Source organism: Augochlora pura, chromosome 1 (genome assembly GCF_028453695.1).
Source record: "Augochlora pura isolate Apur16 chromosome 1, APUR_v2.2.1, whole genome shotgun sequence".
NCBI lineage: Eukaryota > Metazoa > Arthropoda > Insecta > Hymenoptera > Halictidae > Augochlora > Augochlora pura.
Genome location: NC_135772.1, coordinates 18,579,972 through 18,652,060, shown reverse-complemented (window position 1 = coordinate 18,652,060; position 72,089 = coordinate 18,579,972). Strand labels below are relative to the sequence as shown.

Sequence of the window (72,089 nt, the reverse complement as noted above, 5' to 3'; positions counted from 1 at the left end):
TTATAAAGTCGTCGCGACACCTCGTCGACTCCAACACCGTTCGTCTCGTCGCTCTATCCTTCTCGTTGCCGGCGTCGCGTTTAACGCGAGTTATCACGGAAAAAGGTAAACCTGCTAGGCATACACACACACACACACATGCACGCACGCACAGGAGGAGGAGGAGGAGGCAAAGATGGCAAACTAGCCCCGTTATCCGAATAATGCAAAGCAAACCTCATCCGTAGACGTAATCCGACATTTGTCCATATTAAGGCGTTAACGCGTCGCCGCGCTGGTTTCGTTTCCGCGCGTCTGCCGCGCTCGCGCGCGCGCGCTTTGAAATTATATAGTGGCCGCATCAGTCGTCGTTAGCCAGAAACCCCGACCGTGTTAACTATGTGTATCTTGAGCACCCGTTACCTGGCCGTTTGTCATCGGCTGCTTCCGCCACGCGCGCGTTATTTTCCGTGTTAAGATGCGCGGCCCGGGATGTTTCACTTTGCCGAGACATATTGGTCTTGAATGCGGCGGCTGCGCCCGGCCGAACTGGAAACTTCTCGGCATACGGATACCGGGGGATCAGCCTTCGTTGCTCTAATCCAGGCTCGTCTGCTTTCGTTCCGTCATTGTTCAAATTATCGTACTATGCTTTGTTGGGACAGCGATTTCTCTGTCTCGTTTTGTGGCGAATAGTTTCTTTGGTGATCGCGAGACAGTAGAAAGAGGCTCTATATTAGGGAGATTCATAGTTGGTTATTCTAATAGTATTTTTTGGAATTAGCTTCCGTCGTCTACTTGACGAATTATTAATCAGTTTTAATAAGTAGGGATAAGCAGTTAACAAAGCTTAATATTCTAATCTTCTTCTTACGAGAAAAGAAGCCCTTAGCTATTCTTTTATTATTACTACACAAGATTCACACCAGTAGAAATGACTACTCTGCGAATTAAAAAGTCTCATAAATACCACGTGACCAGTTAGGCTTTCAAGATACTCTTCTAAATTCACATAATTAAAGAAATTTGCAAAAATTAGTCTACAAAATAATTTCGCTGTATACAATGACTTCACTGCAACGATATAAGCAAACGAATAGAGCATATGGGGGTTAGAAAAATGGTGGATGGACAACAATGATTGATTTTCACGATCGATGGGGTGGATCAGAGGGTGGAACATCGATCGCGGATTGATAATCGCGTGTTCGCGCGAGACGAGAGGAATTCCCATTGTCTTCCGGGGGGGCATAGTTCCATCGCTCGCGACACACGCAACTTTATATTAAGCCTAAGTTCTAAACTAATAAGACAACAGCCGAGGTGGGACGATCGGGAGGAAGGAAAGGGTGACGGTAGAAGGATCCAAGTTTCGCCGTGGCAGCCACGAAGCGGGTCACCGATTACGACGTTGATCGTCTACGAGAGACAACCAAATTGGATAAGTTCAAGCAGCTTCTTCGCTGACTACTTAGACCATTACCCTCCAAGAATTTCAATTAGATATAGTTTTCGAATTCGCAAATCTTTCGGTTGTTTCTGACGACCGCGTCTACTCCAACGGATGCGACGCACGTTTTTATGGGGCCCCATCGAACAGTCACTTAACATGGAATTAATAATAATACGTTTCTAATTCATTTATGCTGTCGTTTGCTTTCGCTAATTGTCGGCGGATTTTTTAATTATTATTTTTTATTTTTAATCGGGAAAAGTAGGCGACGTCTTGAATAATGGATATGCAATGAAAATTAAAATTGTTGAAGGCAAAAGAAAATCTTAATTTAGCTTTTATCGCTTGTATTCAGCACACGGTTTTACCTGTCTGACCATAGGCAGGCTTCTTCTACTGATTTCTGTATAGAAATTCTTTTATTAGACTAATCAAAAAATATTTTAAAATTCAGTAACAGATTTTTATACAATATTGTTGCAAACTATGTAAATATAAGCAATGTTCATGTGGTTAGAAAAAATTCTAACATGTTCCAATGCATTTATAACAGTCAAATTTTAATTATAAATTTTTACTATTGATAAGACCGATTAGTCCAATGAATTGTGTTGCATCTACAGCGATTACTATTAATTGAACTGTATTCTTAAAAGCAGTATTCGGATAATAGAGAATGGAGGTATCGAGGTTACATAATCTGCACTGATAAAATCTAAAATTAAAAGTGCTAAAATTGAAAGTACACCAATTTAATTATCAAGACAAGTGTTCAATTTAAACGTCGTCTGACCATACACACGGTTATTCTACTTGCTAAGCGAAATGCCATAGCGACCGGGAGGCAACTCTCGTCCGCAAAGGGTTAAGACTTCGCTTTCAATTCGTTAAGCGCCCTTTTGATTTCTGATAGATCGATGAGAAGAAAATCGATGAGATGAAGATCGATGAGAAGAGGATCAACGACAGATGACAGGACATAGAGCAGCGACGAAGAGGCACGAAGACACACCCGGTATACGCGTCGTTCCCAGTGAGAAAGAGGTAGGGAGGCCCGTTAGGTGGTCGACGTCGGGTGTAAATTTGCATTGAACGAAATGAGGCGCTATGGGGCATTCCAGTCCGAAGTTAATAGCTTCCCAACGATTAACTGTATCTCCCAACCCACCGCGTCTACCCGGCCTCTTCCTCTCTTTCCCTCTGACCGTTCATTCGACGCGTCATGCCTGTTCGCCCTATCTCTTTCCCTCCTAACACCGCCGGTACCCCATTTCGCCATCGGACGTCTCTCTCTCTCTCTCCCTCACAACCCAGCGATCATCCCTCTTGCTCACCGGGTCGCTCGCGCCGCGTTGTACTTACCTATATCGTCCCTTCTAATAATATATGTTCCAAAGGTCGTGGAATAACTGACTTTGCCACGAGGGCGGCCTGACCGATGGCCCCACCTTCCCCCACCCCTTCTCGCCCAATACCGAAAACAATGACAGCGTCGTTTCAATGCTTCTTCCCGACAATGTCCCCGCACCCACCCCCGCCCCCGTTTGACAGCCGCGCGGATATTCGTGTATAAAATCCCCATAAAAACCCACCTCTGGAGATCGCGTTTCCGCGTGCATCGCACGTAGGTGCGAAAGGCGGCGCCTACCACCGCGGTCGCCAGCCAATAGTTTCCAGGCCCGGGAAGGCGCCGCCGGGTGTTATAGGGCATAATTTAGTGGACAGTTTGATATACAAACAATCTTTAATGAAATTCTTGGTGTTCATTAATAACGCATTACAGCCTCGCGCGGCACTGGCGCCGCTGTCGGCATTGGGACCCGGGAATCCCGTACCCTCTCGACCCGCCCCGTCCTCCGCCAACCCTCACCCCCCCCTTCTCCCTTCGTCGTCCTTCTCCCACTGTCGTTCCCCGACACCCTTTACCCTGCCACGCGCTTTCCACTAATCCTTACGCTCTCTTCCGTGGAACTTTCGGCACGTTTTATTGACGGGGCGCGCGCGCTTCACCCCCGTCCCCTCTCCCATGCGTGGAATTTCATTTTTTTGACGGAATTCCGCCGCGGGTTGCGATCACGGGAATTTTACAAGGAGGTACTCTTGTATGAATTATGCAATTGTTAGGATCTAGACGATCGATGATTTTATCATTGTAGTTCGTTATTTGATTGGATTTTGGCAAATGGAAATTATGGTTGTTGTTGGGTTTGCAAATTTTTGTTTCAGTAACATTGATTTGGAAGAACTGATTGTTGTTCGCTCTTCTCAAATTTCGCGAAAATTTTATTTGCTCGAGAAAGAATTTTTTTATTTTTTAGGAAATTATTAACGACGAAGAAGTTTTAGTAGAAATAATCGATATTTATAATACCGCACCTAGATCATATTTTTACAGCTTTTTGTAATTAATATGCTCAGCAAATACAGCAGACATAACAGTGCATACGATTAACAATATTAAGAATAAAGTACAAGTCTGGTTATACAATCGAAAGGACTGAAAATAAGAAGAATGTTTAAAGCACCCGATAAAAATCGTGTTCATATAAAACAAACACAGAAGTGATAAAACGCGTGGTAATTGCATCGTTCTGATATCGCTCAATAAAACATCCTTTTGATTCTAAATCATAAAATGTTAATAAAACGAGAGATCAGTGGCATCAACGAAGAATAAATTAATACTCATAATATAATTACAACCACCACGATAATAACTGTAAAATACTAGGTGCGATGAAACGTGTACCAAGATAAAATCGAGCTCATAAAACAGGTATAAAAATGACGAGTAAAGATTGCCTCACGATTTCGCCCATAGAGAAACAAGGGAAACGTCGATCAACGAAATCGCGGGCTAATAAAACGAACAGAAAGACCACGCGATTTCGCCGATAATATCGAAGAGGCGTGAACAATCGTACAGAGCGGAACGAAGATAAGAAGGTCGAGGGATGCGCGCGAACAAACGCTGTATAAATAATAGGGTAACGATGAAAACTAATAGGCTTTCCGGCGCAACGGTGAAACAGCAATTCGTTTCGGGTCTGGACGACACCCGCCCCCGTTAATGAATCGACGTAATCAGGGGGTGGTGGGGTCAAGCGACGAATGACAATCGAGTTTTGTATTAATGTCCCGTGCACGGCCGCGCCCATGGTCCCTGCGCGGCGCGGCGTACGACAGTCGCCATCAGCCTGATCGTTCGTTTAATCAACCGAGCCGCTAACACGATTAACTTATTGCGTATTCTCGTCATTCCGTGCACGTGAGACACGAATCAGCGATACACGTATATACGCAATGTCCATTAACCGGCCGCGTTCTATCGTCTCCTCTCTTTATCTGGCCACCCCGTTTTTTCTCTCTCTCCCTCTTCCTCTCTCTTTCTCTGCTTTTTCTCTTTGTTTACCCACCTGTCGCGTTCACGCGCGCCCGTCTTTTCGACGAATCATTGGGCGCGTTCGCCGCGACCATTTGATCAAGCCAATTCGGTTGTTTTCTAATTAAACCGCCACCTTTTTTTATCGTTCAAGGCTCACGCGCTGGCGTGCTATGCTCTGACCAGGATCGCTGACTCACTTGTTGCTATCTTATTTCTATCGATGGAAGGCCGATTGTGCCGACGATGGGAGAAATCAATGCTAGAGATTGCAATGTTTGCTATCATTTTAATAATTGCGATTATTTACTTTGAAAAGCAGGAAAACTCATGGGTTCATTCGCGCGCGACGCTTTTCTCACGAATTTTCAGGGGTCGATCTCTGCCCCGCGTAATTAATTGCACCACGCCTATAGAAAAAAAAAGAAAATTTCTATAGAAAGAAAAAAGAAAGGTTTCAGCGCGGCGGCAGTAAAGGTTTCATACCGCCAATAATACGCCATAAAGAGGTCAGCCATCTTCGTTCCAGAATTCAAGCACGCAGAACCGCGGCGCCTCTGCACGGACGCTGGTCTTGTCATAAACGGGAATGTCCATGTCCGGCGGACGATGTACACGCTTCATGGGTGTATATAAAAGTCGGCAGACAAGAAACCAATAAAAATACTTTCGCGCAGCGGTCTGAAATCTCGACGCGTCGGATCAATGGTCTTCGAATATCAATTGCAACGGGAACTGGAAACGAGACACCGTTTGCTCGCGTTTCCATCGAATCATTTTTCCATTACCATTTATTAACAATCTCTGCTGGCGATAATTTCCTCGGAATAAATTATATCGGAGCATCGGTTCGTTCAGTTCAGAGCATTTAGTTCATCGAGTTGCTGTAATAATGGGGGTGGTTACCAGTCGTTCCGTCCGCGTCAGTATCGCAACTAGATTGCGTGCTTTATCCAGCAATTTAACAATATATTTTATCACCAACCCCTCAACGGTTCCACGGAGTTCATTCTAAAATTATTCGAAAACTGCAAAGCCGCTTTCCTAGAACACGGTAAATAGAATTCTCGATCATACATTATCACGCAATAAAAAAGTCTAAATAAAAAACGTCTAGCAGTCTAAATAAAATTTCTTTCCCGGAAAGTATCGGTAATGGTTAACGGGCAGTAGGTCCGTCGTTCCGCCGTATCGTCACAGCAGCGTCGACGTTCATCGTCGCGAGATATCCACCGAAGACGTAAAACTCGCGATTACCGAAGCAGAGCCGGGACAACGTTTGAAAAATTCGCTGCGGAAACGCGGGAAGAATACGAACGCCGGAATCGGAATGGTCGAGGATGGACGATGCAGGTAATTCCGTCGGTGTGGTGCTCTCTCCCTGGCTAACTGCATTTTCAAAAGTGGACGCACCGCCGGGCCGGTTTATGCGACGATGAAAGTATGCGCGTCTCGGGTTGGGCCGAGAGGCGCCAATGTTCCGCTGGCATAAGCGGGGCCAACGCACATAAACGCACTCGGACAACTCCACCCCTTTCCCATCCAGGGGTTCGCGGGCTTGCACACGACAGCGCGGAGAGAGATCGGTAGGGAAGGTCACGCCGGACAACGCTCGGCATCGGCACCCGGCCCAGGCCGGAGGAGGAACGGAAGGGCGAGGACCCGGGAGAGAGAGGCCGCCGTAGGAATGATATCATCGACGGTGTTGGCGATGGCGGGGGGGAGGGGACGATATAGAATTTTAATATAGTGCTTTACGAGCGCGATTGTCCGCCATTTTACGGCCGCTATAGGGCGGCCATTTGAATTCTTAGATCTGCATACTTTGCGGAATTGCGCGTGGTCCGGCTGGCACGACGATGGCCGAACGCCACGGGGCCGCGCCGGCCACCATCATCAACCACCCTGCAGCAGTTTCTCCTGCTGTTTCTGTCGTTTTGTGGCACCCTTCGAGCACCGACCTCCGCCCCTCTCTCTCTCTCTCTTTCTCTCTCTCTCTCTCTTTCTCTCGCTCGCTATTCTGCTTCGTAAAATATCGGGTCGTTTCATAAATAATTGGTTTTTACCGACCAGTGTTTGTTTCGCCTTATGGCGCTGCAATGCCGTGCCAGTTTTAAACCTCCGCTACTTTTAGGTGCTGCTAATGGCATAGTTACGGCGCGGAGGGTTCCTCAAGATTTTAGAGGGACCCGGGACCTTCGCGGGAAAATTACTTCGCGCGATGAGTACGATTCTGTTGTATGGTTCGATGCCGGGGGATTTTCTGTTTTTGAATTTATTTTGCGAGGCTCTTTTCTTGTTGCAGGTTGCAAGGTTTTTCATGATCTCAATGTTTTGGGATATATAAAGCTCTATTTTTTTATTATTTTGGAATTTTAAAGCTTTATTTTTTATTATTTTGGAATTTTAAAGCTTTATTTTTTATTATTTTAGAATTTTAAAGCTTTGGGATATATAAAGCTTTATTTTTCATTATTTTGGAATTTTAAAGCTTTGGAATATATAAAGCTTTATTTTTTATTATTTTAGAATGTTAAAGCTTTATTACTATTAGGTACTGGTGATTGTATCGTTGTGCTAATAATTGCATCATTACGCTACCGATTCTTCCTAAAACAAGTACCAGAAGTTAAAAACCAGCGACAATTTAAAAAAACGTTTTTACACAATTAATTCTCCAAACTTGATGCCCCTTCTGTCCAAATAAAAAACTCACCCCTTCGCAAGCCGCATCCTCGAACTACAACTATATAATTCAATTCAAGAGGACCGAAACGACATTAAAATTCTGACCAAACCGATCGTAATTCCCTTTTCGAACGAACCGGTGCTACAACCACGTGCCAGCAATAATAATTCAAATTCCCCACCGCGATAAAATGCTGTCTATTTCAATAAAGACCGGCCCCGCAGGATTAGAGTCCTTATAGCCGATAAAAGTTAACGTATTGAAAATAGCCATCGTATTATCTTTAAACGATTTATCGATGCCGCGGACACCGTCGTTCCGACGCGGATGACCCAATAATCGCACGGTTTCGAGTCACGTTGCACCGGGCGAACGAGAACGGAGGGACGACGCAGCACGGCCCGGCACCCTACCACGCTGTTGCTGACCCTGGAACAAATCCCATTTGATTACCATAGAATTTCCGTTTCTTCGATCCGGCCGCCGCGAATTATTAATTTTTCCAGCGGCGCGGTTCTTACGAGCCGGCGCGCGACGAGCATAATCAGGCGGTTTGCCAGCGCGAGAATGACTTACCGACGTTATTATCGCCCTCCCCCGATAAGTCGCCACGGATCATTCCCGTCGCTGAATAAATGCGGACGCGAGGAGCCGGCGAGATGACGAATACGGGCCGGCTTTATTGATACCAGATACATGGGATTTTATTGCGCCGTTACCGCCCGGAATTATGGGTCGCTTTAAATTCTCGCGATCCCATCCCCCACACTTCGTTGTCTTATTAGAGTCATTACCGAGGACTTATTGCCCGGGCGGACTTTAATCGAGATCCGAAACCGGTTACTGTCTCTCGGACGTTTTTATCTCGGAAGGTCGAGTGAAACCGTCAGGCTACTTGGACGAACTTAATTCGGCTAATTACGAAGCGGTAGTTCGAGTAATTTTAATAAACCGCGTATCATGGCGATTCGTGAATAAGTTCATTCTTTGCTGAGAAGATAACATCATGGTATTTTTATTGTATAGGACGCTTTGGGTCTCTATAAGATACAAATCAAAATGTCAGATACAGTCGTGTGAATAATTATAGATTTAAATTAGATGCTAGATTTTTATATATTTAATCCTTTTTTACCATCGTCAACTTGCGAGGACAGTAATTACTTATTCATTTTCTATTCACAATCCTAAAAAGATCGTAAAAAAAGAGAGCTCCTTATTATTGATATATGAAGTAAAAATAATTGATTTTGATATTTGCTTTAACCCTTATATGTCAATAATAACGCAATGATGATTGACAGACTGTGAGACTTATATCAAACATTATCGTTCAATTTAAATACTTTTCTAACAGAAAAATGATAAATACGAAAGAGTTATTGAAATATTTTTACCGGAAACAAATATTTCGCGGCGAACATCGGAAAGGGCGGCCGGCTCATCGGCGCAAGGGTTGACGCCGCAACTCGCCCCCGCAAACCGTGGCCCCTTGAAATTTTCATAATCGCGAGGAGGCGAGGTCCAGAGGCGTCTCGACAACAAAAGGAGTCGAAGAATGATGTTCGTGGGCGTCGTAGGACGGTCGGCGAGGAAAAAGGCGGGGGGAGGGGGGGTTGCCGTGGGTCGAAGAAGGAACCGTGGCGGTCCTCCTCCTCCTCTCTCACTCTTCGCCAGCGATATAAGCCGTATCAGTTATAATTTACAATGTTATGGCGATTTTATGTATATCTTGGCGGAGCCGGTGCTCCCTCCCCGCGCCGAGAAGTATTATTTAAATTAAACGGGGCTAAACTAAGCGAACCGGCGGCGGTGGCGGCGGCGCGGCATCGAAGTGGCGGAGAGGTGCCGCGGCGGTGGTATGCAAATTATTATCGCGGAGCGATAATTTAAATGCATATTTCGCCTCCTATATCATTTTATTATTGCCAGGCAAGTTAAGTCAGTCCGTTGGGCTGAACGTTTACGGGAACAGCCGCGCCCTGTAACTACCTTCGGCGGCTGTACGAAGGGGGAGGGGGGAGGGGGCGATGGGGCGAGGGGTACAGGGCTTCTATTAGAAACGCTATCGAAGCGTTTTCCCCATATAATCCTCATTGTTACTGCCTGCGGGACCATAATATCCTGTCGGAGGGGGTTACGGCCACCGGCCAGGATTAATACTCGACGACTAATTGTATACCGCAGGAAGTGCCGGCTCATCCACCTTTGGCCCTGCCGTCTTCGAGACGGGCCTCTACGTTGGACTACCTACGGCTACCCTCGATGCTGGACTCGATTAATGATCTCTGCCGAACGATCGGCTCTGCGCTACCGTCACTCCACCTTTCTCCGATTCTTCGGATCAATCTTCTGCCATGACGATTCTTGTCCTTTCACGAAATTATTTATTGTGTAATGTAATGGTGGATTAAATTTATCGAACTGGATAACTCATTTCTGATGCGCTGCACGAAGGTAGGTAAGCTTTGTTAGGGTCTATGTAACAAGATTTTAAGAAATCTAGTGGTGAAGCTTGTTCTTTTTATTTTTATATTGTTAATGGAGTTATTCGAACTCTCTCTCGTCTTTTATAGGCACTGGTGTGTCAGTGAACGAGTTAAGAAATTGTAGGGTTAAAAGAATTCGAAGCAAATTTTCCTGGCTTCGCAAGTCGCAATCTCAATGAATTTATGTTTTAAATATATATATAACAAAGTACTGTTTTAATTCTATATAAGAATAAAAAGAATGAGAACACGAAGAAATGATGCTTGAAAGTATATATACCGTCTCAAAGGGTTAAATCGGCGTGCTCTACAATTTACGATGAAAACCGCGACGGACACGTCTCGTCCATCGTAGATCCGAGGTGTCCGCAGTTTCGCAACAATGTTCATGCTCCGCCCGTTCGCCTGTATCGCTTCAATTAGCCGGTAACGGGCATTTCGATTACCAAGCCGCGTCACGTCAGGGGCACGTGGCTTTGAATGGGGGAAGAATTCACGGACCCGGGTCCAGGAGGAACCGCACGAATAAAAGGGAAATGTATGGAAGGAAAGATCTAATTTGTTCCTGTCGGGTCTGTTTTCGGTTCGGGGGTGGTGGTGGTGGTGGTGGTGGCCGTGGGGCGGGGGCAACGGGGCGAAATTAATATTCATAAGCGTCCAGAGAGGTCTCGAGGGCGGGGTCAACTTACATGTATCTTTTGCTACTGACCCTGGGCTACCGGGGCGATAACGGTCGGGAATTAAAATACTACCCCGGCCAAGTTTTAATCCTTCTTCGTTATTAGGAACACACGCGCGGACGTGACCGGGCTGGCCGTGTCTGCTACCATTTGCCACCGAGGTACTATGATTCCTTTCTCTTCTAGGCTTTGATAGAGAAGGGTTCGAAGGTGGATTTTGCTTTGGCAATCCTAACCAGTTTGCTGCTCCAATTTTAAAGAGCGTGTGAATTACTGTAACCTTTTCAGATCTTTTTGGAAAGTATAATATCTAAATATATATATATATATGTACTTATTATAATATATTAGTTTACATAGAAATATATAATTTAATAGAGAAAAGTGTATCAGTCATGGCAACCAATAGTTCGCTATTTATCATTGAGGCATTAAAATATAATTATTCACATATTAGATACCTTTCGCGACGAATAAAATAATTTAAATATATCAGATAACTATCTAAATACGATTAATACCATTGTTATGAAAATATAAAAATGTCCACAACCGAATGACAGATCTCTAAACCGTTAATATTATACCTCCAAATTATGCCTACGATTTTTCCTTTCAATAAGAATCTTATCGATGAAGCGAGCAAAAAAGATAAAATTGTCTTCAAAAGAACAACGGTATCCACGTCCGACCCACGTATTCGAACTGCTTTGCAAAAGTTCGTCGTGTATTTAAGCCGACCGACGCGATATCCAACCAACGCCGGCATTCATCCGTGAGCAGAGACGCGGCGTACACGTAGGAACGTAGCTCGCAGCCGCACACATTTCGCGCGGCGTTGTCCCTCTCTCTCTCTCTCTCCACCCCTTCGTGCCCCCCCCCCCCCCTTCCCGCGCAACGAGTTTATCTCTCTGTATCTTTCGGATGTTAGACGACCCTTGGTATTTCCTGCAGTTAGTTTCCAGGGCGCGACTCCGTGTGATTTCGAAGGGTGCGTGTTTCAGGCCCATGTTTCCTTGTAATACATGCTCAGGTAGGCACGTGCACAACCGTACGTTTCCAACGGCGGTACAGCGAGCGGACCCCCCCCCCTCTCGCCCTCACGGTGTACCACGTACGCTTGGATAGAGTTCCCCTGAATCTGGCAATTTCATAACCGGGAGTTAAAACCGCAGCACGAATGTCGTATCTTAGCCCGCCTCTCTCTCTCTCTCTCTCTCTCTCTCTCTCGCGAGCCGCCCCTAGCCGAGAGACTTTCTCCCGCTTTTCCAGCCGGGCGGGTTATTATTAACAACCCAAGTTTCATTTCAGATATCTGGCCGTGAGTGATTCTTACTGCGGACCTAGCTGCTAGCTCCTACGCCATTGGTCCTTTCTCGCGGCGCTCTGCTCGGTTACGCTATTCGCATGCTTGCTGTAAATTAATTGTAGGAGAATTTGTTCCTTTTTGCGAGAGTGTTGTGATTGCGAGATGCGAAGGTCTTTGTCGCGGGAAGATAAAGTCGAACCATTTGGTTTAGCTTCTTCGTTGAGCTTGTCACGTGATTAGTCGCCTAACTTTGGGGTACTATTTAATTTCATGGTTATGTTCCTTTATGTATCTTTTTGTCGGTTATATGTTAACACTTTACCGACCGTCAATATTTATATCAGTGTAGGGTGAATCTATTAACATTTAAAATATTTCCATAACGTTACCGTTTAGCAATATACGTTTTATTTTAATTTGTCGCGAAAGATATCTAATGTATTTAAGTAATTATATAAGAATATAGGAGTCCACAGAGATAAGACACATAGGCAATAAATTATTAATTGCTTTGGTAAAAAGCCGATTTATACGTTTGCACATATATAATTAATACTGAATCTACCATGGTCAAATGATCAGAAGAAATAAATCCATATTTAACAGATAAAAAGTCGAAAATGCATGGCACGTAAAATTGTCACATGCAATTCTAATCAGATCTTCTCAATGCTACCAAGTAGAAGGTAGAATAATATTAGCAACAAAGTTGGCGCTTTTCAAAGAGGGCCACCTTCTCCTCGCAACAGCCACGAGAACTCTGACAATGGTAATTTCCATCGGCGTTCGACGCCGATTAGTCAGCACCCGCGGCACGCGATACGCCTCGACCCTTAATTACCAGGATTGCGGGAAGGGAGCGGCGATTCGACGAAGGGCCCAGGCGCCGAAAAGAAGCGAACACGTCGCGGGGGCGTAATTCGAGGAGAACGTACGAGTCCGGCGCAGATTCGCGCTCCGCGCAGTGAACCGCAAAATGGGATTCATGGAGGCGTCCGTTGCGGCTCGAAATAAATAAATAAATAACGCGCGTTACCCGGGAGCGTGTTTCCCGAGGCGGGACTTAGCCCAGCCGCCTGGCTTGCGAGAGAACGACGACAACGACGGTGAAGAGAGCGGCGCGGCCCTCCGTATAACTTCGCAAGAACTTCTCGTCGCATCCGGAATATCTGCGCAGCCACACGTACGCCGAGCGCGATGGAACTCCGCCCGTGGAGCTGTTTCGGTTCGCCTTAATGGATTTCGCAGTAATTGTAAAATATTTCGCGAGTTCCGCGCGCGCGGGAGCGCCGCTCGCGTGCAGCTGCCAGCGGATACGCGCGTATTCTTCACGGTACAACCGCGTTAATTTCGGGGGCTGGATGTAACAGGTAAGCTTCCGGGGAGTTGTTGTGTCACTGACGGCTCGCCTGCCGAGAGAGAGAGAGCCCCGAAACCGGCTGTAGCCGAGGATTGGCTCGACTTTGCGACGCTATCGAACCACTGCTGCGACTTTCTGGGACGGTTCCGGGACTGTGAGAAGTTTCGGGGAGGGTCCAGAGTGGACCCGCGAATTTTTTAATTGGTTTCGGTCAGGGGAGCATTGGCGATGTCGGTGGAATCGTTCAGGAGGATCGCGGAGCTTTTGGGGTGGTTAGGAGGACCCTTTGAGCTAAAGGATTAAGACGTTGTATTTTTCTAAAGATAGTAAGTGCTTTTAGGATGTTGCAGTTGTTAAAATTCTATGGAGATTGGGAGATTCGTGAGTAATTTGAATGCTGAGACTAGAAAGATTTCCTGCGTGATATATTATCAATTTTAAACAGATTCTACTGATATTTATAAGAACTCTTTAACACAGTCTCCATTAACGTCACTAGTGTATTATATTTATTTTATTTATCGCATTAAACACATCGTGTTCTCTTATAAAATATAAAAATCTCGTCGAAGGAAAGCCATGGAATTCTCTGAATATAATATCTATGCTATGTATTACAATTTTAAATAATAGCAATGATAATATTTAGAAAATTAATTTTATGGTCCATGCTACAAACTCATGGTCGTCACACGTCTGCGACGCTGGCAGCTAAGCTCGAGTTCCAGAGTCGCCGCGACGTGTTATTCTTTTCTAAAGATTGCTAAATGAAATCCTAACGAAGCATCTCAAGAGATATTAATATCCTACGAAGATTGCAAGATCCACGAGCAATTCGATTCGAGCAGAGCAGAGCACGTAAATCTGGTTTTCGTAAAAACGGTACGCGCACGATTTACAGGGTACATGGGAATTCGATCAACGAATCTCGCCAGATTAAGACGTAGAAATTGCAGCCGCACAAAGACGGGCTTGTCCGTTCAGCTGCGTTAACTTGGCCGCACCTAATTGACTAGCCCGCGGAGTTTTCCTATGTAAATGTTTGCGAAACTTGTTTCTCAAGCAGCTTATACCGGTGACAACTTTTAATCAGTTCCAGTAACGAATTCCGTGGACCCGGCCGCGCGGCGGGCACGCGGTAAAACTCTTATAACCGCGGCGAAAAAAGAGAGAGAGAGAAAAAAAAGGAAGGAGGAGGAACGAGGAGGGGAAGTTGCGACCCGTATCGAGAAACAAGCCCAAAAGAAAAACGTACGAGACGCACTTTAAGCTGGAAGTTACGCAGCCGCGGAGCGTCATAAATGTTTCATAAGGACAAAAAGATAGTTGTCTGAAATCCTCGTCTGCGAAAGTTGATGCTCCCGTGGCGCACCGGGAACGAACGTCATCAATCATTTTTCGACCGTCGTGTGGCACGTCGATTATTATTTTTCTCGGGATTAGGCTGACCTTTTCTTAAATGATCCAGAAAGTGGAAAAGTAGATAGTATAAAATGTTGCAGGGTGTTTTTAATAGTTACTCAGTTCTTTAGAATCAGTCATCTATTCTGTTTCTATCGTCTATTCATGACTATAATATACATATATTTCATCCTTTTTTTTCTATATCTATTTTCTTTATATCACATTTATCATTTGGTTTTTCTGTAATATTACTTATCATAGTTTATCATTTATCAGTTGTTACTTTATGGAGAATAGTATAATAATAACAATAATAATAATATTATAAATTACAATAGTTCTAATAGTATAATAACAATAGTACACGTTTCTGGATGAAAGAGGAATTTCGTAAACTACACGAGACGAACCAGTAGGTCAAATTAAATATTTAGAATATTAAAAATTAAACGTCCAATTAAATATTCTAAAATGTTTGACAATTCACCGCCACCTGATCTTGACAAACCACACGATCTTCCGCGTCGAAAATCTAACAGCACTCTGCGGCTTTCCGCGCAACTAATAACTCTCCCGCTCGTCTACCAGCGATTTAATCCCCGGATGTGCTTATTGTTATTAGGCCAGCGAACGAATATAGCGGCGAAATTTTGCAGGGACGCTGATTGGAGTGGAGAATGACGATGACGCCGAGAGATTCCGTTGTGAACGATGCTCGCGGCGGTAGAGGGTAGAGCAGGGTAGGAGGGATTTCTAGTCAAAGATGGTGGTGGGCATCGATCAGCAAGCCAACATCCAGACCAGCGTATTTTTCGGCCACAAAAGGCTCACGGTCCGCTTATAAAAGCCCGAAATCGCGGTGGGGTGACAAGTACAATGTCTCGTCGTCGGGCAACCTCGCCGAATTTTTATTCCCGACCATCAGAACTCACCCTCTTTACATCGTCTGGCAGCAGCCCACACCACCCCGGGAGAGGAGAGGAGAGGGGGGGGCCTCTCCCGTTTCCCACAGGCTGCGCGTCGCCTCCATTCAATTTGCCGGGTTATTTTTCAGCGTAGGCCGTACTTAACGGGCCGTGCGTTTACGCGGACAACGATTTTTCAGCGCGTGCAACACGCATCGCGTGCATCCGCGGGCGACGGTCACCCGACTGCTGCGCGACCCGCGCCGCGCCGCGCCGTTCACTTTTCCGCCCGGTTACGACATTCCAGAAGTAATTAAAAACACGCTTTAATATTACCTATGGGCCCTAAACAGTCGCCGCGATTGGCATTCCTGAGCGCGAATTTGTTCCATCCACCCCCCCCTCTTCGCGACGGGATTTTTCTTTTCGGCGGCGTCGCTCGAGCGACGTACGAAATTGCTGGCGCGAGAGGCAACAGAGTACGTGTCTCGTTTATCCGAACCGATTCGCGGTCACCGAGACTCATAGTTTAGTTTCTATTACATGGATGATGATTTAAAATGTTCTTAGTCGTGAGAGTATAGTTTAAGTATATCTTTAGAATCCTTATATCTTTTATATCTACAGAAAAATGTGGTAATTGAAGAGTTTGTTTAGATTGGGAATTGAAAGGACGATTTTATTGAACGTTGTATTAGTATTGAATTCTCCAAGCTGCAGTGGATGCATCGAATACACCAGGAATTAATTATACAACGTATTTTTGGAGCTGTTGCTTATTTTATAAAATTTGCAATTTAGCAATAAATAAATACTATTATCTGCGGAGAAATAAATACTATAACGTTGAGGTTATAACTATAGAATATATAATAATATATATATAAAATATAGAATATACAATAATATATATATATATATATATATATATATATATAAAATATAGGATATATAGAAGACAATCCAATGACGTCACTTGCGCCAGGAAGTGGAGGGTCGCTTCCATGATTAAATCCAACTAATTCGCCTTCTTCTTCCCGGCCAAAAGAGCGCATTGAACTTTTAATATCCCTTCTCCACCTAACAGATCTGTTCCCCCGGCAGGGTACCCGAACGTTCGCGGGCAGAATGATCGCAATTACTCACCCCACTCGCATGGTAAATTCCGCGCGGCAGCGTGACACGCGTTTACCCGCGACAGCATTCAAACCATCTCGAATTTAAATAAATCCACCGCGAGGCATTCTCCGGCGCCCGATAAGGTTCCCCGTCCGTCAACAGGATATTACGTTTCCCGGTAAACCAATGATATATCAGTCTCCCCCTAGCAAAGACACCCTCCCCGCGCGGTTGACGTGCCCACGGAGAGCTCCTCCTCTGGAATCCCAAAGAAACGCGGAGCGGCGTCGACGACGGCGGCGGCGGCCGCGCGGGGTTACATATCGCGGAGAATTTATATTTTAAATCGAGTCGCATTAGGATGGGCCCGCGTTTAGGCGTCTCCGTTTTCCAAGCCGCCCTCCTTCCTCCGCGCCACCGACCGGCAGGAAAGAGAATGCACGCGCTTGGTTTCCTCGCGCGGCCCGCATCAGGCGCCTGTAATAACGTAATAAATAGACAGTTTACGCGCGACGGCCACCGTCGGCGCATTCTTGTCGAGGGGGCATTATGCTTAATGTTTGACGCCCGCTTCCCTTTAACAACCGTGACACAAGCCACCCCCCTTAACACGTGTGCTGCCGCTGTTACCTCGCTCTCTTGCTCTCTCTCTCTCTCTCTTTCTCGCTCGCTCGCTCGCCGCCGCTCCCTTTTGTGTTTGGACTTCGGATTGCCGAGCACCGAGACGTTGGATGACTCGTTTAATCGCCTTGTTCTCAATGCGCCGCTACGGGCTCTCTTTTTGCATGAGCGACAACTTAAATGGGAAGAAGTTGGCGAAAATACTCGGCAAATTGCACGCGAATATACATTGTCGTTTAATTACGTGAACGATGTTATCGTCGACGCGCTGTTTTATTTTCTGCAAGAACATATGTACCTGAATACAATTTTTGAAATTGTAGCGTTTTTTTAGAGTGTCTTGTAAGAGTTTGTAAAAAATACAGTAACAACCAAGGAGATAGTAAAAATGTTTAATAGACAGTAATGTTCTATAGAGTGATATCGTAGAAATGAAATTGTAATTTGTGCTAAATTTCGCTAGAAGACGCTATTTAAACGATTTAAATAAAATTTATATGAAATAAATTATGAGTAAAATGAAATGCCATCTGCAAGATGATTTTTTATATAATTGAAAATATATTAATTTTATACATCCTAATTCCTTCAATAATACTCTTAAAAAAGTAATATATAATCCAATTCGATTAACTTTAATTTTTGAAATACTTCAAATCCAAGGTATCAGTGTACTTGCTTCACTCATAACTGTTTTAATTTCTACTATATAAAATAATAAAATTAGCATCCTCGCCATTAAACAATACCATTAGTATGAAATTACTATGGTCGCCGAGTAATGAATAATTTATTTCCGGTTCGTTCCATTGAACTTCGGAGCAGCAATCAGCCGGTTTCCGAAGGAGAACAATGACGAATGGAGAACAGAAGATCGTCATACACTTAATAAATAGAAGCCATCCGTAATACCGTGGACGGTGAGAGAGAGCGAGAGAGAGAGAGAGAGAGAGAGGGACCGTTCGGTTGCAGACAGTGGCGCCCTGCGTCCCGGCGGATGCGCCGCTGACGCTTTTTGCTATCGATAATAAATTACCCACGGTGATATTTCTTATTGTTAGCGGGGTGCTACCGAGTGCGTCTGAGGGCTTTGATCGGTACGTACTTTCTCCCTCTCTCTATATATACAGCCCAGTGTCGCGTCGTTAATCAAAGACATATCCTAACTTCGGCCCGTTTCGGCTGCGGCATCGGGGTTCTCAAACTGCTCCCTTGTGGTGGACTTTATCCCCTTCCCTGTTTTCTTGTCGACATTCCACTCTTTCACCGATATCGATTCCTTTCCACGGTGATGCATCGTTCCGATCGTTCGCTGCATTCGAAATACGCTTGGTATAGTCTGTGCAAATATGTTCCTCTTAATCTCTTAATGAGGCAGACTTGCGATTAAGATTTAATGTCAACGTCTGCTTAACCAGCTAGCTGCGTCAATATATTTAGAAGATAAATTTTGTTATGCATCATTTATACTGAGTCTAGTTTTCTTGGTAATTGTTCTAAAATCATCCTAAAGCGTGCGAAATTTACGAATATGTTACTATAAACATTTTGATATAAATCGTAGGAGAAGGTAGGAGAACGTAGGAGAAATCGTAGGTTCCTTCTAAATCGAAATTAAATTGAATTTCTTTGTTATTAAAATCTAGAAATAGAAATAAATAAAGAGAAATTATCTGGCCCTGATAAGGAAAATATTGAGGACAAATAAGGGCTAATCAACGCAGGGTGAAAGAAGTCGTAGTGCAAGGGGTTAGGACAGACATTTTCTGAACAAAGTCAATGATTGATCAGACAGATCGGTTTTTATAAATTATCGGAATTAAAATTATATTACTGCGATCAGTGATAGTTACGATGGTTCATAATAAATGTTAAAATGCTAAATGTTATTAAAAAAATTTTTACCATAATAAATTGCGTATATTTCTTGGGAGAATTAATTTAGCAAGTGAAACGAGTCAGTGATTGGTCAGACGAGCTCCTTTCTCGAACTTTGTACACCAAAATGGCGCTGATTCAACGACGACAATTCTTTCGAACAATTCAAGGTATTCTTAACTATTATCAGAAGACTATATTTACTCGTTTTTATTCGAATTGTTTAAAGGAAGAAGGTATCCGATCGTTCATTTCTCAAACGATTTAAAGCATCGTTTTATAGTCGTTGTAGAGGAAAAGGGCGGCTCGCCTAACGTACGGGTCGATTTGAATTTTACGACGCGTACAGGGCCCGCCTTGAAATTGCGATATCGGCGCGAGGGCTGCGATTTAAATTACGCCACCTATCTGTACATAATTTATGTCCTTGTTTTCCCGCCGCTGCTCGATTCGCGGGAAATCCGCGCCGCCCCGCACGGAACCAGCGTCTCAATTTAAATTATCCTGAATAATTCCCAGCAATATTGGATTTTTATGGCTCGGAAAATGCGGCCGTCTTTTCGCAACCTATAACGACGTGATTTCCCGCCACTGCGTAATGGACTCCTTAATATCGCGCCGTTCCACGGACCGCGGCAGCCGGTTCTACTTGGAAATTGACAAATGCTTCGGAAATTCGGAAAACGGGGTTGGATTACGAAACCACGATATTGGGACACGAAGATGATTTTATTCTCAATTGTTTCTATTCTTTTAAAGCGGTTTAGAACATTTCTTTAGATACGCTTTTATTTTGTAGATCCATGAAAATATTGTTTCTTGCACGTAAGTTCCAAAAAAGGGCTTCAAAAGGTTATAAATTGTTCATTTGATTTTTGGTAAATTAATATAGCATCGGTTGTAGATTTAAATGGCTACCTATGACGTTTAAAGTAAAGAGTAAAACTCATCAAGTTTTACTATTGCAGTGAAAGCAATGATTGAACCCCAGAAAAAGCAGTCGAAGTTCCGACGTTTAGTACCATACATAAGTCCACGGCAAATTTTGTAGAGAGAGCGCGAATTTAGTATAAAATAGTACTAATAAATAGTATAAAATAGTGCTAAAAAATATTTACTACCCATACTTCCAAATTAATGCTAAGAAATTAAAAAGACCGTGCCTTCTATTTTCAACCCCTAATTATTCCACCCTTCGGTGACCACAGAAGAATTAGAAACTACAATAAAAGACGCGAACCAAAAACGAGCGAGCAGTTTAGCGATTCCCCCGGGAGCAAAGAAGTCGTCCGAATCGATAAGCCCCGACAGATCGTCCGGGGCGACAGGAAAAAGCATCTTCGATTCGAGTCCGGGCAATCTATTACACCGGGCGGTGGCTCGTGCTGAATGCGTGAACGCCGTTTCCCCGGGACTCTCTCGTCAAACCACGAGACAGGAATCTATCTATCCACGTATACGGAGGTACAATATGAGAATCGGATCCGACATCAAGCATGATGTATGGCGGCTGGCAAGATACACCCCTCGCTCTGGATATGTCTTTCTACGCGGCGCGGCCCCTCCTCCCTCCGTATCATCCCCCGCCGGTTTTTCCCGGCGACCTCTCCCCGCTCTGCACCCCCACCCCCCTTTGTCTTTCGGGTGTATCAGTTTCGTCGACCGTCGTCTCGTCCCGGTTCGTCCGCTCCTACGCACCCTGGAATTCCGTGCTCTGTATATTGATGCTTTTGCCGAAAACGTTGTACTCCCCCGCAGCGCGGCCGACAGCACACGGGAAACGTATAAACACACGGGCGCGCGTGGCCGCAGAAAAATATTCCCCGGGACAGCGTGTCAGTCTCGGGGATCCTCTCGGTAATTCCAGAGGGGGGGCTTGGGCGACCTTGCTTGACGAATCGAAGGAATCGGGACTCTAATCTGACGATCCCAGGACGATCGATGGCCGTGGAAATCGCGATGCAGCTGGGCTTATGGCGTGCCACTTTGGTTTAGGTTTACATGGGTTGAGTGGTATGTTCGCTGTGAACGGATTTTAGTTAACGCTATACCTGGGAATAGTGCAAATAAATGAGGTATAATGTGCTATAGAGATAAGGGATTGCGAGAGATAAGATTCAATTTATTTAAATTTTGTATAGCTTTTACTAGAACACTTGCTCCGATAATGTAATTTGACTAGAATTATTTAATTCTCGTCCATTTCTGTGTCGGTGTTCTATGTTATTTTACACAGTGTACTATAGTTGATTATTCTATACAGTGTGCTATGGATCGTTGATTATTCCATACATCGTCGAACAATTCCAGCAACGAATTTCGTGGACATCGAAGAATTTTCTTTCTTTCTTTTTGTCTATCAAACCACGGTGATGCTAATGGTTTAATTGAATTTCGATTATCCAAAGACGGTTTCTTCGTTCCCCCAGGCCGGTCTCAGGGTCTTGTTGTGCTATGAATCAAAAGCAGGGCGCGCCTGCGACTGACGTAATTATTGAGATCTCGATTCCACGAGGATATCACGAGACTCTCTTTGCTTGCTACGCGGCCGAATGGCAGGCCGCATTAAAATATTAATGACTCGCCCGGTATCGGAAACAGACTTCGGGAAACAGCCCTTGATATTCCTCCAGACATAAATCACGTTCTCCGGCGGCGCGATTTCTTTTCGGTCGCTTCGAGATCGATGGTCGAAAAACTGTCTTTCGCAGAACTCGTCTCGGAACCGCGGAAAATTATTCCATTGTGTATTTACGGGGTAATTGTATCCATTGTGGACACGTTCCTTGGAGGAAGCGATTGAATCGAATTTTGGGATGGAGAGTTCTGGGGTGATGAATTTTTGAAGTGAAAAATTTTGGGGTGAAGAATTTTGGGATGGAGAATTTCAAATTAAAGAATTTTGAGTTAAAGAATTTCGAGCTAAAGGGAATTTCGACAGCTAAAGAATTTTGAGTTAAATAATTTCGAAAGCTAAAGAATTTCGAGCTGAAAAATTTCGAGATCAAGAATTTCGAATTAAAGAATTTCGAGCTGAAGAATTTCAAGTTAAGGAATTTCAAGCTGAAGAATTTGGAATTAAAGAATTCCAAGCTGAAGGGAATTTCGAAAGCTAAAGAATTTTGAGCTAAAGAATTTCGAAAGCTAAAGAAATTCGAGCTGTGGAATTTCGAGCTAAAAATTTTCGAATCAAAGAATTTCAAGCTAAAGAAAATTTCGAAAGCTAAAAAACTTCAACCTAAAGAGAATTTCGAAAGCTAAAGAATTTCAACCAAAAAAGAACTCCAAAAACTGCAGTGAACTCCGAAAACTAAAAATAATGTTAAACAATCTCGAATTGTCACCAGAATCCACCAATTTCAATTTCTTCCACGAGATTTATGAATCCTTCAGCTACGCCGTTCGGCGATATACTTGTAACGGGGGTGCCTCTCCTCTTTGTTTAATTTTAATCTCTTATCAGAAGTCTCCTCTTTCGGTGCTTGCTCCAAGGGTTTTATCGTTTCCATCTTTAATTCAAACGTCCTCGATTCGATCTCCGAGTTAGGGGTTGGCTGGAAAGGGTTGTGTTCGTGACATAGACCGATGACTATGGCGGGCAGTCTCGTTTCCTCGTCAAGATATGGGAACGAGTCAAAGGAGGAACGGACGAGGACAGTCGGCCCAATGAGAACGCCCGGAAAGCCTGCCTAATTTTCTGCACACTATCAATCTCGAACCACTAAACCCGACATTCGAATTAAAATAATCCTATTTCGATCGTGGACCAATTTCTTGCCACCCTTTTTATGAGAAGAATGTATTAGATTTATGATAAAATTAGATAAATTACACATCGATGTGCTATAGATTTAGCTTGGAAAATTTAGTTTGTATGTCTCTGTTTGAGTAATATGTTGATGATAATTTCATATCAGAAGTTTATTTACAGTTTGACATCGTTGAATAAATTAATTTTTAGTAGGTTGCTGCTACAGGCTAAAAAGAGTAGAGCAGTAGAATTGGTTACTATAGGGTGACCATATTGGATATAATAAACTTTCAATTTATCGAATAAGACATGAAATCTTTTAATTAAAAATTAGACAAAAATTCGAAAAATTAAAATTAGACAAAATGAAAGAATCTAATATTTCGTGTTTAATGTTTGATAAATAGAAAGTTAACTATGCTCCAGAACGAACCAAAGGCGCAGCAATTGGTCGCTCCACTACCTCGAAATGAATTCTAATTTCCCGGATTCAGTTCCATTAACGAAATTATTTCGATATCACCGTGCACGCTCGGCAGGTCCGCGGAAATTCTTTTCATCGTCGACTTCAGCGCGGTATTCAGATTAGCGGTCGGTTTGCGGAATATTTTCAGTAAATCGGGCACTGAATGCGAAAGGCGTTCTCGCCGTCTAATACGCGAATGAAAAGTCCGATTTGAAATTCAAGCCGGTGCTTCGTTGGAAAAAGGGAATAAAAAAAGAAAAAGGAGAGAGGTGGTCGAGAATCAGAGAGGATGGGCAGGGAGTGTGCGAATTGGTCGTTGGCGAGAGAGAGCTATCGAGGAGACGATGCAGCACGGCATATGGGGGCCGATATCGAGAAAGGATCACCTGTTGCATCCGGAATGATGGGGTTGGGGCCACGAGGGTTACGGTTCGAAGGGTATTCAGGAGGTATAGGGGTGGGGTGGGGGGAGACAGGAACAACCCTCGATCGGTCGTGTAGTGGCCAGCGGAGTGGCTATATCTCTGCGAACGTCCCGTAATCGGGGCTACCTTTGCTTTACCTTCTGTCAAGACACCGCAATCGCTTTAAAGGGATCTTCTGCTTCTGGACCCGGCTACCTGATACCCTTAACAACGGCTGCCCCCAACTTTCGGCCGCGATCGGGAAACCCTCGGGAAACGGGGCAGGATGAAAGTGAATCCTTCCGGGACGTCTCCTGCCATTTTAACAATTACGCCTTTCGGCATTCTCGAGATTAGGCTGATCATTGGATTTTAAATCTTTATAATTGAGAATTGTATTTTCTACAATTTTTTACTCCTTGATATTTTTAATCATGGATATTTATGAAGGAAAATCTCGAGATAAATGAAATTTACGTAATAAGGGTGATACGAGTAATAATGTATTAATTTATTCAGTAAAATATGGTAAAGGACTTATGCTCAGAAAATAATACATTAAATTACTTAGCGAAGTATGGTAAAGAATTTTTGCTGAGAAAATAATATATTAAATTGTTTAACAAAATATGGCGAAGAGCATCTGCACAGAAAATAACACATCAATTTCTTTAACAGACTATAGCAAATCCAGAAAGCAAAATTATCAACGCTGCCCTGTTCGCTGAAAGCGTCTTTAACTCTTTCCTTCTGCACCGAATTTCAACATGCTTTAACCCTTTGCACTCGGAACTATTTTAATTCGAAATAGTTTCTTTACTGAATTTATTATAATATTATAGTGTCAAATAATGTTCTTATAATATTAAAATTATTATGAAACGTGATAAAATCATTTTTCATGGCGCCTCAGAGTCGCCGCTCGAGTGGAAAGGGTTAATTTCCATACCGTCGCTATTAACGCGAATATAGCGTGTTCTTCGGAAGTCACGTGGAGAATTGGAAGGCAACGGGGATGGCAGGAGAAACCATACTATTTTCGCGTGGTCAAGATACAGGAAAACGTTATCAACAAAAAGGACGCTGCTGAAACGGGGAATTCGAGTCCGTCGATCCCGTGGCCGGGGTCTTTTGTCGGCAGAGGGACCACCACCGCCGGGGGTCGGAGCAGGCAGCCGGGGGTTGGCTGGATTCCTGTGGGATTGTCGGAACGATGCTGGAATGCTTTATGAAGGACTGACCGGCGCCTTAAGGCCGGGGCAATGATCCATTATTCCGCAAACTGAATTGCCACGCCTGAGTCAAACAATTTTCCTTGCGCGATGCCTCGTCCCCTTTGTCGCGATCTCTTCGATGACGCACCCTGTTTAATTTTTGCGCCGGCCGGGAACAATTAATAATTTTCTATTTGAAAGGTGGAGCAAATATTTCACCCTAACGCCACGACAATTGCGCCAAATTTTTGGAAAATTTTCCAAAATATTCGTATCGCGATTGTAGCGTTAATTTGGTAAAAATAAATATTTCTGTTGAAGCAGCACAATATTATCCTCAGATGAAATATACGCTGTTCAAATCTGGGTCATGGGAAAATGGCTGATACTTTAACTAGATTTAGCAAATTGAATATAATTAAAATTTGCAAGGTGGAGAAAACGTACGATTTTGAGGGAAAGATAACGCGTTTAATTTCTAACACGTTCCACTGTTATTATTTTCTATTGTTCCATTTTCTCGAGGCCCTGGAGCTACGGTTTCTAAATTACAAGACTCCTCGTAGACTTAAAATTATTAATTACCATTAATATCGCCTAATTTTCAAATTGCTGTCAACGTTTCATCGTCTATGAAATTCTCCATAAAATCGAGCAAATATATTGCATTTTCAGCAAACGTATTGCAATATTCAAAGCACCCTACGCCGTCTCCGCAGTGTTCAGCCTCGCCTAGAAACCCTGTCCATCGAACCGCGCCATAACTCACATATTCCCGGCGGTTTTTCTTTCGACTAATCTCGCGCGGCTTCTCGCTTTATCGGCCGTGAAACCGTGAATTTACTGGGCCCATTATTGGCCGCAATCGGCAGAGGAGAGAGAGAGAGAGAGAGAGAGAGAGAGAGAGGCGGCGTAGATCCACGGCCGCACGTTCTTCCCTCCATTATTAATAGGACGATTGATCAACCTAATTCTTCAGAGATTCGCGCGAACAGGGAATAACTGCGGACAGGAAAGAAATTCCAATAAGAGGGTGGAGACAGGGCCGCCGAAAGAAATGAGCCCATTTTGATAATGGGTTCCTGCATGGCAAGCCAGACCCCGGCCGGGGCTGCCCGTGAGAAACTCTATAGGGATTTGGCGGGCCATCGCCGTTGGATCACCCGGGGAAACGTTGGATGTACACGCGTGTGTGCGGCGCCGTCTCTTCTACACGCGAATTGATACGTTTCTGTCGCTCCGTCTCCTTGTCGCTTTGAATTATCGACTGCCGGAGGAGCTCGCTTCTGCGAGAAGAGAAATGATTTTCCACAGGGCTATTACTCTTTACGCGTCCGCGACATCTTATCGAACTATTTCGTTTCCCACGAACGATGTCGGATTGGAGAGACGATTATTCCTGTCGATAACCGTAGAACGAATTAATAAAATTGACGAATTTTTCTATCTATTTCTGGACGTGGAAAAATTCGGGAAGACATTTGCTTTTTGGCTAACCATTTTCTGCTCTTTGAATAATGCCTAAAATTTTTATACAAGATACAAAAGGTAAAGGATCGACGATTTTTGCTAAAATATTTCGCTGCGATATTTCTCCAGTTCTATAACTCGCTATATTGTATAAATAAATTATATCACATAAATTTCTACAGCATGACAGATATATATCGACCCACCACTCCCTTCTCCGTCCATCTCTCCAACTAGCGAATAATTAATTTCGCCATCGAACGCCTGACAAATGAAATGATCGGTCCCCCCCACCCTCAGCCGCGGTAACGGGTTTAATTGCAAGACGACGGCAGATTAGCCCCCGGTGGATCAATTATTCCGGGAACGGAGAAGGCAACCATACCAAAAATGCTGTTCTCTGCGGGCGTAAGCCGTCGTAGTCGTCGTCTGGTTCCTGAGTTAGGCGACGGCGTCGTTAGCACTCTTTCCGTAGGAACGGGAGACGAAATAAGTGGCCGGCTGCCGAAACGTCGTTGCGGTTTACGTCGAACCTGGTGTCTGCCAGAAAGGTTAATTTTAACGAATTCAACGAGGCACGAGAGGTCGGAGTTTAACAGGATAAGCTAATTGTGGGGTATTGGCTAAGAAGTCGAGAGAAATGAGAACGAGGGTTCCACGGGAGGAGAGAGAGAGAGAGGGAGAGAGAGAGAGAGAGAGAGACGTAGATAGAGAGAATGAGAGTAACAGGGAGAGAAGGGTCTCTTCGTTCGGCGCGAGTCGAGGATCGTTAGCAGCCGGTAGGTGAGCGGAATCACAATGCAGTTTCTTATCAAAGATCCGGTGCCTCTAAATATACCTATCTAGTCTGTTCTCTGGCGGACCAGACTTCGATCCACGCTGTTATCTCGAAAAAAGCCGCAGTGGCCTCGTGGACAAACAATGTTTTGCGACGTCTTTTTGTTTTAGACTTTTGCGACGTCTTTTTGTTTTAGAATTTTCCGATGTCTTTTAGAAAATAATATATTGAATATTCTTAAAAGCTCTCAGTCTGGGGTTTGCAATTTTATATATCCTTGTCTCGAACGCATAAAGACTTACAATCTAGCAATCCTTCGAGCGCTGACTAGCAGAAAAAATAGAAGAAATATTTACCACCTCATACAATTTTTAATTAATAATTTTCTATTAAATACGTATAATATTGTATAAACGTCATTTGGATAACAGTATTTATACTTACATCAATCTCCACCTTATAAATCATACTAGATAAAATTAGAAAAAATTGCACCGGAGTAAAATCTTGCTAGATTAAAATTTAGATCATCTAAAAACATTACAGCCTTAGAACATGTAACATTAGAGCCTTAAAAAAGAAACAATAAAGAGTCGAAGCTCGCACGGTACATAGCAGCCTGTCGAGGAAGACTAGATCAGAGCGAAGTCCGAGCGAGCGGACTGATCGACGTTATCAGCTCTAATAATTCATCGATAAGTCTCCGGGCGGAATCCGGCGCCGATAATGGAGAGGGTCCCGGGCCGCGCCGGCCTGACTTATTTATCCAGATAAATAATAGGAAATAAAAACGGCCGGTGCCTCCGGGACAGGATGTGCCGCGGAGCCGTGGCAACGGTAACAAATGTCCGCCACTCGATCTAAATTGAGTTACCTACGTATGGAGGAGAACATTCCCCGACCCAACCCCTCCCCGCCCACCGAGACCCATCCTCAACCCCTCGTTTCCTCCTTGGACCCTCGGGCTGGGCTATCCCTCTCGTAGAAACCGGGATATCGCTCGTGGGAGATCCGAGAGCCGGGACAACGGCCATATTGCTGGCTTTCTTTTTTCCGGCGCGGCCCCCGCACGCGGGGGGGTCGGATAGATTTTTCTTAGCGGACTTAATCTAAGCCCCCCCCCCCCCCCTCCCCGCCCCTCGAGTATAAAGCGACGATTGGGGAGGACTCGAGCTGTGCTCGAATTTTTTATTCGACGACGACCGACGTTCCGAGCTTAGCCGCACTGGATTCGCCCTGATGGTTACTTATTTGTCTATTAGGGCCTTAATGGTTCTTAACGATTTTAATATGATTTATTTTGTAATTTCTCTGTTTGTCATAGATTGTGGTAATAGCGCGATTATTTGAGTTAATTAAGGGGGTGTGTGTATTCGAATAATACAGCAGTTAATTCGTTTTAGTGCTGTGATATTTTTTTTTATTAATTTATGCATTTAATTGTTTTGAGCGTGGATTATTTTATTCTGATTTGGGAGATTCGGGTGATCGTGTACTACTTTCTTTTAAATATTGTTTAACTTTCAGAAGTGAAGCAAAGAATCTTTTCTCCATTTATATTTTATCCATCATATATATATATTTAAAGATTTTTATTATTCCAGAAAATATGCAAGGTAATGCATACCATTTTTAGATATTCCCAATAAGAGAATGCCTTATATTGAGAGACGATTGAAACAAAAATTCAAGACAATTACAGAAAATTAAAAATTAATATAATGAACAACATTAAAATTCAACCAATCAATAAAAATTCAAACCAATTCAATAAAAATCAATTTTAAATAAATCAATCGATACCTTGTAGTTTTAGAATATTATTTAACTCATCCAAGATTTGGAAAATAGCGCAGATTGTCTAGATTCTTGAGCTCCGGCGAGCTTCTCTTGCGTCCCCGGTATATTTTTTTCAGTCGCAGGGATTACGGTCGGCGGCAACAGGGACGCGAAAAATATTGTTCTTGCCCGGACTGTGAATAATTTCGGAGGTCCTAGCCGAAAAAGTTATCAGAAGAACATCTGCTCCGGGCAGTAAAGAGCGGGATTCAACAAGCGTGCGCGTTAACGTCGCGTAAATTTTTGTTCCGGCATGGAATTAACGCTTGTATAGGGGTCGCAGAGGAATAGCCGAGAATGAGGATGAGGATGAAGGCGACGGACATGAGTTACACGGGCATAATAATCATTACCAGCCGCAAATGTCCGGAGCTCTAGATCCGAGCGTGTGTCGGCTATACAGAGGTTACGACACAGTTAGAGAGTGAGACGGATACAGGAGAGAACAGAGAGAGAGAGGGAGAGAGGCAGAGTAGAGAGAACAGATAGGGGAGAGAGTGAGAGAGAGTATGCATATTTGCCAAGAATTAATGCAACCGCAAAACGTTGACGCTGTTTACGATCAGCTCGATATGTTCCGCCAGTTCACCGTTACGCGTTAACGTCGCAATTGCCGCGCCGGTGTAGCTTACAATTAATTTCGCGCCTGCTCGCTTCAAAACCCTAATTGACCAATCCTGATAGACATAACACGAGAGCGTGCTCGGCGTCGACCGCACGCGCGTTCTCCGCGAAATTTCCGATTTTTATTCCCTAAGCGCGTCCATTTGTTTTAATTCGTCGAGCGTACGAAATTGGGGTCTGCTGCTGGATTTTGATCACCGCCATTGATACAGTTTCGTTGTCTATAAATTTTTCGATTTTTATAAATAACGCATTCAATCATCTAGCAGACCTAGTTAATTTGATCACTATCGCCACTTTGGATTTTTATTATCGACCAGGACATAAAAGATTCCAAGACACTTGGCGCGAGCTTATCCACCGTATCTGACGAAAAAAAATTAATTTCGATTATTAATAATAGCACCACCGACCAGAAGGCGAGCTTCACAGACACCTTGGTGCCCCCGGCTCGGTGGCAGGGTCCGCGGAAAGTTCGACGCCGTGAATCTTCCTTTGTAGCTCGGTCTCCGCGCCGAAGGATCAAACGGGTTATCTTCGGCCGCGCGATATTTTTTCGGGGCACAATGTCGTCGGGTGGACAAAGCTGTATCTGGAGGGCGCGGGTGGTCGATTCTCAAAAAGTTCGCTCCCGAAGACCGGAAGGTCCTCGATGGATGAGGGCGGGGGTCGCCGGGAACACAGAAAAGGGGCAAGGCCTCATTGTTTCGACGGTGTAAAAGGTAGGCTAACAGCTAGCAGTCCCGGGTGGCGTAGGAAGCAAGAAGTACGATGATGGTGGAGAAGTAGGATGGTGTGGCAGGGTTAGGAGGGAGGGAGGGAGGGAGGGATGGGGTGGAGGGTTAAAAAACGACGGTGGGTGGGATGGGTGACGAGGTGAGGAGGAGGAGGGGGAGGAGGTGGAGGAGGATGAGGTGGGGTGGGTAGGGTGAAATGCGGAAGGGGCCTCGAGCGATTCAGGGTGTTCCGCAAGTGTAAATGCCAAGTGAACAGTTCGAGTGAACAGCCCTTCAGTACTCGCGGTGGCTCTCGACCTTTATAATCCGAGCATAATTACTGGGCGGGCAGTATAGCGCCTCCTCCGCAGCGTTCCTACCACCAGCGTCCGCTCCTCTCGCTCTCTCTCTCTCTCTCTCTCCGCCACACCATCAGCAGGAACCACCAGCCGCTGCCATACACGAGAGATTAATTGTTATTAATTATTTTCCCGCGGCGGGTAATTGCGTCATCGCCGGCAGCGGTGCTAGCCCCCGACGGTAACTAGCAACGACGTCGGCTTCGCCGTTTAACAATGAAGCCGACCGCGTCCTTTTCAGGCCTGGCCGGAAGCGGACGCTTGAAAACTGCAACCCGCACCAGAGCCTGCACACGGTGCTCCCTACGCCGAGCCACTTCCGGTTATATTCTTTCAGCCGCTGCACTCTCGGCCACCGACAGTTCAACCCTCGTTCAGCCTCCGCTCGTTTTTCACCTTATTCTCTTACACCCCGACGACCCGCCTCTCTCTCACTCTCTCTCTCCCTCTCTCTTTGCGTTCGCCACCCTCGAATCTTATTCGCGGCGAGGTCCGTCATCTCGATGCGGCCGCTCTCTGTGTTCTTACTAATTTTCGAATTTAACAATGGGGGCCCGTAGACTGCGCGTTGTCGAGAGGATCGGGACGCGCGATTTAGGGCTGCTCCGCAATTGCTCGTGGAAGACGCTGGCTTTGCGGTGCAGCACCGTTTTACTCGCACGGTTTGTTGTATGGACGTACTGTTACAGTCGTATTGTTACTGTTCCTGCCTTCGCCAGAGGCATATTTTATTATTTGGTAATTTGTATAATTTATTATTTATACTGGACACTGTTACATGATGATCTACAGTTCTGTTATAATTTTAATATACAAAGCTCGCTATCATAAGTTCACAGGTCAGCTGTCAATTAATTGTCTCAATAATTGATAGGAAAACCCTAAGTTGTCTTTGGATGTCAAGGGGATTATATAAGTGGCTAAGTCGACCCTCTAAAGGTCTATCATTCTGAGATTAATATACAGAATAAAAATTCAGATGCCAATGAAGATCATGACTTTGCCCCTGTCATCTTCTATCTAAATAATCCATTAAAAAATTGAGAAGCTCAACTACCCCCCAAAGACAAGACAACATAAATCAATATCATAGTAGACACCTTCTTGATTATAACAAACAACGTCCCGCCAAGATTACTACAGTGCTCGAGGCACCAAAGGAGAACCGAAGAAGATAGTTCTCGCCTCCGAAACCGCAGCACAAGGTTAAGACACCGCAGAGGCCAGTCATTTGGTCGGACTCTAATCGTCCAAGGCATCGCTCAACCGGCAAACGGTCAAGCCGGCGGTGTTACCGGAAGATCATGGTTTCCAAGGGAGCCGGAAGATAGTTAGGACACTAGAGGGAGGACAGGTTATTTGCGATTGAAGCTGGTGCCATATCCTCGGCCTGTCGTCCGGAGAATTGCTCGAGCCTGTCCGATGTTGTTGTAAAGGGAGCCCGAGGTAGGAATTTAAGAGTGCTTGGGGCACTGTGCGCCGTGTAAATTATTTGATGTTGCTCGCCGAGGTCTCCTTTCGTTTTATTGCATCTCGATGCCACCTTGATCGAATAGCGGAGAAATTCCATCGAAAAGATTTCATTGCACGTGCTAGGTTCTGGACATCTTTCAGCTCTGTGTTATTAATAATAATTAATAAAATAGTCTTCCAATGGCCAAGATTCATAACAGTATTATCGCTGCAACAAGAGAAAATTTATATTCCTTAAAAAGTATAATAATAAAATTTGTATTATTTGCACTGCAATGTGCTCTTCTTTTAAATCATGGAAATAGCCATTTTAATCCTTGGACTTGGCTAGATTAAACTGTTTTTGTTATACTGTTTTCAACTCATTGAGACTATTAAGAAATTAAATAAAGTCCTTCATAGCTTCGGTATCCTACAATCAATGCAGATAATTTTTATCTTGCATAAAAGTCTGCAGTCTAATCCTTAATATTGCCTGTTCAACATTGCCATACCGTTCGAGTTTTTAATTTAATAAAGTATAGCTTATATGTACTAATTTTGTTATAACAAATATTCTCATTTAATTTCGTAATTCCTAGATGTATTAATTATACCATGCTGAAGAAAATCACCCCATGACGTAAAATATATATATATATATATATATATATATGGTTAAATACAGATCTTACAGTACTGTGACGTACTGCAGACAAATTGCAGCTCAGATTAAAATCGTCCACTTTGTCAGGGCACAAAGTGCCGCGGCAGTTCGGATGCGCTTTCTAATCTCCGAAATCGACCCGGGCCGTGGACTAGGGCGTCCGTCCCCTATCGTCGCGCCGCACGTGAAAGGGTTAATGAAAAAGCGATCGTTAAAATTCATCCGCGCGCGCGCGTGTGCGCTCACCGGGCACCAAAAATCCTCTATTCCGATGAGCCAGGAAGATTGTGCCGGTCTTTCATTGTCCACTTCCCCCGTGATGCAATCACCCCGGCGGCCGGGCCAGTAATTCTCGCGAGTAAAGCATAGTAACGCGGCCACATACTCGAGGTTTTCGTGCTGCGGGTCCGCGCGGCCCCGGGAGGGTGCGTTCATTCCGCGCCGTCCCGTGCGGACTGGTCATCCTGTGCCGGAGGACGACACAATTAAAATAGCTATGCTTACCAGGGCTACGGGCGCCAGGGGCCGGTGGCGAGGCGAGAGGCTGCCGCCGCCGCTGCTGCTGGGCCAGAGGTGGCCGAGGGGCGAGGGAATAAGAGGAAGTGGATGTTGCCGGTCCGAGGAAGAAAGAGGAAGAGGGTAGTACCCCGGGGGTACCCGCGAGAGGGTGCTGGTAAGTTCTTTCCGCTCGGCTGCAAGCAGAAAGGGAATTATTTTAATTGCGGACAGCCTCGGTCGACCAACCCCCCACCTCTTGTCTGCCTCCCCGCTCTTTCTTCGGCCCATGCATGTGACTCTCGACGATCTCCCTCGGATTCTCTTCCTCTCCCTTTCTCTCTCTCTCTCTCTCCCTCTCTCTCTCTTTCTCTTGTTCGTTCCACAGAGCAAATTCCTCCCCTGCCCGTGCCCCCCTGTCTATGTGTGCCGGAGTTCTCCGACCGCTCGCATTTACGTACGGGCTTAAGCTTGTGCACACGACTGCCTAGGTGGCAGGATTTGCTCCTGGACCCGCCTGCCCGGACAAGAATCCTTTCTTCCACTGGGGAATCGGATTTTTGTCCGATCGGCGCCGTCTCTGATCTTTTGATCTGTTTAAATCACAGTTACAGCCGTAGGATACAGAACTTTATATACAGCGACGCATCGTTGTTGGATAAGCTTGATAAAATATTGGTCTTTTAATATTTTTAACACACAACAGCTTTACTTTTCATTTCCTCTTCATTTAAAAATTTTTTTAATACGAGAATATTGTGTATGGAATTTTAAGTCAAACTTTTCGCTCAGCTACTAATATCTTCCAACGAATATTAGATTAATATACCTCCAATCTTCTAGTAGGTACTAAGAAGATTCATTCTCAGGCAACGTTAATGTAAATTTAAATCACACATTGCACTTGTTATGTATGATCTCTTTTGAGAACAGCAGGATACGGTCTGCATCTTGGACGTAGAAGAGAAAATGGATCATGTTTTTGAGGACGTTTTCCTTGATTCATCAAGATAGTTCACAATACTATACAATTCTCTATCATGAAATTTAAAAGTTGCAATATTTGGCCCCTTGGTCTTGATCTTCTTTAGGAAAGATTGATAAGAGAATTGTTGAAGAATGTCAACCTAAACGATGCACATTAAAATGAAGATTACGCTTTTTATCATGCATCTCACGATAAAGGAATCATCCTGGAACCCCATCTTGGAACCAAACTTCGAAAAATTCTAAAGACTCGAAAAAATTCCGAAGACTTGTAATTCAATTAGACTATAAAATATAATAAATATTAAACTGTCGCATATAACCACCGGCTTCCCAAACGTCTCGAGACCTGCAGCGAAGTGTGTTCTCTGAAGATCCTGCGGCTGCAGAGGTGCGTTCCACTTGGCGGTTCAGCGCGCCGGACATTTTATCGCGGGCCATCCGCCGGAAGACACCAATAAGGATCGCGGGGCTGCGGCACGGAGGGCGTTCGTTTAGCGCAGGGTTTGTCAAAGGTGGTAAATGAATCAGGGCTACCAAGGAGGAGAGCGGTCTCTTCTTGGCGAGACAACGGCCGTCGCGAAAGAGGCTGTTCGCGTCGCGAAAGAAGCGTGAACACGGGAGACGCTGGTCTCGTTCCTGACTGCCTATAGACCGGGTGGAGCGATGCGCGAAAGGTTTATCGCTCTGACGGCTGTTGCGAACGCTCGGCATGGTTGAAATTAATCCGAGCGGAGCCCTCGGTTAACCTCCTCAAAAGCGGCCGCAAAACGTTGCGCTTCTCTTCTTCCAGCCGCGTCTCACAACGGGGCATTTCATTCACCGGGCCCCGTTCCTCGCGAGAGATCATCGCTCTCCTCCGCCGTCCCCCTCGCCGCGCCGCTACCGCTCCCGCCCGCCTGTTTTCTTGGTCTCTCTCGCGATGCGGCCGCGTTCGCGCCGGTGAGATCAACGAGGCGGTGCCCTCCTTGTGTCGTTGCGTCGAGAAGGAGAGGATTAAGCCAGCCGGAATTCTGCCGGTGTACGCCACTCTCTCTCTCTCCCTCTCTCTCTCTCTCTCCCGGTCGCATTCAGTGGCTCTTTCGGCTTGAAAGAAGAGCGTGATTTCCGACGCGAGAACATCTTTCTGCGGAGCCAAACACGAAAGGAGACATCAGTCTGCTCTTGGCTACCGTTGTCGCGTACCGCGCAGATAATAGCGCCCCGGCCGCACGCCGCGGCGAACACGTAATCGCGATAACGAGTATCCTGCAAGCTGCGCCGCTTCTTGATCTCCTCCGCCTGCTCCTCCTCACAGCTTCAGTTTCATTTTATATTTTCTCAAGGAGAACCTCCGGCAGACACCCCGATGAACCCCGCTCGCTGCTCGAGGAACTCTGCCATACCTACCCGGAAAAATTCTCGCCAGCCTCGATTGCCGCCTGCAGATTTTTCGTATTTTTTGCTGACAATTGGGTGCAGCCTTTCGTGCAACTTGGGTGCTAAAACTCTGATACGAGAAATAAAAATTTTACTAGTTCTTTCTTAGGAGATACGAGCCAAGTGAGATTGCCTACTCTGTTGCAATACTGTACTGCAGATTTAGATACTTTGGATGGAAGTAAGTGGATGGAATATGGAACCGTGTTACATTATTTTAATACTTATTAAATCTGTAAAAATCAATTTTAAATGTCGTTTATATAATACTGATGGGATTTCAATGCTGCTTTCGCGACAGTGAAGTTATTTCTCTTACAGGATACTTGTTTAAGAAAGTTCTACCCCTATAATGCTTGAAGATAATTTCACTAGAAAAATATACGACTGTCAATTTTTCAGACTAATAAAAATATAGTATAAAAATAAGTGTAATAAATACACCAGTCCATTGAAGCTAACCAAACTGAATAAAAATACTTTTGTTCCTGTATAGTCGCGTCTTCTAGGTCACATACGACAGCCACCTGTTCGCAATCATTGATCTCGTGCGCGGTAAAACCACCCCGCATCGGCGAACCCCTAAACGGTCTCGGAGTCGCCGTTATCCGCGGGACTCGAGGACGAGCCAGAGAATCGACGAAAAGAAGGTGCCGGAACGGTTCTGTTCGGCATTCAGGCTGTCTATTCGTGATCCCGGACAGCGAAGCGTCAGTCATTGACGGTCGCCGCAGGTAGGCATGAAATTGTCGCGGCTTTCGCGTCAATCTCTCAAAGTAGAATCCCGCGGCGGCTTATTGTGGCAGTCGAGGAGGGGCCGTTGAAGGGGGAGGTGGCCGGGTTGCCTCGAGTGGAGCCTCTGCCGGCTCGTTACGCACCAATTAAATGTGTGCAGCCTGGCTGCCAAAGATATTAGAGTTATCCGAGCGAGTGGCCGGTCGAGCAAAAATAAGTAATTAGAAATACCGCATGGATAATATACGCTGCAATTAAGGCCGAAAGAGGGCCACCTAGTTGCCACCGCGAAAGCACCGCTTTCTGTCTTTCCCTCTCTCTCTCTCTCTCTCTCTCTCTCTCATTCTCTCTGGAGCTGCCTCCACCCCCCGACGGTGGCTCGGCTCTTCCCCACCCTTCGGAGTCGCTTGCAGTGCTGGTGGGCACCGTGCAAAGGGGGGTGGAGCCTCAACCGGATGCGGATTCATAATTAAACACGCCCTTAAAACAAAATCATTACGGCTGTGTCGACTCGGCCTGGCTTCCAACCACCCACCTCCCCCGCCCGCTGGCATCCTCTCGTCCACCCCCTCCCTCCCTCCCTCTCTCTCTCTCTCCCGCCCCGCTTCGCATCCCCTTATCGGCCATCTCTATCTTTTCTTCCCCGGGCGCCGCGCGTATTCCGTCCCTCCGCGCGCAACCCTCTTGATGCTGTTCCGCGCGTTGTAGGTGAGCCAGTAGAATAGCCGAGAAGGTGAAAGAGACGCGGCGAGCCGCGCGCGCGGGTTGGGGGCAGCTTTCCTCGATGTCCTCCCTGTTTCTCATGCTTTTCCTCCTCATTCACGTAAACACGTACTTGCGCGATCCTGTACGCCGACAAAGATCAAGCTCTCGTCCGCCTGGAACCCCGGCGCGATCCTGCACTTGGCCGCATCCTCTGCCTCCTACCCTCCTACCCTCCTCCGGGGGTAGGTCCAGCTCGAGGGGGTGGCCAAGGTGAATTTTGCCGCATGTCTCGCGGCTCGTCATTTTTTCCGTTTTGTCTGCGGACTTTCTCATCTTTGATCTCGGTTTTTAACGCGAAGGAGAATCTTATAGAAGATTTTCGTTTCTATGTTGATTCTAGGACACGAAGATAGAGTGAAACCAGTGAAGATGTAAGGGTAGCTGGTAATTTAATCGATCGTGTGGTGTAGCTATAGGGAACAAGAACAATTGCCTAGTAAAAAGAAGATTTCTTCATTTATAAAATCAATGGTCTAAGTGAAGACGCTCCAGGAAGTAAGATTTTCATCTCTATTAACAATTTGCAGTAGGAACATATAGGAAAATATAGCAACAATTTGAAGATGTAGCTTCGATTTATGTAAATCAGATGAGCATTTTAAGACGGTACATTTCCTATCAACCTGCAAGATTCTCAAGAAAGTGTCCTGAAAAATCTGATTTAATCCTTTCCACATCGAACTACATTCAACATTAATTTTCGTACTTTAGTAATTAACTTGCTATTACTACAGAGTTTGCATTTACAACGACACAATTGTATGTATACTACGTAATCCTAAATTAAATACAGGATTACAACTAAGTTGCACAACGGAGTAGCAAACAGCGAATTCTGAAATGAATCATAGGGAGCATCGCTGAAGGCTTAGGCCAACAGAAGTTGTCCGATAAATCAGATCTCGAAATCCGGAGCTGTATCATACGACGCAGTCGAAGCGGCCATGGACAAATTCTAATCAGACGCAGAGAGTCCTAACGAACCGGGAGACGGCGTTGCAAAAAGGGTCAGAAGAAATCGGTCAGCCCGCATAAAAATGTCCCGATAGTAAATCCATCCCCACCGCGCGTACCCCCGCGTTACATGCTCGTCGTGGCTCGCAAGTGGATTCACCGGGTTCTAACAAAACGGCGGACCAGCGCCTCCGGAACGAGCCGCGTCTCCGTTGGCTCCGAAGGGTGCGCGGAGGACCGAAAGGGGGGAAAAGCGCGCGGAGTAACGGAGGAGGACAGGGACGCCGGCGAGTCCGTTGGTGGTGGAGGCGCACCTCGTCCGGATTCCCGCGGCGTGCTCTGGGAGGGTGGCAGCTAGTTCCTGCACACCTCCCTGCGCTGGAGGATGGGGGGGTTGGGCATGCGAACCTACCGAGGCATCCGGGGATTCGAACTGGTTCCACCCACAAAGTCCATCGCGCCGGTCCGGCCGGCCCGCGCGAGGCGCTTTCGCTATTTTCTCATAGCGGATATAACCGTGGAGATCCAACCCCGCTCCGACCCTCCGACGTCATCCTCCTACGCCCCGGGATCGGCCAGTCATCGAGTGGCTACCGTGGATTCGTTAAGGAATTAAGGATACATGCGCAGGCAACTTTCGGTTAGGCGGAGGCTGCCCCGAAGCCGGGCCAGCCGGCTCATCAGCATTGCGGCTGCTTGGGATTTCTTTGTGTGCTATTTGTATGCGGATGATATATCGATATTATGCGGCTACCGACGCCCCTCCGGCAACCCCTTCGCCGCCCACCTCGGCAACCCGTGTCTCCCTACCTACCTACCTTGCTGCAATCATTACAACGCCAAGCCGCGAGCGAACAGAGGATACGTCGTCCCCGCTGAAGTAGGCTGGGACCGGGCTCAGATTTCGGTCTTGCGCCAGAATGTTCTCTGGGATATGCTGCTGCTGCTGCTGCTGTTGTATCGCATGTTTTATTGTTAATGTATGTTCAGCTTCGTTGGGACGCGCGATCTCTGGCCGACTTAACAGCGAGCAGGAGAATTAAATTTTACTAGGGTTTTTTAGAATTTGTTGTAAGATTTCAGATTTATTCCACTAAGATGATTATTAGGAGTTATGAATCATTTTAAATCGTACAATTGAYGAATAAGATATTGWTCTTTATGTTAGTTAACAATTTTCAACGTTGATCGTAAGAAAYGTAGGCAAAATTCTTTTTAGCTGGTTCTTGTTTTATATATTACMTATTCGWTTCTRTTGYAAGTATACTAAATCTGCAGTTTATTARATATGGATGAGGCAAGATCTTTTAAATTCCYTCGGGATTTAGAGGAATAGGATTTCACTCAGATCCTCATTGACAGATTTAAAGAAACTCATCTAAATTGCTCATGCTTTATACAATACAAGCATTACTCATCCTAGAATAATTTACACGATTCTRATAGTATTTAAATGCAGAAKCAARGTAATAATTCTTTTGTTATTAACTTTGCACYTCYTGCTTTTTGACACGTTCAGTATACATTTCATTCTTCCACCTATTTGAAATTATTATACATTTCCAAGTGCCTCGATATGTGTAATAGTACTATAACCTAYTTCACWCGTTTYCTATACATTTTCTAATGCACAGGTTATGTTCATTTCRACATCGAAATTTTCGGAAACTAAAAATCTCCGTCCGCCATYGCTGTGCGAATAGACTTCCCCAATTTTCTCACGAAAATAGCGCATCTCTATCATAATCTCRGCGTCACTGATTGGCGYAYGTCAGGATTGGACAATAAATAATCGCCGGATGACGCGCGTCACGGTGTTTTCCCTCATTYCGGATGMATATTAAGCGGCGCCGAAATTYGTCGCTCGCGCGAGAGAGACCGAACCCCCCCGGCTCGCTATGAATTCTATACGAAACTGGTCTACGGTACGCGAAACGTGACTATTCGCGAGCTCTCAGACACTATTTCGCGAAACTTCACGGGCATTTAATTACTTTCCCGGGTAAAAGTGTACGGTGAGGGGGGGTGGCGGACGACGGTGGAACGAGGGCGCGGGGCATGCGGGGGGGACTCTGCTCTGCTCCGGTTTTGCGCGTCGCGGGGGCGCCGCGTCGCGAAAGTGAAGCAAACTGTCCGTAATTTCGCAAGTTCCCCGGTGTCACGTCGTCCATTTATTACTCAACTTATTGTCAGCGGGCGAAGGAAACAAAAGCGCAATAAGACGGCGGCGGGGAAGAAGCCGGACCGGAGAGGGCACGGGAAAAGCGCGCGCGCGCGCGCTCGCGACGCCCTGGAAAAAGGCGAAAACCGACGAAATGAAACGTTCGCAAACGAGTCACGATCCCCTAATTAGGGGGCTAAATACCGCTGACGTTTTTTGCCGTTGCAATATTATCATATTTAGTATGCGCACTTAGGAAGCCGGCTTAAATAAGCCCTGGGACCTCCGGAGTACGGAAGCTCCGGGCGAAAGCACGAAGTCTAATAAGTTCCACTGGCCGAGCTCGCAGCCGGACTGCCGACTCGTATTTCTGCGACAGTATTACTGCTCGTTCACGTGCTCGCGTTACCAGATCTACGATATTTGATCAAAAACTGTGGACCATTCCCGTCCGCGTCCGAACAATTAACCTGTCTTGCCCAAGTCGTCGTCGCCGGCAACGCGTTGAAACGTTTCCTTTGCGAGCTCGCATCTGGAAGATCAATTCTAGCTCGAACAGAAATTAATTTGCACCGGTATACCATGATTCGCATGTTTGTCGTTTTTAAAAAATTTTCTTCCTGTCGAGAGATTTTATTTAATCAATATTTGCGAATCTTCTTGGAATTTTAAGACAGGGGATGAAGAATTCACTGCATCAGCGCTTAAGTTTCTTTTCTCTTAAAAATTACACTGAACAGAAAATTCTCGTTTGAGTACAATATATATTATAGTCGTTAATTAAGTTAAATAAGTATCATATTGCAGTATAATATGGAAGCTAAGCAAAATATAGTATGGAGAAGTAAAAATCTCATAGACTATTCAATGACTAAACCATACTTTTAAGAGAACCTTGGTAAATTTTCTTTTAAATAATAATTTCATAAAAACTTGTTACCTTCTACTATTCTAAATCATTTTATTAAGATTATTATACTTTTTAAGCAATTTTATAAAACATTTTTAACTGCTGATCTTCGATTTTCAAAGAATTATTGGAAATCAATTTTCAGGCTCACAATGGACGGTAAAGTTGTTCAAGATAAAAACCCATGGCATTTTCTCATTGCCATGATTTTGCAGAGACATTGAACTGTTATTATTGGGGAAACGATTTCGAGATTGTTCGAGACGGGATTCGAAGAACTGCGTCCGCGCGAACCACCCCCACCGGCCTTCGATTCGTAGCACTCGGGCATTGAAGTCTCCTATCTGTTTCAGTTATTCCCCACCGTCCGCCGAAGCGGCCGATCGATGCATCGAAGTCTCAGGTGATGCGGCATTCTGGCTGCACTTCGCCTCCTAACGGAAAACCTACCCGGCGAAACCTTTTTCACCCTAAATTCGAACGACACTGACTCTCTCCACTGCAATTTATATCTTCGATAAATAATATAAAACAATGATCAAGCTTTACCTATTTCCAACAGGTAATTTGTTAGAGGTACTCGTATCTTACAGAATCACGAAAGAATCGAATTCCTGAATAAATAAAATTAATTTTAAATATTACAAATCCCCTTTCATTTTCTTTTGAAAAAGGGAAAATATTTTTTGATCGACGAAGTAGAAATTTACGTCTTTTTAATGAATTATAGTAAGGTATAGAGTAAGCTCGCGCTAGAAAGCAGAGATTCTGTTATTTATTCCAAGACCAGAAGCCTCGATATTTGTTGTCCCTTCGGTTCCACAATTCTCTAGTCATTTCGCTGCGATCCGTCGTCAAGAGACGACCAAAGTTTCGCACGGAAGTAAACGGACGAAGACGGCGGCGGTCGACGGTAGAAGGAGCGCGCCGCGAAAAAGATGGGCGAAGGAAGAAGCGGCCTAAGAGAGGCTCTAATTTACCAGAACGCAGGGACTTTGCGTCTGAGACTGAAGCTAACTGCTAATTTAAGGGTTAATTCCTTAGGAGACAAGTTGGCAGAGTTACGACGAAAATATTCATGGCATTATGCATACGCTTAGTCGGACGGCCGGGTGTCGCTAATAAAAATTAAAAAGTCTAATTGTGAAAGGTGCTGGTCGGGCGGTTTAAGCATCGTTCCGTCACTCCCTACCCTTCCCTTATACATATATTATACGTCCCGGCGAGTCCGAGGATCCACGACACAATTATGCCGACGATTATCCGTAAGCATCCCTCTCTCCCAACCGTTAGAGCCACGCAGCCAGTCAATCAATCGGGCCAGCACGCACCTTACCAATCTCCCTCGTCCAAATTGAAACGGAGATTGATACGGTGCTCCCCTTAAATGGAAACCCCGTACCGGGGATACTCGAATTATCCTTCCTGTCCGTATCCCCGCTCCCGTAATTCGATTTCCAGCCGAAGAAACGAAAACAAAACGTACGCGGCAATCTTCCTCGCTCCTCGATATTCAATTCCCGATACGACGCGCGCCTCGCACACCTATTCCGAAGGCGGCAACGACTCGCTAGGGGGGCGTTGCCGTGAAATATGCTCGATTCTTACCTGGAAACTCTGCATTTGTTTTCACAAAATATAGCGAAACGCGACGCATCCTAAAATTGGTTCTTTCATTCTTTTACTCATTGGCGATAAAAATTAGTAAAAATTGGTATTTAACTGTGCTGCAATATTGCACCAGATGTGTATTTTATTTTATCGTGTAGACTCACCCTCTGCTCGATTGTATTATGAATCTCAGCTCACCCTGTGTATTTTATCACACTATTCTCATTTTAATTCCTTATTTTTCAAATAACTCAAATCACAGAAATTATTCAAGGAATAAAATTATATTTGACTCACGTTGCAATTTATTAGAATAATTCTTCTCTCGCACGAAAATCTACAGTCTAGTCGCTATCGATTGCTATTGTTATCATCGATTTCTAAAAGGTAGCGTTTATATGTCGGGACTTCTCGCCGTCTCGTGTCGGAAGCCGATGGCAGCCGAATCGCTCGGGATCAAGCGGGATCGCCCGGACGTCAGCACCCCGGCGAAGAGGATTTGCCCAACCTCTTCCTCGCGACAGTTCGGTGTTTCCGGTGATAGGATAAAGAATTACTTGGCGCGGGACAACGACTGCGGGAAATTACTTTTTAAGTACACGTGGTGAGTTTTAAGGACCCGGACCGTCGACGTTCGCGCTTCTGCAACTTCCGTACGGCCTGCGGATGTCAGCCGCGGAGAAAGGGGACGCAGGGGGGTGGTGGCGGCGGTGGTGGTGGTGGCAACCGTCTGACAGCAGGCTGACAGTCAGATTTGTACGTTTTAAGTACCGGGGTCTTCACCCTTCGGCCTCTCATTTCGCGCGATAAATAAGGCTGCGACTTTGCCAGCCCCGAGTGACAATTAAATCGAGACGCTCCGTCGACTTCTTCCTCCGGGGGGCGGGTTTGCGGAATACCGACGGATCGTCTAAACAGTACATTATGATCTCGATACAGCTGCATCGAGCACAGTGGTCCGATACGGTCGCGAAAATAATTATTAATAATTTTTATATAAAGGTTCCAGCACCGTGGAAAATAAGATGGAAATTTCCTGAGAAATATTTTTTATTTTACTATGTATATGTATCTCTTAAATTATATAGTTCTGTGGATACATTCTTAAATTTTTCAACAAAAATTGCAGGACATCCTTATCGCAGTTATAAAGAGAATGTTATGAGGATTATATTAGATTGCATAATCAAGTAGCGAGCTTTCTGTTCATATCGGAAAATTGAGTTACATATACCAATAAATAGACTAAGGATAGTACATATTTATAGCAACAACGATTAAATAAAATATGTGACATTAAAACAATGGAGGGACCTTAAAGTATTATTTTATTATTCCTCACCCACAAAAATCATTATATTGTGAAATAAATACTTATATAACTCCTGCTTGTCTTAATTCGAATAGAAGATTTTTATATCGTACTAACAATGTTCCAAGAGCGTCGTGTAAAACCAGGAACGATCAATGAACAACAATAAAAACTACGAGCGACTTTCCCCGAGTGCCGTCGCAACGATACACGGAGTCCCCGTCATTTACACCACCGTAAAAGCATTTTATTCCTCGATCGAGCAGACAAGATAACGCCTCGAGCGGGTAAGAGGGGGGGTTGGGGGGCAGAAAACGTAAAGGAAGTGGCGCGCGGCTGTCTCGAAAACCGGAGGGTCCTTATAAACTCACGCCCCATTTCACTGAAGGTTCATCTTTAATTTCTTCGCGTTTTTCCCCCCCGTCCTACGGCACTCGACACTCCTTTAAATTCCGCCCTAACCAACCCCCCGTGTGCCCCCTCCCCCTCCTGTCCCCGGACCGAAAGAAGGAACGGACTCAGAGCCCCGGCGTTACTGTTCGCTCATTTCTCCGGTTGTCTTACGGCGATTAACCAGGCTCGTACTACCCCCTTGGAGAGTGCCCCTCTCGACCGGGCACCCCCTACCCCCCTCCGCCGACCACCCCTCTCTCAGAGGGACCCGACCGTGTACCTTCTCTGTCCACCTCTGAGGCTACACAACCCCAGCCTCTCCTCCAAGCTCGAGGTTCCTTCCTCGGGCTTTCTTTCCGCCCGTAGTCACATTCTTAATACCGTCTTTTTAACATTTTTTTTAAGCGCCATTAAGGAAACTATATTGCCACCGAGCGACTGGAGAAACGCTGTGCCCCCCCTCTACTCTATCCGGAAAACCTTCTGCTTCCGAGCATCGCCGAGGAGCATCGGTGCTCGCCTGTCCGTTCGGGACAGGAAGAACCCACCGAACCCGAGGGGGGCGGGAGGGATCCTCGCCCACTAAAATTAGCCGAATAAATTTTCTTTATTTTTACTAGCCCGCGGACGTGATCCAACGACACGCCGAACCGCTCGACCGGGGAACGCCCCGGAGTGCCAGCCTTTAACGATAACCGTTTCCCTGGCCGAGTTACGGTCCTGTCCCTTTTCGCGAATTTCTTTCGGATGGTCGTTAGGACGCGAACGAGTGCTAAGAGGCTAATGAAAATGCCCGGGCATCCTTGCGGGACTGCTGGTTATTCGGCTATGGATTTAAGTTCGGATTAAAAATGAGTGTATATCGAGCTTGATATAATCTTCGCGCGAAAATTAGTATACCATTCGCGGGAATTATAGGGTGATTGTTTCAAATGATTTAATAGCAATGCGGTTTTCTGTCGTTATAAAAATATAATAGTAATTGTATATATTATCTATTATATAGAGAGAATAGTGAATAATATCTTAATTACTAAGACTTTATTTTCGGTCGCCCACAACCCCTCAATATTTTTAAAAATAGAATGGGGTTGCTTTAGGGTTAAAGCTCACTCTGGGAGCCTACTTAGGTTTATTAAAATTTCCGATCTTGAAAAAATCAATTTTTCTCCTGAAATTGTACGAAATAGAAGCTAGATATTTTGCCAAGTCGTAAATAATAAAAATAACAGCCTTAAATTATTCGATTGTTCTTACAATTTTCTAAGCGATTGATTATGGATTGAAGTTAAAGAAAAAATGAAGAGGGGTAACCAGTTGATCTTCTCAGATCCCGCAGATTATGGAAATTGGACCGCCGAGTAAACTCGTCGACGGTCATCAACATTTCTGAGCACCTCGATGCTAATCAGATCACTCGGAATCTCGTCGTGCAGCGCCGTTTCATTCGGCGGAGCAGCAATCAACCCCCTCCCTTGCTGAAGCCACCACGGTCGAAGAGGTACCTCCTGAATACAAAATATCAATCAGCTTCGGTGGGGGAGAAGAACCGGGCGAGAAAAATACTCGGTAATTACGACAAGCTCCTACCCCATCCGAGGCCCTCTCCTCGCTCCGACCACCCCAATCACCGTCGTCTCGATTACTTTCCCGAGGATGGAGATTTCGATTTTCTTTAAGAGTTCCCGCCCATTAGGCGGAAGAACGTTCTATTTTTCAAGACGTCAGTCTAATCTCGCGCAATTTAATAGAGTTGAAAGCGGAAGACGGACCGCCGCGTTTTACACGGAGGAATCACTGTTCAAGCGAACGATTTTCTCTCACGTTCGCACGTACGATTCGCCCTGTCACCGCGAATGGACGTTTTAACCAACAATTTACTTGTTTCCTTTGATTTTGGAGATTGGAAATCGATTTTCGTGAAGCCTCGTTTTGTTAATTATTTTTGTATTTTTCTATTACTAGAGTTCTCAATGTAAATGAAAATTCTCTGAAATTCAATTCAATTCAATTCTCTGTAGCACTGAGAGGAAAATTAAAATTTTTGTTCTATATAACAATCGCGAAGAAAATTAGTTTACTTTACTAGGGATTATAAAATTGTTCTTCCTATCCGAAAATTCATTAAAAAGTTCTTGACTGTAAATTGTGGATTTCGAAGAATTAATGAATCATGTCGAAATTATCATATCAATTCCTAAAGAATACGTAAAATACAGATGCAGTAATTATTACTTTATTCATCAATCATTTTGTAATTTTTAGTCGAAGCTTCGAACCTTTGTCTTTCATCTTCTTCTTTTCTTTTAGGCGACTAATTGCTGTTCCCTTGGTTCTATTATAAAGCAAAATTGTTTTGACCGTAATTATAAAAAAAATAAACGAAATAAAGTAATCTAAAAATTGAATACATCTTCCTCGATAAATATAAGGTTAATTATGCCCGTTTCCGAAAGAATTTTCACTCGGATACCGAACGAGAACGGTGTCTCCCGTTTAAACGGGGAACAATGGTGAAAGACCGCGGCGACCGCGCTAAAAATAACAGTACAAATCTGGCAATCAACGAGGGACCATTCGCGAGAACGGTCCCGCGCGGGAAGAAGAACGACCCGGGGGTGGGGGAGGGTTGAACATCCGAAAAAAATAATTGGGGGATTCGGAGAATTTTCGAACTAATTTCCCGGGCGCGCGAGCGCGCGGGTCGCAGAGGAAGGATACAATATTCCCGGCGATAAGTTTTCTCGGGCCATTCTCCTTTCTCCACGCCGCCCGTATCCCCGGGTGCCATCCCCCCCTTCGAGGTCAGAAAATCCACGTTCCAGCGAGCAAAAGGGGGCGCGGTATTATAACGAATCCTCGCGGAAATTAAAGGAAGGACCTTTATGTATTCTCACGAGAATTCATACGTAGCCGGTTAATTACGAAATTCAAATTAACACAAAAAATGGTGGAGATCTGAAGAGGCGGACGGGCGGGCGGGGGGAGGGAGGGAGGGATTGCGTCGGCGGCGCGAGGGCGGACAGAGGGCGTTCGTAGGGGGGTGGCGGCGGTGGCGCGGGCCGGAGTAAGAGGCGGAGGAGGTGGTCTACGTGTTTTAAGGATCTCTCCCTTTTTAAGGCTACGGACTCGCCTACTTATTACGTTTCTCGGTAGCTACCGCCGCTGCCGGTCTGGCAGTCGGTTATTTACCTACTCGAGGTTTTAATTACCTACCCCCTAGCTCTACCGCCGGACAGAAAAGTAATCTTGGAAGTATGTGAAAGCGAGCGCAGAATTTACGTAACGGACGTTAGGAACAAAGTAGGTATATTGGCCTTGGCCAAGCACTTTTCTTCGTTAACACCGGAATAACGTCTGTATATGAGTAATAATAACAAGCGCGGGGGTTTTCTGCTCCCGGTGCCACGAGGGCCCTCCACGCAAAAATTCTAATTTTCCTACCGGTGAAAAGGATTCCTACCAACGTCCTTCATGTTTGATGCATTTGTTTCTCTGTATACACTATGGATAACCGTGCCCCGTAATCAGAGAACGGTTTGCCATTTCTGTGGTCTAAGCAACGGCGCACTGGAAACGGTAGACACAATCTTTTAAATTAGTTCCCCCCCCCCCCCCCCCATTCTACTTTCCGACTCTCGTCGACCCGATGTTTGGCCTTCTCCTGACCGCCCGGCTCTTCTTGTCACCGGTCGCTCCGCCATCTTGTAATCGTTTTAGCTGACGTTTCGGGGATGGGGGCGGTGCAAACTGCGAGATTGACCGACAGCTTTTTTAATTCGCTTTACGCGGTCTATTTGATGATATTGTTTGGACTGTCGTGTTCTTGAAGGAGAGTAGTTTTCGCTGTTGTATTTATAATAATAATTATTCGTTTAGGTGTGCAGGATGGTCCTTTGTATCATGGGCGATGTAAGAGCAATCGCTATTTCGCTATTTTGTTATTTTCTGCCCACGTTATAATAATTTATTATACGTTGAAATATATTATACTATACACCAGTGACAATTCTTATATTTTCAAATATTGTACTGTTAGTTTATTGATTCAGTACTTTGGTTCATTAAAATATTCCAGTTCGAAAAATATTGTCGCAATTGTTAAGCAGCGAGCTGTTTTCGACTAATGTACTTGTTAGAATGCAAAGAATTACAATTAGCATAATCACCAAGAACATCTCCTGGTAAATGACACATACTTTAATATCCTTTATTAACCCTTATCGAATGTCAAACATCGAGTTCTAATGTATAATGTCACGTGGATCTCGACACAAGACTTAAACCCTATATACAAGCGTCGTCTCTAAACAAAATCAAATTAATTACAGTAACAAAAGTTTTCCAAAGGATCGCAAGATCGCAACCGGTTAAAGTTCGCGGAACTCTTGCAATTTTACGATCGTTTAACATTCCTGCCATTCGCGAGCCATTTTGCGGAATCAAAACCGCGAATTTATGTAGCGGATTAGCCCCGCGGATCGTATAAAGAGATCGTACGGTTTTAAAGGGGGTTCTTCGCCGAAAATGCCAGATGCATCGAACCCCGTGGCCTGGAACCGATGTCTGAGGTACCCGGCGCGAATAGGAACGCGGCGTTGTATCGACGGTTACGAGCCTCGTAAAACGTTATAGTTACATTATAATAAGCCCGCGGGGCGACGGAGAACGAAGAAACCGGCGAACGACCCGGCGCGGTTTGCGGCCCCGTGTTTATGTATCACTGCGGAATGGAAATTCTCCTCCCGGCGAGCGCGTGTAAAAAAGGGCAGCAGAAGTCAACGATTTATAGCGATGTAAAGGAGAAAGTCCTGATTATTGGCGGCCGTTTAGGGGCTCGTAACCGGTCGCGCGAACGACGTCGAGAAAAAAATGCCGGCGTTTCTGTAGCCGGCGAACCGTTCGCCGCGAATAAAGGCGTCGTTTTTCGGGGGTGGTTCTGTTCTCCGGGCGAGAATCGCGACCGATAAATTCGAGACGAATGCGGGAATGAAACAAGGGCATCGCTGTTCGCGTTTCTCGGACCATTTTGCATAAATTCATGATTTCGTGGATGCTTTTATTAAATTCGGTCGCGTACCGGGACGAATTTTTAGGTTTCGTATTAGGACCGATTTTTTAAATCAGGTCCATTGGTGTTACGATAAAAATTGCTAGAAATCTAAATAAATGCTATGTTATTTATATAAGATACTTAAGCATAGTATTACGTATATTGAAATTAGTTATTACAGTGTTCTGTGATTATATTTGAAAAAATCTGCCATGAAAAATTGTAATTTCCAAGCCTCAATTTCAGCGATTAGCCTTCTTTAATTTCGCCGGAACTTTGGATATGCATTTTGGACAATTAAAATTAATTAAATATAGTGACAGCCCCGAGCGCTTAAGTTGCAGTATATCCTACAGGGATGGACCATGAAACTCCCTGAAAATGGCCACAAAGCCATCGTTTTAGAACGTCGATTCATCCGAAATTCCTACAACTCTATCACCACAGATATCTCCATCGAATGCCCGATATTTTTTCTTAGCTCTAACGCAACGATGACATGCTAATTTCCGACGAAAATCGCGCTTAACGACGGAGCGATAAGGAAAACTCAACCATGCGAGCGGCCTCCCCCGGTCGCGGCGCCCGGAGGAGCTTATAGCGTGTAATATAAAGCGCCGTTCGGCGAGACGAAGTCGGAATAAACGGAAATTACCGGGGCCATCTTGTAATTATACGGCTAATAGGAAGGTAATTTAGTGTCTCGAACTCGAGTTACCAGTGCGCCGGAGACGTCTGTAGGAGCGGTTGGTAGCCCGCGTTGCCGCGGTCTTCGCGGAAAATTAAAATAATAAACGGCATCGTTAGGATTCATCATCTGATTTTAATTTCCATTCCGAAATGATTGCGCATTATCTCCGGGCCGCTCCGTAACACCGTTTCTGGATTTACTGCTCGAGGGCCAGGCCAGACGTTCACCTCGCCTCCTCGCTCCCGTTCCGCTGGCCGCCGCCGCTCCGGCCGCGGCCTCCTTTTTCCTCCGTTCTCTCCAATTTTATCTTCTTGTTCGCCCCGGCGCTCCTCCGAGACCACCTGTTTCGTTATGAATTCGACAGCCTGATGATTTCGCCGGGAAACGACGGCCTTTTTTTTTTACCACGGGAAATTACGGAAACCAAACTGACCGAAATGCATCGAAATTTTCGTTGGAGTAGTGGAACGATGGAACCGGTTAATTTCATATTAATCGAATGAGACACATCGAACGGCTTTGTTAAAAGATAAACGAAATACCAGAATCAAAAGATTTATATACAAATTCGTCGAATTTTATATTATTCATTTCGTCATTAATTACTTGTAATATAATCGTATTAAACTTGTTACGATGACGACGAAGGAAATTCGTAAAACAATAGGTGTGTGTTATTAATGTCTATTAATAGGCAGCGCTATTAAAATTACTGTACTACATTCCGAAATTATTTTTAACAGACATCGCGAAAGCTTGGATTTAAAAATTGTTAAAAGTGTAACTATTATGCGAGACTCGACGCAAAAAGTATCGAGACAATAAAGAATCGACACATTTAATTTTCGCGTAATCAAAATCCCATCGCGTATAGGTTATGTATAAATATAAATTCGTTTACGTTCCGATCTTCGCGAACAAAAAATCGTAAACAGGTGATTGTTCGGCACAATTGGGCTACCAATGAAAATCTGGGTGCCGCGTTAACATTCCCAAACACATTTCTCCCCCTGCTCTAGTATGGTCGCGTCAACGCGATGGAACGTACCTATTGAAAAACTTTCGTCGCGGATTTCTAATAAAAGCGTAGCCTGCGTCGGCTTTTCAATAAAACAGTGTCGATAAAGTAACAAACTTGCTCGACTTTTTTCGCAGTTACGGCTGGTTACACGGGCCGTGTAAGCTTAACGAAACTTTTACGACGACCGAGCTCTGCAACGGTGTATAAAAGCAGCGCCGTTCTTTAAAGAACGCTTTCGACGGGGTACAAAAATCAATTTGCAATTCGAGAAGGAAGTCAGGCATCGAGCACATTTTTAATATTAAATATTTCGATTCAGAAATTCTTCTAGTACTGTTTAATTCATCTGTTATGTAATCTATGATGTATGGTAGGGAATTATAATATTAATTAATTATGATATCGGTATGGAAGTATATATTATTTAATTTATTATTACTATTATATATTATAATTAATTAAGCATAATTTTTGTTATGTCTTCAATGATTTCATTTAATCTGCGAAGTATTGGGAATTATTAGTGAAATTCTTCAATGACTTAAACTATATTTTTTAACAATGAGATTCAAAAGCCGCAACGACCATAGATAGAGCTTAACTATTATTGCACAAGAATTCAACGAGATTTTAATGGTTTACGAAAGGTTTTAACGTTGTCGTCGAAAAGATTCGCGTGACGCAAATTTACGAAGCGTGTTCGACAGATCCAGTTTCATATGTAAACGTTCGCGGGGACGTGTCGCGCGTCGGAACAGTCAATTAATCGTCAAACCGGCGCGTACCTGAATTTAAACTCGGCGCGCGGTCGTCGAATCGACGGGATTATGGTTCCGTCGTTGCGTCGCGAGAACGAATATTATTTCGACTAGGTTTTCACGTAGCACCTCGTGTCTCCGTCGCGTACCCTCGGAACAACAATAGCGCGCGCGGGAAAAAAAGGAGGAGGCACCGGGGGAAAGGGGTAAAAAACATGCGGAGCACAGACACAGAACAAATATATGCGTTCGACAATTTTTTTTCCGTTGGTCTGAGCGTAGGTGACGGCCGGACAGGAGAGGGAATCCTCTGGCATCCCTCGTACGTTTCTACGGACGCGGGTTATCGCGATCGTAACGACGAGGGGAGGGAGAGAGAGAGAGAGAGAGAGAGAGATCCACGCACGGGGTAGCACACGCGTCGGACTCTCGCGCGCTCGCGACCGGGGACGATTTTGGAAAATAAAGTTTATCGCCTTCGCGGCCTCGCAGCACTCCAACATAATGGCCCGACCGCCTCCTCCACCCCCTCTCCCGGTCCGTCCGCTCGAAAATGTGAAAAGTATTACGTCGTTGCTCGTAGATTTCGACGTAATTTTTATGGAGCTGCGGCAGCTCAACGTGTCGGCGAATAACGATGGCGCGGGGGTCCCCGGGCCGTGGTAACCCGCGTCGCCGAAAATCTACGACCCCGTATACCAATTTATCCTCCGGAACAATAATAATATCGCGGACGCCGCGCGAATCAGCTTTTTTCGATCGAAACCGAAACGCGGTTTTTCTTTTCACGGAATTTTCGCGCCGGTGACACTGTGGCCAGTCGTTTTGACGTTCGACGAGAGATTTAAACTTCGCTAAACTATGTAATACGCTGTGTGTGTGTAGTTTACAAATTTATAAACGATTTTAGGGAATAGGTTGTGCAGCGATTACTTCGCGTATGGGATACTGCTATTGTCAATTATTTCTCTATAGCGACCCTCTGCAGACAAGGCGTTTTTGGGCAATTAATTAAAATAAATTGGATACTACATTAGGAATGATAAAAAGTCTAATAAGTCTATAAGAAATACCTTTGCAAGTACGTTTTGAAAAATTACTGAATAAAGTTCAGAATTGTCAGCATCGTCGGCATTGTTAATAGTACAGTTCTAGCCTGCTGTCCGAGGGTTAGTTGTTTGTTACGAGCATGCTCGTGACAACACAAAATGTTGCAATTCCACCATGACAAACACACTCGTGAAATACAGCTAACTGGTTAAGAAGGTTATATACTTTATTATTCTTCATTAAATTATTTATTTTATACGAGTGACTAGCTAAAAGGTATTTACTCGTTTTTTAAGCTTCGCTGTGTATATCGCGTTAATGGCAGACAGCAAATAAAATGAGACAGCAAATTTTCGATAAAGCTGCCATTGTACTTTATTCCTAGCTAAAAAATAATAAAAATTTAACGAATTCAAAATTTTAGTTTCAACTTCAAAAACTTCAAAATTTTTCTCTTTCCCACCTGGCATAAATATCAGCTAATATCAGCTACTGTTAAAAGATATCCTTCAGCACTCAAAACACAAATACTTCGAGTCTCTCTAAAATGAAATCGCAGAATCAGCGACTCGTTTCCAAAGGAATCGAACGTTGAAGATCTCCGGCGTCTCGGAGAGTCCTTGGTCGGTCGGCAGGCACGCGAAACACGGGGGCGCGCGGTGTCGCCGATTGTCAACGGGTGTACGGTTAGGTAAGTGGCTAATTAACATTACAACTACCACCCGAGGAATCTCCCACTGTCGAGGTGGCATTGCTGATGTTCCGGTCGCGTTCTCGGCGCCACCGGCGGCGTTGTTTCTAGTCGCGTAATTTAAGTGTGCTACCGAAGACACGGTCTCGCCGCGCGACGCCCGGGGCATTATCATGGTAATTTGTTAGAAACAAACATTATAATTCCCGCGGCAGAAGAGGGGAGGGGGAAGGAGGTTCACGTAGGAGAGGAGACAGCGCGGGGTGTGGGTGGCGACTTGCCTCTCGCGGAGCTGTTTGGTCGAAGAGGAAGGGCTCTGTGCGGTCCTTCGCAGAGGTGGCGAGAGACCCGAAGAAAATGGAAGGAGGGTGGAAGCGGAACGCTTTGCCCTGAGAGGGCGGGGGACAGGAGGGGGTGTGCGCCAGGGGTTAAGACTTGGTACCCAAGTTAAAGGCGCAAGATCTACCGTGTTTTGGACAGTGTCCATTGTCTCTCGGTTATTTATTAGAGACCGCGCCGCGCCGGCTCCGGGCGACGCGACGCGGCGAAGACCAAGCTAAGATGGTGCTCTATGCCGCATAACGGTGCTGGGATTTATATCTTGGTCCACAACCAAAACGCCATTATATCCTGGCTGTGCCGGAACCTCTTCTCGCTACCAGGATACCCGCCCAACGACCCGCCCGGCCACCCGGCCAATCCTCCTTGTACTTGATTCGGGGTGATTAAGTCAGTGGAAACACCGGCGAAAGTTTTCCCATTCAAGGCCGTATGAATTACCGGGCCTCGATCGCGCTCGCCCGCCCAAGACGTTCGCGGGCGATGCCGCTCTGATTGTCAAGACGATGGCGATTAACGCCATTTGAAACGCAAATGGCCGGCTCGTTCGTCCCGTCGGCAATCCGGGAAATTGTTGTTCGCCGTTTAGTTCTTACACGGGCGCGAGAACCAAATTTCGGGAGACTCGCGGGTAACGATCGGCTAACGAGACTTTTTCCGTTGAAATATTTCGAAGGAACAATTTCTTCAAATTCGTTAAATCGTCGTTGGTGATTGTCATCACTTTTCAGAAATTCTCCACCTTCTTCTTAATATATAATTCCTGATGTTCATCTAAGTATAAACTATACTGCAGTCACGATGACCCCGGTAGCGATTTTAACTCTGGACCGGGTTACTTAAAGCGACATAATGCGGCGCGTGGGGTGCGCGACACCCCAAGAGACCTGTAAGAATACCTAACAGATTTCTAAAAACAACCCTTGAAAGATCGCAGAAGCAGAGAAATGATTCTCCACTTTTGTTTCCAAAATTCGATTCGAAATTACCGAAGAAAATGATCGGCGCGTCAAAGGCGTCGAGCATCGTAAAAGAAGTCAGGGCACTGAAATTCAGGAAATCTTGGCCCGGCAGGACCAAGCCGTAGAGGGCGGCGAGAAGCGCGGGGGTGGAAAAGAGGGCGCGAGAAAGAGACGAGCGTTGAACGTGCGCTGGGAGCACGAGGGTAGGGGATGAACTCGAGCAGCCACCACTAAAATCCGTGCTGCTGTGCCACTTCCTGCGCGAGGTAGAACCGTGGAATTATTAGATATGCAACCACGACGGCTGGCCTCCTACCGGTATTATTAAACTTAGTTATGAATGCCCATTAAAACTGTAAAGGAAATGCATTAGCTTGCCAAGGTATTGTAGGGCTGACAAAGCCACCCCCTCCCCCACCCTCCTGCGGAACGTGAGCCACTTCGCCGGCACGACTTCGACCCTCGTTCGCCGGCGAACGTTACATCGGATACTCCGGCCGATTGAGGGTTTCTTTTTCTCGGAAACACCCCTGCTTGATCCACTGCGAAGGGATCATCCATTGTCTCAGAGCCCCCGGATCGCTTCTGGAAGTCCGCGGGCGGGGGTGTAAATATTTTTGTTGCCTCGTAAGAACAGCGCGTTATCTCGGCGAGGTCAAGGTTCAAGGAAGTGGTCTTAAAAAATGTATAGCCGCGTTCTGCGAAATCCTTAATAGAAGCTTATTCATTTTGCTATTCGTTTTTTGTTTAATTGCACACCGAAACGCTTGGTTGAATTTCTGATGCAAGCAGTCTTCGATTGATGCAATCTTGGATCACCACATTAATCCTTTGCAGTCGAACGATGACTCTGAGCCATCGCTAAAATTATTGTTCGAAAATAATGTTAATACTGACATAGCTTGGATTGAAATAATTATCGTAGCAAGAATTAATTTCAAATCCATATTTTTACATAAAATGCTATAAGCCAGAGGAATCGGAGGAAAATCAGCGAACGATTCGCAGATAGCATAAAGTATAAGGGACGAGCGGGAAGCCCCAAGAAAGCCCCCAGAAGGGGTAATTAGCACAGAATTATTGTCATTGTGGGAGTTGCAGCCCTTTCACGCTTATAGGCTATACAAGCGGCGATAATAGAGGATACGGTAGGAAAGGGGGGGACGACGACGTTGCGTGCACGCTCGGTTCCTTCCAAGACGAAGGGCGTTTCGTATTTTAACGGGCGGGTTTGACAATGGACCACGTTGTTCTCGTACACGACTTCCAGAGGGAGATAAAGACGCTGGTTCTCTCGGCCCGGGGAACTAGACTCGTGGATTCCGCAAGATTTGCCGAGTTTATGTGTGCGGCCGCGCGTAAGTCGCCGGACAGGTGGTTGCGTCCAGAGGAACCGCACACCCTCGCGCTGGATATTCTTATTGACAAAGATACGCGATATACATAAATACGGGAACAAATCTCGCCAAGATTCTCTTTGCCGCGTGGGATGAACTAAAGTACAACACGTGTTTCCTCTTAGCCTAACTTGTTAACATGTGAAACCTGTTCGTATGACGATGAGATCACATTTCAGAGGTTCTACATTTTTTTTAAAAATTAGGTCGAATAATCACGATTAAAACTCTGGCTAATTTAGTTCGCCTAGATTGAGCTGTAAGACCGTGTTCCTCCACAATAGCGAATTCGGGTTGCCTCCGTATTTACATTCGGTACTATCGTGCGAGCACGGAGGCAACTTCGTGGACAATTTGCTAACTTTTAAAAAAAAAACGAGGGTGGACCCAAAGTCCACAGAATAAATATTTGATGAGGCGCGGCGATAAGACGGGGGTGGTTCAATCTGCATACTCTGGAAATGCAACCCTGATTCATATTCCAGAAAATCCCGAATAGCCCGCCTTAATTTCTGCCCCCCCCCCCCCCCCCCCCCCCCTCCCTACCCCTTAGTGGCCGGCCATTCTCGGGCGCATATGCGGCTGCTAATAGAGGAGTCGAGGGACGCTCTTTCCTCGTTCTTTCAACGCTAAGTTTCGCCTTCCCTAACACATTTCTAAACCGCGTGACACCGCCCGGGCCGAGCGAGAGAGAGAGAGAGAGAGAGAGAGAGAGAGAGAGAGAGAAGGTCGGGGGCCGCCGACAGAGAAAGAAAAGCCACGGGGGCCGGCAGAGAAAATGTATCCGCGCTAGAACGAAATACGCATACCAGAAGGGAGAAAGAGAGGGCGAGAGAGAGAAAGAGAGAGAGAGAGAGAGAGAGTGGGTGTGAGAGTTGGCCCATGTCTACCACAAAAGCCATTGTCCGCCACTTACTAAATTCGTCGAGGCTTCCTCTCACCCTGGCACCCCTGTCCACGGTGCACACACGCCGGCCCCCGCGCCACCAATGTAAAACACTTCCCGTGAATTTTATTGCTCGAGCTACCTCCTCGTATACTTCCACGCGCGGGGCTCGCCTAACCTGTGTCCAGGAACTGACGGGACCACCGACCCGCCCTCCTTCATCCCCCCCCTCGCGTTTGCTTGCCGCGAATTGTAAGGCCGGCCATTGTGCGTCGAATAATATACGCGGCAAGAAGTATTGATTAAATATAATTAACCGGTGGCCGGCGCGCGATAATGCTGACACCTCGGATGACCGCTCTGTTCCCCCGTTTCACCCCAGTAATATACTCAAGAAGGAGGACTGATCGTCTGGTATTAACATTTCACGTTACCGGATTTTCATCCCCTATCGCGATGACATAAAAAGCAAGCCTTCTATATCTGGCTCCAAGGGTTAATCATCTAACATCAAGTATCAGTTTGAAATTTAAGAACGAAGACTTAAGATGCTTCAGTACACGACTCCGGGGCGTCAATTTTATTTTCTATCGTATTGCCCTAAAAGCCTCCAAAGTTGATGTCGCGAGCAGAAGACTGCGTAGAACAAGGCAGCGAGTAGAAGCCAGAGGCGTAACGTATATTCATCCTCTTTCCTGTAGTTTTCCGGATGACTTATGGCTATTTGGAGTGGCGCGTCGCCGAGGGGAGGGGTAGGTGTGCGCGATTATTCCCGGGCGTAGATCATCGTCGTAGTTTATCGCGCGGTAGGAAAAGAATTCGAAACGAAGGTAACAAGGTAGCAGTTTCAGAAGAAGCGGCGTTATCTTGGCGACAGGGGCTGGGCGATTCGTTAGAGCGGGCGGTAAATTCGCGAATTAAAGAACTTATTCCATTTGGGCAGCCAAAGGGGTGTGAACGCTTCCTCGTTCGTATTATCTCGCGTCGAGCGAGAAGAACAAAAAGGGTGTGCGGGTACGCGCGGTCTCTCGTCGACGTGAGGGTTGAGGGGGGCGGCGGGGTGGGGTGGGTGGGCAGGGGACGGAACAGGGGGGCGGTTGGCGGCGGCTAGTAGAAAGGCCAGGGCGAACGACGGGAGGGAATAACCTGTACGAACGGGGAAGGAAGACGGAGGGAGAGCACCGCCAGAGAAAGGGACAGAGAGGGACGCGTTTAGACGTTCGTTCCGCTGGTAACAAAGATAACTCTATGCAATAAAAATGATTCAAAGTTTCCCGCGGCGGATGGTGGTTCCGATGGCGGAGCGGTTGACAATAGCGCGTCTTTGTCTCCACCCCGTACCACCGATGCTGCCCCGCGCCGCCTCTTTCGCCCTCCTCATCGCCGCCACCCTCCTCCACCTCCTCCTCCCCCCCTTTCTACTCTACCTCGTCCGTATCCTGCGACACCTATCTTCCGGTTTAAAGTCCCGCCGTGCGCGCCAGGGAGGAACCTCGCTAACTTTTATTATTTACGACCGATATTTCAGCCGGCAACGCGCATGCACCGGCCGCCCCGTAAAGTGCCTCTTGGGACCCAACGGCGATTCTTCAATTCAATTGACTCTCTCAGAAAAACGCCTCGGAACAACTGTAATCCGGAGGCGATTTCGATAAGCTTCCTGGGATCGTCACGGAGCGTGACACCTGGTTCGATCTGGATTGGCGAATTCGGGTTTCAGCTTGGCCAGCTGAGACGTCCTGGGTCTACTAAGAGACTCTCTACTGTGGAAAGGGACATTTGTCATGATGACATTATAATGATAGAAATTATAATAAAGTTAAGAATATCGATCACTAGAATATCCTCTTAGCTTACAATACGTCTCGAGAAGAGATCCTACGACCTCGCAGCCCTCCCGAAGATACTTCCAAACCGGTAGCAACTCGAAAGCTCGAGAACCAGTTCCGCCAGTCTCCCTAAAAGCCTCTATTCCATGAAAAAAAAAAAGGAGCCGTCGACAGAGGAACGTATACCCCGGCGAGATACGAATTGTCAGACAAGAAGGATTTAGCATTCGCAGGAGGTCGGTTAAGTAGAAGTTGCCCGATAACCGCGTCGAGCCATTAACCGGGCGTGTGTCGCTTAACGACGATTACCGCGAAAGCGTTTTCTCCGGCGAACTTTTGATTTCGGGACGATTAAGCGTCGGTTAAATTATGGTTCGCGATACCAATACATAGGGGGTGCCGTGGCGAGGGCACGCGCGTCCCGCGGGTTAATCGGTGTAGGTGCATACGCGCGCTAGTGGAAAATGATCACGAGGTAAATGAAAGGGAAGGACTCCGCGCCGTTCGCGCTGGCCCGCCGAGAATGGCCTGCAGAACGTTTCGTTCTCGCCCTGTGCTTTTATTTCATTTCAATGGCACCGCGGGATCAGCGGGTACATTAATGCTTGGCCAAGCGACCGAGCTTGCGCTCGCGCGCACCACCAGGGTTTGGGGTTGCGGAGGGAGGGGGGTTCGGGTGGCTGGCGCGGCCGCGGCCACGAAAGACCAAAAGACCGGTGAGGGGATAATTTATAGGAAATGGGTTGTTCGACGCTCCGGAGTAATTTAATTAAAATAAATGTCCGTGCCGCGGAGGAACGTTACCCACGGACCCGCGCGGTCCGCAACTGCGAATAAAATGCAAATTCAGACCCTTCAACCCGGTTACGTATGGGTATTCGTAGCTAGGTAGATAAAGAGCTCGAGGGGGATAGAGTCTCAGGGAGGGTCCGGTTCTTCTCTCCCTTCAGGGACCGATCATCGCTCGTTCACCCGTTGATTTGATAAGGGAGAATCCTGAAGAACCTCGCCTCTTTCTCTCTCTCTCTCTACTGTCCACTAACATTTTTCATTTCTACTGAAAAACTTTTCTTATTTTTACCGAAAAAATTCGTTCGTCTCCATATCTCATATCTGTGACTACACAGATATTTGTTTGCTTTGTTAAGAATTTAGATCAGTTGAAAATACTGCAACAGTATTTTTAAATTGATAAATGCCCGCACTGTATTCTCCGCATTTTACTCATAAGAATATTAAAAAAGTGTCTGAAGTACTTTTTATTGTACTAAAAGAACTAAAGAGTAAAAATATAAAAGTAAAGCATACTCCTAGAATGTTCAACATTTATTCTGTACATTATTAACAAATCTTGTTAACTCTGTATGATTAATGAAATAAGTATCATGGATTGAAAATATTCAATCAATTTCAGCTATGAAATAAAGTAGTGTAAGGACTAGAGATTGTCTTAACCTCGTCCTCTCCCTTCCCTGTGAGCGGCCGTGGCTTACCTCGTCCTCTCTCACAAGTGTAGCATCGATCTAACCAAGATCCTCTTATTTATACTGCCTCGTTGCTAGCCATGAGCGGTTAATAAACAAATTGGTAACTAAGCAGTCTGCCGCGTTCTCGACGCTTTGCGAAGTTTCGGTCGCAGTCCAGCCGATTATCGATCGGTCCAAAATCGGCTACAATACCGGTCGATAGCTTTTCTTTTTTTCATTTCCTTTCGCCTCGTTACAGTAGGAAATATCGTTCTACAAGACCGTACAAAATTTCAATAAACTGGAGCGTGTAATGCAAACATAATACTAACACCTATGCATCGTTTGAATTTAAATCGCAAGGAAAAAATAGACGCCTGCGCGGTCTGCTTCGACCGCTGTAGAGGTTAGGCGCACACGCACCGTTACGGTGTACATAAAGAATGATTTGCTCATTAAATAAGTAAGAATTAATTGCTTACCTGATAACCGGTGATTTTTGCGTTCTTGTTACGATACACCCCAAGATTTAACGTCAGCAAAGAGAATTCCATCGCGTCCCACGCGTATATCACGTTGTCACGAATTTCTATAATGTTCCGTGTGTCCTTTACATTCTTCGGCATATTGTTCTTCAACTGCCGGAACACTGGTATTTCATTTAATTGCAACGGATCCGTGTACGCACTCATTTCTTCGGAGATTGAGGTTAAAACGGTGCGCAAAGTACCAAACAATAACGAAGTTCTCGGCCTGAACGCTGCCGTATGGAGCAGCCAACAATCGAATAACGACGTCGGTTGGCAGCACTGCACGGAATCCATTTTCCCGCTGAAGTTCTGGGGATGTTGGTTTAAATAATAAAGAAAAATAGATACTGATTGTTTCTGGTGTTATGTAATATCAGAATCATGAGAGTTCTATGATATTACTCAAATGATATTTATTTTGCTATCTGCATAGAACGATTTAAATATGGCGGCCCGATGGTTTGTTCTAGGTATAGTCTATTTCGTAAACTATGAAATTTTACGCATATAAAGTATAGGTTAATTGCATATACGAATCAAGTATATGCACATTTATGAAACAGAAGGAAACGTCTGTATTAACAACACAACAATTAACATTTTTAATTTCGTATTGATTTGTGCCATTTTTTTCAGTAGATGAACAGAGATTCTCGTTCTCATTTTTATAATATAATCTGTGGTATCCTGTGATAAAGATACAAACTTAAATAAAGATTTGCAATTAATTTACAAGCAATCATAAATTGTAATAAGTATTATATAAACAAGAAAATGTGTTAGGTGGTAATATATCTGTTTAAAATAAAATTAAAGAAATAATAATATTAATATTGATTTTTTCAGGACGAATGATACCACATTGGTACATTAGGAATTTCATAAGGCTTCAGGTAAGCATTTGATTATTTAAATAACGAAAGATCCTTCCTAAAGGTTCTTCCATCGCTAAAAAATTCTGATAATTTATTTAATTTGATCCTTAGAATATTTTAAACAATTCTCTTCTACGTAGAGCTAGAATTATTTTAAAAAAATTAACATTCGAAGCAATTTTACAAGACAATTGTCAATTGCTTCAAAGGCCCCGGAGGGATTCGAACCCTCGATCTCCTGTTTACTAGACAGGCGCTTTAACCAACTAAGCCACGGCGCCGGTGAAAACCATTTTTCTAATTACTGTATTTCATTATGAATTTTTCAACAAATAATTATATATTTTTGATAATTCATTCCAATATATTTACAACAAATCATACCCCCAACTTCTTTTCATAAACTTTCCTTTATTCTTCTACAAATTTCAAGATAAGAATATTGAGGTTTCCGTGATATTTTTCTGGTGACTCTTTATTGAGATCTATTATTGCATATATTAGTAGTACATTAATTTTTTGAGAAACAGGTAAACCATGTACATTTTTATAATGGATTATGCATAGTTCATTTGTTCTCAACATTAAAAATTATATTTTTGTATGTGTATTCGTACATACAACGTATATAATTTTTATGTTTTAAATTCTTTATTGTTAAATAACTTGTAATGTTTTACATATGAATATTTGTATCCACAAACATTACTGCATGTACAATTAATATTATAAAATATACACACCTCTCTTTATCTCATAAATTACTTGTTACTCTAATAAATGACAAGAACATTATCTTATATTTTTCCGTGTAGATAGTTTCGTTTCAAAGTATTGTTATTATTATTTCAAGCAAGAATAAAGCCACCCTCTCATAAATTATATTAGTATCCATCTCGATAAATAGAAATTATTTATGTCGATCGTAAACTACTATTTCTCTATCGTAATTTTTACTGTCCGCAAAAATATTCAGCTAACTATTTCAAGCAATGGTGAGCTCGCTGCAACACAGCTCGTCTAAATGTTTAAAATCAAAAGTATTCGCCCCCGGGTGGGCTCGAACCACCAACCTTTCGGTTAACAGCCGAACGCGCTAGCCGATTGCGCCACGGAGGCCTTTTGATTCCCGAGTGCTTCAAAGTGAAGTAGTGCTAGATTATTTTTTCCCTTATCGCAGATGCAGCAGTAGCCAATTTTACGTAACTCGCGATAAACTTGTTGAATTCGCAAATCGTTTCCCAAGTCACAGCAAGTGTTCCTTATCAGAACGCTGTTACAGATTGTCTGCAAACATCTGGCACGTTTACGCATACCGTTCCATTATTAACTGATCATTCAATTTATTAAGAGAATAAATACCATTTTATTTAACTGTAATTACTTGCAATTAACATAGTGGATTTTATACTTCTCCACGTATTCTACAATCGAAAGAATAACTTATATCAGAAATTTTAATTTGTGGTTTCTCTATTTTAATTTGTGGTTTCTCTATTTTAATTTCAAACTCTGTATTTTAATTTTTAACTCTCTATTTTATCAATTAAATAACGACGCGATTAAATACTAAACTGTATTTAATCTATTTTGTTCTTTTCACATTTATCGAAAACGTTTTCTCCTCTATTATCCCATTGCCTACAAGTAAAATTGACTACGAAAACTGTTCGGTTCATTTATTAGTTCAGATTACGCGTATTCCACTGTAAAGCAATAAATCGTAATGTTCTCGTGGTGCCGCATGAATGATTAAAAATTACCCGAACAGATGCGAGAACGGGCAAGAACGCATTCGGGCATCGGGCCTGAAAGAAGGGCTGCATTGGAAGAGAACGGATAACGCGTGGTGTGCTAACCGGGAAATAGTCTGGCAGTTGTGTCGAAGCTATATACGGTTAATTAAATGGGGTTGGCTCATTAGTAACTGTCTATATGCAAGGCGATGGTCGAGACGCGATTGGAGGGTGGTCCCAAGGTGATTTATCCGTCACGATGGATCGCAGATGTTCGACTGGTACGTGGCGTGGGTTGCCACAATGCTGTAATTAGGAGAGTGTTTCGTTTATATGCATGCCTAATGAAATCGTGTATTCCTTTTTTCTTCTATGATAAATCGCTGACAGAGGCCATTGTCGTTGCATGTCAGACACACGCGATTGGTTCTCCTTTTCATTTCCAATCCGTGATTCTCATCGCCGTTTACGTCGTTCGAACCCCTTGTTTAGAGTCTGTTAACTTGAATTTTCTTTGGGTAAGGTGTTTGCACAGTTTTCTAAGCCTGGTGCAAAAGAATTTAGCAAACTAGACGGAGATCTTGATTTAATAGCTTCGACAATTTATAGAAGATAATTTTAAGTTTTACAGGAGAATAATTTTCTAGGAGTAGCACATGAAAAATGCAGGATTACTTTATTTACATAATTATTTTTCATACCTTGTAAATTACAAGTTATAATCGTAAGATCTGTTTAAGAACAATTAGCGACCACTTTTAGGGGTAGAGTCTGTAGGATAACATATAATTGTACTGTATAGAATACATTTCTAAATTAAACTGTATACATTTGAGCACTCACGCTTCAACATTATCGTTTTAATCTAGGTTCCCTGAGTTACCGTACATACAATTTCGCTAAGCAATTTGGTTCCTTCTAGGACATAAGTTTTGCCGGGCGCTTGTAGTCGTCCAAGCATTCTTAGATGGTATTAGGCATTTTTACCTTCACCTTGCACTTTTACCTAATAGAATTTCATTACAGTCATAGTGAAACTAAATCATGTGTCACTTAAGGCTATATAAAATCGGAAAGTATCGATTACCTCATTGGAGAGATTAGGGTTGAACGAATGCATAGATTTCTTTGCATAGACGCCTTGGAAGAATTAGCCTGGCGAAATTAGTGGTAGCAACAGCTTGTCTACACGGCCTGTTACACCGTCCAATTGATCCCGGTATTAGGCCAGGTTTCTAAGAACACTTACCCAGGAGAAGACACTTTGGTTTGGGCATGGTGACGTTAACGGCCCGTTTAAATTGTGCGTTTAATTACAAGTAAGAGACAGTCGCCAGAAAATTTATCGGTCACCGTTACTATCCCCCTTCGTTCCTAATCTACGAAGCAGATACCCACCGGCTAAATACAGGAGAGAACAAGTCCTACGCCCGCAATAAGACGCCTCTCGTTGCTTTTTACTGCCCATTCCCCCGCAACATGATTAGATTTATCAGAAACGTATGTGAACGGGCCCGCGGACCACGAACATCATTCTCGAGCACCACGGAAACAAATCAATTTAGAAAACCCATGGAAACCGCGAGCTTCGTTGCAAATGATAAAATTCCACTGTCGGATTTATTAGAAATCTTAAAATAAGAATTAATAGGTCTTTTTAGGTTTCCACCATTTGAACTTATGACAATCGATAACCATTGATAATGAAAAAGAATCTAATCAATTCTAAGATATTGAAGCTAAATGGTTTTAGATTTTAGAATCGCTGTTAATTATTTATCATTTAAATTTCCACTTTCAACCGATCGATAATCATCGCCAGACAGTTTGGACTCGCATAAAATTGAAGACCCGAATTTTTACACAAATGCTAAAGTAATATATTTCGAATATTTCAGGTTATTTTATAACACGCGCAAAGTAGCATATACAAAATGTTGTTTGCGATAAATTCTGGCGTGCGAGGGACAGACGTCGATTTTGCTACGCTATGTTTTCGGGTCCCTGGTGCTTATTGGATAGAAATTTACACCCATAAATCCGAGCGGTTTCCGTCGAGAGGTTCGGTGTTTCTGCCAAAAGTTTCCAGTCCCTCTCTCGTTCTCTCTCTTCCTCCCTCTCTCTCTCTTCCTCTCTCTTTCTCTTTCGCGTTATCTCCCTCTCCGGCTCTCTCTTTGATTTTCTCCCGCTTCGGTGCTGTCTCACTCTTTCTGTCGTTTTACACCCCCTCCCACACACCCCACCCCACACCATCCCCCGAAAACCGGGGCTCGAAAGCAAGGTACTTTGCAAGCCACGGTGGATGTCTATGATGAAGGTGAGCACCGCCAGTAACGATGTAACGGGTGAACATTGCTCACGAAATCATGACGAATTCATTCGAACTGCGAATTACCTTCCGGTCGACGGAGTTTCGCTAAATGTCCGGAAGAGGGTACATATGCAAAACGCGTGGATCATCAATATTCTATCGCGGTAAACCTGGCTCAGGAATCTGGAAATTCTGTCTTGCCCCGCCCCGGTGTTTGCTTACTTCGCCGGATAAATTAGAAACCGTCGATTAATCAACAATTCTGGTTCGTTAACCGCGTGTTGCTGCGTTACTTCGTTGCGCGGCCCATCCTCGCGCGCGCGGTCATTTCCCTTTTTTTTCGCGTCCCCGTTTTATTTCCATCGTGGCGATCGCACGCGATCCTCTTTTTCACCTTCCAATTAATTTCTCGCGATTAATACCCTCGCAAATTCGATAAACAATTCAGCGAAGGATATCGACAACCTGCATCGGAATTAGATTTGTGCGAGCAAAAGCGAATGAATTGTGGAAAGGCAGCAAATAAATTCTAGATGAAAGCATAGCTTGTCTCCAATATTTTCAGCGATTAAATTCAATCTGCTCTCACGTGTAAGTAAATTTAATTGACATAAGGTGGAACGATAAAGTATATGTTTAATTACGATTTAAACTACAGGCAATATTACTCAAAAAATTCCACAATAAAAAGAAATTGTACAAGAGTTTATCATTTTGTATATTTAAGTCTTCTTTGCTAGTATTTCGAGAACATAAAGGAAACAAATTTAGTATGTGATCTGTGAACAATTACGTAACAATTTAGCCACACTAATTCAGTATCGTAATAGCGTAAGTTATTTATTTCTGCCTATGAGAAATAAGAAGTGTTATTTTTTAGTAACACGTGTATCGTTTGTTCGTCAAATTTATTCTCGTTAAAATTTAAAGTTCAGTTAATTCATAGTAATTTTATCATCTGTTTCGCTTGTTTTTGTAACATTTTAATTATTTTCTAAATTACGCCGCTGTGATTCTAACCCGCTCGATTGCAGGTAATTACAAAGGTGGAAACAATTAGCTGTGGGTAAAAAACAGGACATAGCATAGGTGGTAATTATCAATCAGGGAGCAAATATACAGGGAGCCGTGCGCGTGGCAGAGCAAACAACGAACACCCGGTAGACAATACGTCTTAACACTCGTAGGTTATTGTGGCGTTGAAAGGGAGTAACTTATAGGGGCATTGGGAATTACCAGTTTATTATTAGGGAGATAGCATAGAGGGCCAAGATCAGGGGTTGCTGTTAATTCTCCTAACACTTGGCTCCCCGGAGAGAACACGCCGTCTTAAGACTTCTCCACCGTCTCAACCCATTCCGGGCGTGCAGCGCCGACATCTTGAATCGCTGCCGTGTTAATTAGTACGACTTTAAACGCACCCGCATGTGGTGGCAATCAGAATTCCCCGGGAATGATTTCGCTCGTCGCCGCGGCGAAAGATGTAATTTGTATTGCGAAGCTCGCCGCGCTACCGAACTTATCCGTGAGCTTCTGAAAAATTATTTTACTCGATCATGCGAACTTAGGTCTGCCGCTTTATGCCGTCCTCGTCTTAATAATTTATTTCAATTCGCTTTGAGATACGCAGTTCGCAGCTGCAGAATCGCAATGTTTGAGACCACGTTGACGGAAATTAAATAGCAATTTCTTTGCAATAATTTTGATAAATTTATAATAATCCTATGACAATAATTCTACAATAATTCTATATGCTATGCAGTATCCTCTGCATCTCGCTACGATCGCAAATAATTTTAATTTCACGCGAAGATCCCTGCATTAACGATCGTAACACGTGTCACGTGACTCGCTGGGCAACCGAACACCTTCATTTCGCCAGGAAGTTCAAAAGGTCCCCGAGGAGAGGAAAAGCGTTCGAGGGAAGGGGCAATGGGAAAATCGCGGTTTTTAACGCGGCCTGGTATGCGACAGATTATTTAGTTTTCCCGTTTCGTTGTAGATTGAGCCGCCCGTCCTTCGCCCGAGACGTCTCCTCGCGGAGAAAGGATTGCCATACGGTCTCCGTAGGGTCGAATAAATATATACACGGATAAGAAATTTCGCCGGGATGGAAGACGGGCCGGGGACGGGACCTCAGACAGACGTGGTGCAGCCAGATAGCGGAAGTAGTAGACGAGAACTTCCGATGGAACTGAATTGTGCTTCGGTCGCATGTAAAGCGTGGCAGAAATCAAATAGGGAGCCCTTTCCGACGCGACGTTTCCTGGAGCCCTTTCCATCGATCCGGGAACAACCGAATACACCGAAACCATCGAACGTCTTCGACGATTCGACGAGTTAACGAAAAATTAATTTTTTTCTATTTTCACGAGCATCGAGCAGGAATGAAGCGAAACAAGCGCGACGCCTCGCTTGATGTATTGATTTATTAATGGGGCCGGTAATGAACAAAAAAGATAAGGAAAAAAATTTACGATCGCCCCGTTGGGCACACACGGCGACGAAGTAAATTGATCGCGGCGCAAAGAAAGTCACGCTTGCGCCCTCATTAAATAGAAATAAACCGCGGGCAATAAACGGCCGCGGGCATTTGTCTCGCCCTTATCTGCGACATTTCATTAAGCACGAGTGCTTTCGGCTGAATCGCCAATAGGAATCAGCCGAATCAATTACGTCGACACCTAACGAACCCTGCGTCTAATTTCTTTGTCGCGAGCCTTGCTTTGCCGCTGATACTCTGCGCTATGTTACAGACAGAAATTATTCCTATATTCTCGCCTTTGATTGTAAAGAACAATAATTTGACTCTATTCTACAAAATTAAACTAACACGACTTTGATAGAAAATTTAATAAAATTTCTGTAACTTTCTGTAAAAAGATTTTACAATTTTCTGCTTATGGTTATTTTTAAGACTATAGTCTCTGCTTTCAGACTTTGTGTCCGCAATATTTTAAGATCATTGCTTAAAATTGAATCGGAATACTTATGCTATCATAGTTGAGATAAACCGCGTCGGTGTTTTTATCAGAATTAACAGTCGCAGGAGCGGAGCAATCAAGAAGGGCGTAAGTGGTGACTTACTAGGCTATTATCCTAAGCCCGGCAACGTTTCGGGAAGTTTGGAAAGATGAGCCTGGCTTTGACGTATGAAAGACGTCGACTGCGGGTACGTACGGCGGTGTCGTCGATCCGTCTTCCCTCGCCTTTCGCCAATGGCGAATCCTTTTCGTTCTACAATTCCTCCGGGTTGTATAAATGGTGCACGTGTCTGCCAGCCGGCCGCTGGCCAGGCTCCATCGTTCTTGTAGTAGATTGCTCTGTTCTCGGCTCCTTCGATTTATCAATTGGCTCCTTTCGGCCAGTCTCCTCCCCTTAGCTGTGCGCAACCCACGAGACGAGGTAAAAATAGTTCTCGGAACTTCTCAGGACTCGGACGCTGCGAACGCGAACGTTTCGATACTGTGAAACACGTTTACGCGTAACGAAGACTGGTTTTTGCTACTTTGGGAATTAGTTTGAATAGAACTTCGTTGTTTGTTATTTTTTAGATCTTATTTTGCTGCTTAAAACTTTTACGTTTTAGTATTAATATTTAGTATTGCTCTTGAAGTAACCAAATACATAAATAATTAAAAGATCAATATACTTTCGGAATTAGTTTAAATAGAACTTCGTTGTTTCTTATTTTTTCGATTTTATTTTCGCACTTAAAAATTTTAAGTATTAGTTCTAACATTTAATAGCGCTCTTGAAGTAAATAAATACATAAATAATTAGAAAAATAATTCTGGGATGCGAAATCGAAAGAGCGTTTTCTCGCCAATTATCAAACGAAAATAAAACTATAATATATTCTTTCCAGATGTTGCGAATATTTTGAGGGCAAGACAAAATGAAAAGTATTATTATTTATTCATAATCCTTGCCTATGCGGCTTAGGATGGCTTCCGGTTTACAAATTTTCCTACTTCTATTTGTATAAACTATAACTATTTACATTTTTTTTGTTTTACATCTTAACCTAGAACTTAACACCTAAAAATCCTTCTTCCGTCTTCATTGCACCTTTCTTTGGCATCTTTTCCCATCCTTATTGCTATGTTTCTTTTTAGTTTTCTTCTTTTTCTCTTCCGCTCTCCCCTTCCTCGTTCTGTCTCCGCTCTCTCTCCACGTCGCTTCTCCTCCTCTCTTCTACTATCTTTTTCAATTCTGCTAGCCCCTCTCCTCCTTCTCCCAAAATTTCTTTTATGCTAGTTCCTCCTCCCGTCCCACACTCCACCACATGTTCCATCGTTTCCTCTTCTCTCTTACATATTCTGCACATTCTTTCTTCCTCCTGCCTCCACGTCTGTCTTCCCCTACTCTCATTTCCACACCTGAATCTTGCTATTAACGTTCGGTCTTTCTTTCCCCTCCTACCCCTTAGGTATCCCGGTAGTTTTTCTGTTACTATGCCCTTGTACGTTTGGTTATATTTTGAAGCCTCTATCTGTTCTTTTCTCTCTTCTTTTCTCTTCGCTTCCAGCCTCTCTCTTAACTTTTTATAAATTTTCTTTGTTTCTCCCCCCTCTTGTTCCCTAATCCTTTCCATCTCCTCCCCCTCCAGCCCCAGCGTGTTTCTTGTTTGTCTCCTCTTTTTCTCCCAATCGCTCCCTGTGTTTTTCTTCTTTTCAATTTCCTCTATACACCTCCTCACAATCTTTTTCTCTGACACTCTTGCTTCTTCTTCGTACTTCATTGCTCTTTCCAATGCTTTGTCCCTTACTTCTTCACTCTTCGTTTCTTCTGTCACTACATAGTTTGGCGTGTTTCTATCCAGCCCCAATATCCATTTAATGTACTTTCTTTTTACCCTCTCCAGCCTCCCCTCCCTCTGCCACCCCCAGACTTCCGCCCCGTAGAGAATTACGCTTTCCACCAGTGCAGCGAAAATTCTCATCCTTCTCTCAAATGATTCTTTAAATAATTTTTCTCCTATGCCCCAAGTCCTCTTCATCGCTATCATTGCTCTCTTGAATCTTTCATCCAGGTGTTTCCCCATTTTCCCGTTTTTTTGTACCATATAGCCTAGATATTTTACCTCTTTCACTTCTTCTATTTCCTCTTCTCCCCACTTCCATTCCCTCAAAATGAAAAGTACAATTATACAGTATCTTGTTCGTCATCCCTAGATCGCCTACTTTTCACGACAAATTCTAGATAAATCTCAAAGTGGTCACAACAGACCTAACCGGTTAATATCTCGCCCCTAGCCTTCCTACTCTTTTCCAACCAAAAAACTCCAATTACAAAATTTTTGCGGTCCACTGTTAAAACACGGTGAATCTTACATTCAACGGAAACAAGGGTTGGAAAGCCGGTTGCCGTAACGCCGGCACACGAGCCGCCCGCCAGAACAATATCAGGTTACAATTATACCGAGCCGAGGAGATCGCAATAAGAAGACACCGCGCGTCTCTCGTTCGAGGGGTAAGGGAGAGGGGAGGGGATGGGGATGGTTGTTAATTCGTAACTACGGTGTGCGCGCATTACCGAAAAGCCCCCGGCTCGCATGATACGCATTATCATTCCGGCGGATTCGCGATGCGTGTGGACGCGGCGGCGGCGGCCGGCCCGGCGTGTTTGCAGAAGACAGTTCCGCCCGAAGTCGACCGCCCACGCGCGCGCACACGCGAAGAGACAGCGGGATAACGCGGGTATAGACGGCGGGTGATTCTTTAAGCGTGAAATAAATAACT

General features: G+C 44.6%; 1 protein-coding gene and 2 non-coding genes across 4 annotated transcripts; all 3 read right to left on the bottom strand.

Moving 5' to 3' along the window:
• Positions 1-32,536: 32,536 nt before the first annotated feature.
• On the bottom strand, positions 32,537-61,639 carry LOC144467705 (nuclear pore complex protein Nup88-like). Of its 2 annotated transcripts, none has more exons than XM_078176629.1 (2): positions 61,376-61,639; positions 32,537-32,570 (listed from the first exon to the last, which is right to left on the bottom strand). In XM_078176629.1, the coding sequence occupies exons 1-2, from the start codon at positions 61,583-61,585 to the stop codon at positions 32,565-32,567; spliced, it is 216 nt and encodes a 71-aa protein (XP_078032755.1). In that variant the 5' UTR covers positions 61,586-61,639; the 3' UTR covers positions 32,537-32,564. The 2 variants fall into 2 exon arrangements, with proteins under 2 accessions (XP_078032755.1, XP_078032749.1); XM_078176623.1 differs by lacking the exon at positions 32,537-32,570 and adding an exon at positions 60,777-61,166.
• An 866-nt stretch (positions 61,640-62,505) lies between these two features.
• Positions 62,506-62,579, bottom strand: Trnat-agu (transfer RNA threonine (anticodon AGU)). The gene has a single exon. It is a non-coding gene; the product is annotated as a tRNA-Thr (tRNA).
• Positions 62,580-63,343: 764 nt separating this feature from the next.
• Positions 63,344-63,417, bottom strand: Trnan-guu (transfer RNA asparagine (anticodon GUU)). Its single transcript has one exon. It is a non-coding gene; the product is annotated as a tRNA-Asn (tRNA).
• Between the last annotated feature and the right edge of the window lie 8,672 nt (positions 63,418-72,089).

Excerpts from the sequence above, each read along its gene's own strand:
- LOC144467705 (XM_078176623.1), bottom strand. The coding sequence starts at position 61,585 with ATGAGTGCGTACACGGATCCGTTGCAATTAAATGAAATACCAGTGTTC. Across the intron at positions 61,167-61,375 it reads CAAAAATCACCGGTTATCAG|AACGATATTTCCTACTGTAA; the intron begins GTAAGCAATTAA and ends ACGGTCTTGTAG.